The sequence below is a fragment of the Lactuca virosa genome, chromosome 2, assembly GCF_052849685.1.
Source record: "Lactuca virosa cultivar CGN04683 chromosome 2, Lactuca_virosa_CGN04683_v6, whole genome shotgun sequence".
In the NCBI taxonomy this organism is placed as follows: domain Eukaryota; kingdom Viridiplantae; phylum Streptophyta; class Magnoliopsida; order Asterales; family Asteraceae; genus Lactuca; species Lactuca virosa.
In genome coordinates, this window is record NC_136427.1 from 310,631,299 (window position 1) to 310,703,387 (window position 72,089).

A 72,089-nucleotide genomic window follows, 5' to 3' on the forward strand; every position below is an offset into this window, starting at 1 on the left:
TTTTAAATAACCACAAAACCATCATTCATTACAATTTGTTTTCAAAATAAGTTTCACATCAGAGTTTTCCCAGAAATCATAACACAAAACACGAGGAGGTGCACGATCAAGCCTTCGTTTTCCCGCGATCATCTGAGGTACGTGAAACATAATCAAAACTGCAATCCCAAAGCTTAGTGAGTCTTCCCCAAAATACCACCACAATACAAATCATAACTATCACACAACAACACGCATACAGAACCTTCAACATGTCTGGACCGCAACACCGGGCATTCAGCCTGTCTGGACCGTTCTCCAGGCCTTCGGCCTGACTGGTCCACCTTGCAGGCCTTCAATCTATCTGGGTCGCCCTGGGTCTGTTGGCCTTCAACACAAAGCAGGACCGCCTCAACTCAAGCACACACACATGTCGACATATACATAACTCATAAACATATAATCAATCCACAGACAAGCATAGATCATACAGATCAATATGCATAACATCATCCTATCTACCAGGATTCAGATCTAACAAATCACTACAGTACTTAATCATACGATAATCAGGATAACAACCCAAAGGGCCGACATTGGTACCTTCGACCCATATGTACAGTGAGGGGAAAATCACCTCTCAAGTAGTGCATAACTGATAAGGTTTGACTCCGAATACTACCTGTAGTAGAGATATGTGGTATGATAGTTAGCTTTATGCTAAGTGGTATGCTAGTGATTATGTATGTTATTGCATGGAAGACCCCGGGGGGAGCCCGTGGCAGTCGGATATAAGACCATGTGGGGGAGCCCGTGGCATTCCTAGGTGAAGACCATGTGGGGGAGCCCATGGCATGATGGTATAAGACCCCGGGGGGAGCCCAAAGCATCCTTATATGTTTATGTATGTGTTGGGTAGTATGATAGATACCTCTGTGATATATGATATGCTAGTTGATTATGTACGTTATTGTATGGAAGACCCCGGGGGGAGCCCATGGCAGTTGGATATAAGACCATGTGGGGGAGCCCATGGCATTCCTAGGTAAAGACCATGGGGGAGCCCATGACATGAAGGTATAAGACCATGGGGGGAGCCCACGGCATCCTTATATGTTGTATGCATGGCTTATGTGATATGTGTAGCTTTTATAGCTAATATGATATGTGTTATGTGGATTGTGTGTGGGGTATGCTCTGGGGGACTCACTAAGCATTAGCTTACAGTCTTTGGATTTGTTTCAGGTACTTCTGAGTCCAAGGGCAAGGGCAAGGCTTGATGGCGCGTCGTGCACTCTCTGGGGCATGTTATGGGACACTCTGATATTTTGAAATAAAATTGTAATTGATATGGGTTTTGAAAACAATTGTACTTGGATTTCGTGGTTGATGGAAATGTGTTTGGTTAAATAAAAATGAAAATTTTCTTTTGAAAAATGGGGTCGTTACAAGTTGGTATTAGAGCCTTGGTTTGAGGGATTCGGGCACACTCTCGCGTGCGTCTGAACTCAAACTAAGGAAATGGTAAAATTGTTTTCAAAAATAAAAGTTCAAAACTTTTAAAGAATGGAAAAGGATGAGAGTGCAAAGAGCGTGATCGGCCGAGCCAAGTAAGTAGTTCCCCAATATGATAGCCATGTATACTGATATTTGAGCTGCGATAATCGTATGGATCTTGCTATGTGTATGCTTTTAAAATTGTATACGGTTCGGAGCTTATAGCCTTAGAATGATTGATTTGGCCTTATTTCTTGTTCCTCGTTTGGTTGTGGTCCTAGGGTAGAATCTCTTATTCGAAAGTCTATTTGATCATATTCTGTGTATAATTTGCATGCATAAAGGCAACCTGTTATGATTGGTTTGATTGATATGGGTAGAGCAAATATTAGGACAGCCTAGGATTTAGGTTATGCGGTGGCTTATGGGATATGATTTATTTTGGGACGAATTGAAGTTATCAGGTAGAGCCTTGGGGAAAGGTACAGGTAGGTGTGGAAGGTAGTATTGGGACCGTACTACTGAAAGCATAAGACTTGTACCCGTACCAATGCTAGATCTGACAGCTCTAAGGAGGACCGGTGTGGAAGGATCCCATATATAGATGTCCTGATTATTATGGTTTATGACATTTCAGTTCAGCATGGTGGTGACACGATTTGGGACAGGGGGATCAGGATCAGGATCAAGATCTGGATCAGGATCGGGCAGCGGTGCAGAGCCCATTGATGAGAGGCTGCACGAGATCATTGCAGTCGAGGTGACGAAGGGCATCCTTGACGCTACCCCAATGATCTTTGGGACGGTCAAGGAGGGGATGATGGAGATGATGGAGGAGAGGCTCGGTTCATTCAGAGTCGAGATTGCTGCGGGCCAGGTCGGGGCCCGAACTCCCTCGTTTCGAGAGTTCAAGGTGTGTGGAGCGCCAGAGTTTTTCGGGGTTAGGGACCCCATCGTGAGCCGACACTGGGTGGCGGATATCGAGAACGCCCAACGCACGAGTTCTTGCCTGGAAGCGGCAAAGGTGGGTTTCGCTTCATGCATGTTGAGAGACAGAGCCCAAGACTGGTGGGGCGAGGTGACAAGTCAGGTGGGAGCAGTCGGCGTGGCTGAGATGACATGGGCCGAGTTTGTTCGGCGGTTTGATTTGGAGTTTGCACCAGCTATTGAGGTGCAACGGATGGTGAGGGAGTTCCAAGAGCTCCACCAGACCACCGAGACTGTGGCGAATATCACCGCCAAATTTCGGGAGCGAGCATTGTTGTTCCCACAGTATACTACCGATGAGGACATGCAGAGGACGAGATATCATTCCATGCTGAGGGATGATATCCGGGAGTTTGTGAGCTTTACAAGGTGCAAAACCCTAAATGAGATGGTAGAGAAGGCACGTGAGAGAGAGATGGAGTTGGACTTCCGCACCAAGCGGAAGCCGGAGCAGGCACGGTGGATCAGGCTAAAAAGCCTAAGACCTCAGACACTTCCAGCAGGGGCCAGCAGGGCCGGGGCCGGTGTGCCAGGTGCGGTAAATCGCACAGTGGGGCTTGTCGGACAGCAGGCTCAGAATGTTACACATGTGGCCAACAGGGCCACTTGAGCAAGGATTGCCCCAAGAAGGGCTTGATATGTTTCCACTGAAACCAGACTGGCCATTAAAAGGCCGATTGTCTGAGGTTGTAGGGAGGGGGAGGAGCAGTGGCGGCGCCCTCTCCCGCCACGAAGAGGATTACTGATGGCCGCCCTGCTAAGGCGGATGCTCCAGTGGTGAAGAGACGCGCATTTCAGCTGACTACCGAGGAGGCTCGGGCAACGCCAGACGTTGTGGCTGGTATGTTTTTATTCTTCTCTGCTCTATATTTATTTGTATTGCTTATGTATGCATTGTGCTCATGTATAGGGACCTTTTTGGTTAATGGTATGTCGGCTCATGTTTTGTTTGATTCGGGTGCTACCGATCGTTCGTGTCTCTTGCGCTTAGTAAGAAGTTTCGGGATACGCCGGGAACTTTGGATTCCCCGCTCGAGGTAGAGATTGCTGACGACCGCACTGTGAGTGTTGCGAGGGTGTATCAGGACTGTGTCCTGAATGTGCTGGGAGAGAGGTTTCGTGTTGATTTAGTCCCAATACCGTTGCGAGGGCCGAATGTGATTGTTGGGATGGATTGGTTAGGGGCCAATGGGGCCATGATCGATTGCGAGCGCCAGTTAGTGAGGGTTCGAACCCCAAGTGGGGGAGAACTGGTTATACATGGTGATAGGGCCTCGCAGGGGCCAACCCTTTGTTCGGCTGCGAGGGCAAGGAGATTTCTGCAACAGGGATGTACGGGATTTATGGCTTATATCTTGGATATGAGGGTTGAGACCACGACAGATGTGGGCAGTGTGCTGGTTGTACAGGAATTTCGGGATGTTTTTCCCGAAGAGTTACCAGGAGTGCCTCCAGAGAAGCAGGTGGAGTTTCGCATTGATTTGGTGCTAGGTGCGGTTGCGATAGAGAAGGCACCATATCGGCTAGCACCGCCCGAGATGTAGGAGCTATCTACGCAGCTTCAGGAGCTGCTAGACCGAGGGTTTATCCGTCCGAGCAGTTCCCCGTGAGGAGCTCCGATCCTGTTTGTGAAAAAGAAGGATGGATCATATAGGATGTGCATTGATTATCGAGAGCTGAACAAACTAACAGTGAAGAACCGTTACCCGTTACTGAGGATCAATGATTTGTTCGATCAGCTGCAGAGCGCGTCTTGGTTTTCCAAGATTGATCTTCGGTCAGGATACCATCAGATGAGGATTCGAGATGAGGACATACCGAAGACAGCTTTTAGGACTCGGTATGGGCATTATGAGTTTGTGGTGATTCCATTTGGGCTCACCAATGCCCCAGCAGCGTTCATGGACCTCATGAACAGGGTGTGTAGACCGATGCTGGATCGGTCGGTGATCGTTTTTATTGATGATATCCTGGTCTACTCTAAGACCAAGGAGCAACACGAGCAACATTTGAGGGAGGTATTGGAGACCCTGAGGGCGGAGAGGCTGTATGCCAAGTTCTCCAAGTGTGATTTTTGGCTGCGAGAGGTGCAGTTTTTGGGGCACATCATCAATCAGGAGGGTATTTCGGTTGATCCAGCTAAGGTTGAGGCAGTGATGCGGTGGGAAGTACCAAAGAATGCTTCTGAGATCCATAGCTTCTTGGGTCTAGCAGGCTATTATCGGAGATTCATCCAGGATTTCTCCAAGATTGCGGTGCCCTTGACCCGCTTGACCAAGAAGAATGTGACATTTCAATGGGGTGCGGATCAGTAGTTGGCTTTTGAGACCCTGAGACGGAGGTTATGCGAGGCTCCGATTCTAGTACTACCTGAGGGGTTAGATGATTTGGTGGTGTACTGTGACGCATCGATTTCGGGGTTAGGTGTGGTACGGATGCAGAGGGGGCATGTGATAACTTACGCCTCGAGGCAGTTAAAGCCTCACGAGGCGAATTACCCCACTCATGACCTGGAATTGGGGGCAGTGGTGTTTGCCCTTAAGATTTGGATACACTACTTGTATGGAGTGAGGTGCACCATCTATACTGATCACAAAAGTTTGAAGTATTTGATGGATCAGAAGAACCTCAACATGCGACAGAAGAGGTCGTTGGACGTGCTGAAGGACTATGATTGTAAGATACTATACCATCCTGGGAAGGCCAACATGGTGGCCGATGCTTTGAGCCGCAAGGCGGCAGGTTCCCCGATTGGTAACATTTGTTTGAGGATGACCGTGAGGGGGTGAAGAAGGAGAATTGGAAGATAGAGCGGATTAGGGGGCAGTATCATTTGTTTATTAAGGATAATCGTTGCCTTTTGACACAGTGTGGCCGGGTATGGGTACCGGTGACCGGAGGAGTGAGGCAGAAGATATTGGAGGAGGCGCACAAGTCCAAGTTCTCTATATATCCAGGGGCTACAAAAATGTATAAAGATTTGAGACTGAGTTACTGGTGGCCCTACATGAAGCGGGATATCGCCTAGTTTGTGGAGCGGTGCTTGACCTGCAGGAAGGTCAAGGCCGAGCATCAGCGACCACATGGCAAGGTTCAACCGCTACCCATTCCCATGTGGAAGTGGGAAAATATCATTATGGACTTCATTACGAAGCTACCGAGGACGGAAAGGGGTGTGGACGCCATATGGGTGATCGTAGACAGACTGACGAAGAGTACCCACTTTATTCCGATCTCGGAGTGTATACCGCTGAGAAGTTGGTGGATATTTATGTGCGAGAGGTGGTGGCTAGACACTGGGTGCCAGTGTCGGTAGTCTCGGACAGGGATGTTCGGTTTACATCTAGGTTCTGGAAGAAGTTCCACGAGGAACTGGGCACTCAGTTGCATTTCAGTACGGCGTACCACCCCCAGACAGATGGGCAAAGCGAGAGGACGATCCAGACACTGGAGGATATGATGCGAGCATGTGTGTTGGATTTTGGAGGGAGTTGGTATACATACCTTCCACTGGCAGAGTTTTCATACAATAACAGTTACCACGCCAGTATCGACCGACCTCCATTTGAGATTTTGTATGGTAGGAGATGTAGGACTCTGGTTTGATGGGGCGAGATTGGACACCGGGTCATGGGGAGCACTGAGGTAGTGCTCAAGACTACAGGGCTGATTCAGCAGGTACGTGACCGGCTGCGGGTCGCACATAGTCGTCAGAAAAGTTATGCTGACCGGCGGCGATCAGATCTTGAGTTCCAGGTGGGGGACTTTGTGATACTAAAGGTGTCGCCATGGAAGGGAGTCATCAGGTTTAGGAAGAGGGGCAAGCTAGGGCCCCGATATACTGGACCGTTCAGGATCACGACTCGGGTGGGCAAGGTGGCATATCGCCTTGGAGCTGCCGGATGAGCATAGCCAAATTCACAACACCTTCCATGTGTCACAACTTCGGAAGTGTGTCACGGACGAGGCCGCAGTCGTCTCTCTGGACGACATTCAGGTGGATGAGAGCATGAACTACATTGAGAGGCCGGTTGCGATTCTAGATAGGAAGACCAAGGTTCTCCGGAACAAGGAAGTAAAGCTGGTGAAGGTGCAATGGCAGCACCGAAGGGGGTCCGAATAGACATGGCAGCCGGAGGATGTGATGCGCGACCACTACCCGGACTTATTTGGGCCGGCAGACATCGAGGACGAAGTCTAGTTCAAGTGGGGGAGATTTGTAACATCCGTTCCAGGTATTAATTTAATTTTCTCAATGTAAGGGTTTTGGTGCTGGGACTCGACGAGTTGGGAGCTCTGACTCGTCGAGTAGAGGCTATTATATGGACGCGGGGGTTGGGTCCTACTCGACTAGTCGGAAGGGCGACTCGACGAGTAGGAGCTGTAGAGAGAAACCCTAATTTTTAGTTTTTGCACCCTATATAATTTCCCTAAGAACCTTGAGGCTGACCTTCCATCAGCCTCCAAACCCTAAGAACGACTGTGCTAAACCCTAACCCCCATTCTCTTTCATTTTGTGAGCTAGAGTGATTTGTGGAGCTTAAGAAGAAGGAGATAGTGAGAAGAAGGAGAAGATCCAGCAAACCAAGCCCTCACTCTTGAGCTTGACCATTTTGTGGACTGTTGTAAGTCTTCAAGACTCGATTTTTATCTTAGAATATGGCTAGATCTTGAGTTTACCCTTCATTTCCTATCATTCTTGTTGATTGCATGCATGGGGTTCATAAAGTTTGCAACTTTATGGATCTCCAGGGCAAAATAGTCCCAAGGTGGGCTAGATCTAGCTTTTGGTCAAGCAAGGATGCCATGCAAGGGTTTTTAGAGTATATTTCCCCTTTTTGGCCATTTTAACTTAAAGACATGCATTGGACATGTATGTCCATAAAGCCTCAATCTTTGGAACGTTTTGAGGACTAGAAACGCTTCTGGAAAGGAGGGATTCCATATCCCTAGAGTCTTGGACCACTTTGCAAAGCTTTTGAGCTTTCCAACCTTGGATAAGGACCTTGGAGCATTTGGAGTAGTTCTAGAAGGTAAAGTTGGAAACTTTATCCTTCTAGACACCTTAGGGTTTCAAATCTAAGCCCTGGAATCCTTGCATTCGATGGATTATCATAATAAGCAAACAGGGAGGGGGACTCGATGAGTTGCCCTGGCAACTCGACGAGTCGGATCGGGTTTCCCCGACTACTGGATATCAAGTGGACTCGCCGAGTTGATGAAACAACTCGGCGAGTTGGCTAGGGTTTGTCCAGGTTTTCTGGATTATATGGGAACTCGACGAGTTGCTGGATGCACTCGACGAGTTGAGGTCAACATGGACTGTTGACCTTGACTATTGACCTTAACTTTGACCAGGGTTGACCAAGGTTGACTTTGAGGGTAATTATGGAATTATGACAAGTTAATCACACAATGATTATAGGCGGTTGATTTGGGGCAACACGTGGGACATATCTGATTCTAGCTTGTCAGTTCAGCATTCGAGAGGTGAGTCTTCTCACCATACCAATGGGTCTACGACACCAAGGCCGGCCCATTTTATGATATGTGGTACACTAGGTGTAGTAGAGATATGTTGTATGATAGTTAGCTTTATGCTAAGTGGTATGCTAGTGATTATGTATGTTATTGTATGGAAGACCCCGGGGGGGAGCCCGTGGAAATCGGATATAAGACCATGTGGGGGAGCCCGTGGCATTCCTAGGTGAAGACCATGTGGGGGAGCCCATGGCATGATGGTATAAGACCCTGGGGGAGCCCACAGAATCCTTATATGTTTATGTATGTGTTGGGTAGTATGATAGATACCTTTGTGATATATGATATGCTAGTTGATTATGTATGTTATTGTATGGAAGACCCCCCGGGGGGGAGAGCCCGTGGCAGTTGGATATAAGACCATGTGGGGGAGCCCATGGCATTCCGAGGTAAAGACCAAGGGAGGAGCCAATGGCATGAAGGTATAAGACCCTGGGGGAGCCCACTACATCCTTATATGTTGTATGCATGGCTTATGTGATATGTGTAGCTTTTATAGCTAATATGATATGTGTTATATGGATTGTGTGTGGGGTATGCTCTGGGGGACTCACTAAGCATTAGCTTACAGTTTGTGGATTTGTTTTAGGTACTTCTGAGCCCAATGGAAAGGCAAGGCTTGATGGTGCGGCGTGCACTCTCTCAGGCATTTTATGGGACACTCTGATATTTTGAAATAAAATTGTAATTGATATGGATTTTGAAAACAATTGTACTTGGATTTCGTGGTTTATGGAAATGTGTTTTGGTTAAATAAAAATGAAAAATTTTCTTTTGAAAAATGGGGTCGTTACCTTTATGATGCATGGGACTCCCATGGCCATAAAGTTGGCACCTTTTGTTGGATTAATGTCTAAGTCCATAACTATAATTGGTAAGACTTGACCCGACCCGGCATGGTCCATTTGGGTTGCATGGCATCATGCATTTGGATAGACTATAATGAGAGAAATAACACTTAAGGTTGGTTAATATATTATAAGTTCTAATATATTAATAAGGTTATTTAATTAGTATTGATCAAGAATTAATTTGGAATTAATTAAGTGATCAAAAGGAGACTAATTAAATATATGGGTTGATTGTGTAAATCATTTATTCTTATATATGTGGGCTTGTGATCCAAGATTCCTTATGTTGGACTAAGTCCATGGGGTGACCCATGGATACTCCATGGAGGTTAAAATCCATGGAGCATAAGGAATGAGTAAAGTTATGAGTTACATGGTGTAACCCTAATAGCCACCATATAAAAGAATCCCATGGCTCAAGAAATCGTGCACTAATGTGTGTGTGTGAGGGCTAGACGATTTCAAGGAGTGTTCAAGTTTCTCTCAAGTTATTCCAAGTGTATTTGGTGTTGTGTGAACCATTTGAGGTGTCACACTTGGGGCACTAGGCACTCAAGCTTCATGAAGACATTCTACATCAAAGAGGTATGTATTCTATCTTGTTATATTTATTATTTTGTATGCTAGATTAGGATAATACCTTGGATGTTCATAATTGTATGTATAATAGAGAAAACATAGATCCAAGGTATTTAGGGTTGCATGCACACTTAGGAGTGTTAGAATGCTCATAACCCAACAGTGGTATCAAAGCCTAGACTTGTTTTCTTGTTATACTTGCAAAAGTAGCTGAAAAAATCGAGTTGGATGCATGTATTCGATTGTTTTGGCTGGAATTGGACTATGAACATTACCCTAAGATGTTTTTGGACTTATAAACTTGTTTTTGATGTGGTAATGTTCATGCTAATCCAATTTCTAAGATAATTGTCATAATTTCAAGATTTGTATTAGTTTGTATGTTCATGCTAATTTCTTGAAGATTGATGATTTGAATTATCTTGTTCTTATGAGGTTCTTAGATTAATAGAAAAGTTGTGTGAAATAGTTGTTTTCAATCCATTTTATTCTAAGAGTTGATTCCAAAGTGTGTTTTTGTAACTTGTCCTCAAGTTATATGAAAAGTCACATTTAAGAATCATAAAACTCATAAAAGTTGGCAAAGGTTACAAAATGAAGAGTCTAGTTCTAATTAAATGGTTTTATGACTCCATAACTTGTCCTCAAGTTATGAAGGTTCAAGAGTCTCTTCATTAAATTAAAAAAAAATGTAACCTTAATTAGTTCCATAAGTTACAATAAAAAAAGTTATTTTTTTTATTAATTAGTTTAAAGTAGTTTTTTTTTTAATTAAAACTACTTTAAACTCATAAGTTATGGAATTAATTAGTTTTGAATAGTTTCAAAACTTGCCCTCAAGTTTTGGAATTTGAAAAGTTTTCACTTATGAATACTTTAATTCCAAGTTAGCCCTTAGAATTTTAAAAGTTAAAATTCAACCCTTATACTTTATAATATTATAAGTTAATAATATTTATATATATGTATAAGAGTAAAGTCAGTCTTACCGTTAGTAGGCCTCATTCACGAAGCCGGTCTATAAGGGGGGTATAAGGTTACTGCCTATAAAATGGCAGTTTAATGGGTGTCCACTCTCACCCACCGCTTCCTTGACTGGTGGAGGGTCGTTAGCCGAACGGGTAGGACAAGGACTATAATTCTCCTTTCATTAAAAGTATTAATGATAAATACTAAGTAACTAAACTCTTATTAATACCCAATCTTAGTTACTTAGGAAAATGTGAATTTGGTGCTAACCCATGAAATTACACTTTGCACTTTGCTTAAGTCGTTAGTGGAGCGTGTGTGGTTAACCGGCACACTAACCTGGACTTAACAAGGTAGGCAAAGGGTAACTTAATATTTATCATAGTATCGGTGGAGCGTGTGTGGTTAACCGGCACACTGATATTAAGGGGTAAATATTAAGGGTACCAAGTATATTTGCATGGTTATTCACACCTTGTTTTGTGATCCTCGGCATCCCAGTCACAAAACCTGAAGGGCACACTCGAGATTGAAACATGCCTTTGAACAGTTCAATGAATCTCAAAGATCTAGGACTTTCAAATCCAATTAAAACCTAATAAATTATTTCGTTTTTCATGGTGGAAATTGGTGAATCGTCATTCACCTACCTTCAAATATTTTATAGCTTGGATTACGGCATCCCTCTTCTAAGTTATAAAATAGTTTGTTGGGTCCTAGCCTTAATATTTCATATTGGGTGTCATATTAAGGACTTTAAATCAACTATCTTGAATATCTCCCAAAAAGATGTCTGGTCTAGACATTTATGATCTTCCCAAATCTCTTGAAACAAGCTTTCCTAAATGAAGATGATGTCCCATGGATATCATACTTCTTTCACCTCCTCCAATTATTCTCCCTAACCCACAAGTTCTTAAAAAGTTTAAGGTCACTCAAGCCCTATTGGCAAGGCAAGGTCTAGGTGTGATCACATCTTGGAGATGTAGTCACATATTGACAAGCCGGGAGAGTTGGGTGTCAAAGTCTTGAGAAAGTTGGTGGCTCAACTACTTTCTAAGTCACATAGTGAGTTCTTTTTGGGAATCCTATGAAACAGACTAAGACAAGACCCTTAATGATCTTATCTATTTGCTAAGATCAACTTCCTAAAACGCTATGGACATTGACAATGATGACATTGTATATCCAGTAAAGCTTTCTCTTCCCAATGGAAAGGGATCGGCCATAGTCAACTCGGTTGACCCAATGGTAAAGAGAGAGGCGAAGTCTGAGATAGTCCCATTATCAAGGGTCCATAGGTAACTATTGCCAAAGGAAGGGGCATTGGTTACGAAGCTGCCAAATTTACCTAAGGATGTTAAAGTCAATAAGTTTGGCTCTACTTCAGGTAAAGTCCATTGTCTAACTCTATTAAGTACATGCTGATTCTGATCGCGAAGATGGATTTCAATCGCATGGTTCGGTGATCAGAATTTTAGGCTATTACTTAAGAGTTATGATATTTATATTGCTTAGGAATAGATAACAACAAGGTTTTCATATGGATTGTAAGGATAAGTTTTTCCGCAAAGTTTTAAAATAAAAGAAAAAGGTTTTGATTTTATTTATTTTAAGTATCCTTACAATGGCATTTGTGAAAAGTTGTTGCTTATAAGATTCCATTGATAGCAATATTGGAAAAATGGATTTGATTCTTTCGGTTGTGGTAGTGTCTAATATTACCAAATAAGGAAAGATTCTCATCACCCAAGGTTCAATTGGACTGAAACTTGGAATCATGCAAGTTGTATAGTATGATGAATGAGAACTTTCAGCTTGGAAAATTAAGACTAATTCCTTATGTGAATAAGGAAAGGACTAAGGGATCGAGTACACATTCTTGTGCACTGGTCAAGTCCACCACAAAAGATCAAGAAGACTATTCGTCATGATTTACTTAAGTTCAGTAAATATGATTATACTTATAAGTTTAAGTATAAGTCTGTAGCATTGGAGAAGTTTCAATGTGAGACAGAACGAATAAGAAGAATCAAAGTATGGCAGAAAGATAAAAGTTTCTCAAATCTGAAAAGATGGGAGAGTACTTTAGTATCATGTTTATGATCATCTTAATGATTAAGATACCATATCACAATTGGTCCTCTAAAGTCATCTTAGTGCATTCTTATGACTAAGAAGAGGAGTCATGAATTGTTGAAATGGTTAAATCAAAAAGATGAGTCATACTTCGTTCCAAAACAATTCTTAGAGTCATACTCCAAGATTGTAACTTGAGTGGCATATCTTAAAGAGGGTTTGTTAACACTAGTCAAATGTAAGAGTAAAAGGTTATCTACTCTTGTACATTTGAAATTGGTAAGTTGTGATGTTTTGGATAAAACAGAGACCAACTTAGGCCAATTGTGTAAAATGTTAGTCTTGATAAAGAATCCGCACTATCTCTTGAATATTTGACAAGGGAGTCTTATATGTCAAGAGGACAGTGGGAGTCTTAAAGCTCTTGAAAGTTTCAAGACTTATTCAAGAATAAAACCTAAAGTCCTTCACTAGCACACGACTTGAGGTTTATAACCTATCGTGTTGAAATTTTTGTGCCTATTCAAGTTGGCTTTGCATAGGAGTTCTGAGAGTTCTCAATTGGTTGCACAACTACTTGGAAGCAATGGCAGGCACCTGAGCTGCCAAATGGCAAGAATTTAAGATTGCACAAGTTTAATCAATATGAGTTTGGATTTGTCACTAACCTTGTCTTGTGATTATGGTTTTGACAAATTCACATGGATAAGAACACATACACTATTAAATCTAAGTGTCATAAGGTTTCTCTCCGATTCATGAAAATGATGGTGAGGAAACACTTTCACTAAGTAGATTTTAGCTAGATAGCAATTGTGATATTTGCATTCTCAAAGTCGTTAGTGGAGCGTGTGTGGTTTACCGGCACACTAACATGGACTTGTGAGAAGTGGCAAAGGTCTAAACAATTGAGACTATGATTACAGCATCCCTTTTCATAGTTCTAAAATTGTTTAGACACACATGTGAGCTATCTAAGAGAGGTGTATGATTTTGATAAAGTTTTATCAAAACTATCTAGTATCAGAAATCTGAACTTTGGTAAGAAAGTCAGTTGATTTCTGAGTACATGTCAAAGCTAGTGGGAGCATAAGTGTTATGCTAATAATCATCATGTTAGTGGGAGCATGATAATTATGACAAAGGTTGCAAGTTAGCACTGTTAATTATAGAAAACAAAAGTTTCAATTCGTGAGGTTGCAGGGGTTGAAAAAGTTGTTTTGCTATAATTAAGGGAGAGGAAATTATACTTCATTTCAATTCTAAAAGCTTAGATTGAGATTTTAATCGTATTTAATCAAGGATATATATATGAATTTCATGTTGGAATGACTCAACATAAGGAAATTCTATATATGGGTCCATTATTTGCGTTCTAAAATTCGATTATGATTACGGCATCCCTTTTCATAATCTGAATTTTGAGAACTTGGCAAATTGAAATGGAAATATTATAGCAAAAGACTGGTTTAGTCTTTATGTGAGACATCATGAATCGTGTCCCATATGCTTCGGATATAGGATCGATTACATGTGCTATATTCATCCTTTCTAAAATTTTCCAAATGCCTGGGGCATTATGAAGGGAAAAGGTCTAGAATTGGATATGACTAAAATGGTTAAGCAATTGTCGAGGACAATCTAAGGTTTACCAAAGATTGGTTGCTCAAGGACAGTTGAAAGTATAATGTTAATTCTGGAAGGACCATATTGACATAATCTGTAAGGAGGCAACTCTTGTTCAAAAGTGATAGTCAAAATGGAATATGGAAATGTTTCAAAGTTAGAAATTATTCAATCTGTGTAAGATTAGGAAACTTAATGAAAGAAGGATGTTTCCAAGGAGCTGATCTCCTTTGGAATGCTCTGTAATGATTGTTGTCAAGTCTTTCTGACTTTGTGCATAATCATTAAGAGGATCAATGCATATAAGTTTAGAATCTAACAGATTTCAGTAAATGGCATGAATTTGGAATTCTTGCATTTGCAGTAAGGATTTGGGACTGTGAAAAGAGGATCATTTGAGTGATGTTCAATTGATCTATTTTACAAATTAAAGATCATAGACAAACATAGTATGCATACTTGGTGTATGGCATGACTAGTGTTTAGAAAACATAGTGTACATGCTTGGAGCATGGGACAACTATTGTTTTAAATTCAAGTATAAAGTTAATAAAACCGAAACAATGAATAATGATTAATCAGTATGGTGATAAATAAAAGTGTTTATTTATATTCATAGGGTTTGATACCATATTTGATTCATTTATTCTTGTGTTTCACTTTGCATGTTTTGACTTCCAGAATAACTAAGTCGCTCTTCCTGAATGATTAAGTTATTCAAACCATCCACAGTCGGTCATATGTTGGAAGTAGATATGAATCAAGACTGTCATGGGATGGTTTGTAGAGGTCCAAGTTGGTGGACAAAGTGGTGCTACAACACTCATGAGTGCTCATAAGTTCTGAGTATTGGATTCAACCCGCGCTCGTTTGAATCACTTCATGGATTTTATCACGAGTGATCATGAGACGATAATATCTTATATTCTTCAAACCTAGAGATATGAGTTGTTACTATGAGTTGGTTATACATTGATTGCACGGAAACGCATTGGTAACTCGATGTTATAAAACGTGCCTTTGTGTATGATTCAACAAGTAGTAGAACAAGCCATATGAGTCGAAGTTTATCCATTCCTTTTACCTTCGGGATAAAAGTGATATCTGTGGGCCCCTCGATGATTTAAAGATGATACATGTGAGTGCTTGGCCAAGCCAGGACTGATTTGATTTGTTCAATCAGTCAGTCATCATGAATCGGAAATCGGGAAACAACAAATGGACAGAGAGAATGATTGATAATCCATGTCTCAGTCCATATGATATCTAGAATGGAGGAATATATGATCCCTTATCTAATGGACAAGTCATTGACAAAGGTCAGAGTTCATCGACAAGGTCAGAGTTCGACAGAAGCTTTTGAGAGCTACGATTGCTGATCGGTTCCTGAAGTCATACGCAATAATAGTTTTAGACTTATCCAAGTGGGAGACTGTTGGATTAATGTCTAAGTCCATAACTATAATTGGTAAGACTTGACCCGACCCGGCATGGTCCATTTGGGTTGCATGACATCATGCATTTGGATAGACTATAATGAGAGAAATAACACTTAAGGTTGGTTAATATATTATAAGTTCTAATATATTAATAAGGTTATTTAATTAGTATTGATCAAGAATTAATTTGGAATTAATTAAGTGATCAAAAGGAGACTAATTAAATATATGGGTTGATTGTGTAAATCATTCATTCTTATATATGTGGGCTTGTGATCCAAGATTCCTTATGTTGGACTAAGTCCATGGGGTGACCCATGGATACTCCATGGAGGTTAAAATCCATGGAGCATAAGGAATGGGTAAAGTTATGAGTTACATGGTGTAACCCTAATAACCACCATATAAAAGAATCTCATGGCTCAAGAAATCGTGCACTAATGTGTGTGTGTGAGGGCTAGACGATTTCAAGGAGTGTTCAAGTTTCTCTCAAGTTATTCCAAATGTATTTGGTGTTGTGTGAACCATTTGAGGTGTCACACTTGGGGCACTAGGCACTCAAGCTTCATGAAGACATTCTACATCAAAGAGGTATGTATTCTATCTTGTTATATTTATTATTTTGTATGCTAGATTAGGATAATACCTTGGATGTTCATAATTGTATGTATAATAGAGAAAACATAGATCCAAGGTATTTAGGGTTGCATGTACACTTAGGAGTGTTAGAATGCTCATAACCCAACACCTTTATGCCATGGAGTCCCTCAAAGACCATGGATCTGAAGTCTTAACCCCAAGCATGCTTGCATCCATGAATGGTTCCAAAAATGGTTCCTTAAATCCCTAAACTACTTCATGAAGGGATCTAGTAGATGAATGGACAAGGTATAGACTTTATACCTTAAATGAGTTGGAAATGGAGTTCTTCTTCTGGATCCAAAGCTCCTTCCTTCAACCAAGCACTTCTAGTTTTCCCTCCTTCAAGAAAACACCAAGAAATCACTTCCTTTTTCACTCACACACTCACAAAGCTCAAGATCACGAGTTAGGGTTTTCTGGACTATGGGAGGCGATGACGGAAGCCACAATGGGGTGTTAAGGACTTTAAATAAGGTGCAAACCCTGAAAATTAGGGTTTCACTCTGGCAGCCCTACTCGTCGAGTCGAGGCTCTCGAATCGTCGAGTAGACTTCAAGTCGTGCGCCCAAAAATCCCATTCCTACTCGACGAGTTTGGGGCCTCCAACTCGTCGAGTCCCTTGGAAAAATGAATTGTTCTTATTAAAATACATACCAGGAACCGGACGTTACACACTGCCCTTCAATCGTGAGACCATTTATCTTATTTGTTTTTTATTCCCATTGATTACCCCATGGAAAAATCTACCGTTCATTGCCTTCAATCTCCCGTTTAATTCTTGACTTTTGTTTCAAGTCTAGTCTTCTTAGAGAGTCAATTTCCATAACTTTCTTCTTCCACTCTTTTCTAAATTCTCTTTCTGGCGAAGACAAAGGGCGATGTCCGGCTTGTAATGTAAACTCATCAATTTTCACCACCAAATCAAATAGTTCTCGCCAACCTCTGATATCATTTTTTAAAGCTCGAATTTTTTTTGAGCAAATTTAAATCATCTATCTTGTTCTCGATCCCATTAACTCACGAGGATAAAACCACATCCAAGAGCCCATCTAATGATAACCAAGAGTTAAAAAAATTTAATGGTATCGGCCCATAATCGAAAGTATCACTAACCAAAACAATGGGACTATGATCTGAATCAGAAGAAATGTCACCACAATAGAAGCCCACCTAGCCAGAAACAAGCCATTTGCAAAAAACCAATCTATTTAACTAAGGATTCTCCCGTTGTCACTCATCCACGCAAATTTTCTACCCCCATAATAAATTCAAATAACTCATTGTCCCGAGTAAAAGATTTTAAAGTCATCCATACTCTTGTTACATGTCAACATCGAAAAACGACCATCCCTATAACGCACCTCGCTAAAACCCCCCATGAATATGCCATATACCATCCCGACTATTTTTAATATCTCTCAACATATTCCACAATATCAGCCAATCTCCCATGTCATTTGGAGCATAAACATCAACAAGATTAACTTTCTCCGGAATACCACACCAATTACCTGACACCATAATGAAAGAATTGTCTTTACCAACCTTAACCACACCAAAAGCAAAAGATTCTACAGGCAAAAAAGACCCTCCCAACCGCCCACAAGAATCAACAACTTCAAATATGAAATTAGAGTTATCCCAAAAATTACCAATATCCATTGAATATGTTTTCATTTGAATTTCTTGGTAGCTAATAAAGTTACATTGATGCAACTACTTCAGATCCCGGACCCATTCTTGTTTACACTCATCCCCGACACCTCTCAAGTTTAATGAAATACAATTCCTCGGGCTATTTTATCAACACCTTCACCTTCAATAACCTTTTTCAAAGCCTCTTCAATTCCTTTTTATTTGGAGCCCCATAAATGTCCGAACTTTTAAAGTTTTTAAATTTTTTTACCGAGGTAGAATTTATTGAAGATGATGGACTATCTCTTCTCCTGGATTTTCCACTTCTACTTACAGCTTGTGGATGAGAACCTCTTAATCTTCCTTTTTTTTGCACCGAGTCTCTTACACCACCTACAATTTTTGGAAATCATAAAAATAAAAAACATCAGAGCTATAATCCTAATTTACTCAATAAATTATGTGTATCTTGATCTCAAATTATTGTATCATAATTTTTTTTAAACGAATAATAATTCTAGAATTAAACTACAATAGGACTTGGACTCTCAACCCACTAAGGGATGGACACATTTCCAATTCCTTGATACCGTTAGGCCAAAGGCCATTTGGTTATTGCATCATAAATGTTATCATAGAATAACGGTTTCAAATAATTTATTGTGTATGTAAAAAAATGCATCCATACACAACAATTTATGTTTTATAGAATTATACAATACAACATTTTAAAACACAAATATTATGTATGAAAAAAAATTATTATATATAAATAAAAATAGTTCTAAATAAGACCATACATCGCGCGAAAAGATACCGCTCACACAACACAACCAAAGGATGGTATGATCAAATATTAATGATGCGAAGCTTGTCGGCCCATTACGCTGCACAATACACAATGACACGTCATGATTCATGTCTTCATTTTTGGGTCCATTATTTGTCCGTCTAATCTAACTAAACAAATACTTAATGCCCATAACTAGCCCATTTCACACGTCTCTTGCCTATTGGTTAGGAAAATGACACATTGGCCCTACTATATATTTCGACTTTGCCTTTTCGGTCATTAAAGTTTTTTTCGTGCCTTTTAAGGGAACAAAATTATTAGTGACTTGTTTTTTTAGACCCTCTACGTTTAGTAGCCAGTTTCATGTGTGTAGGTGGCTTTTTAGTTTATTAAAAAAATAAATTAAATCCACCTCACCTCTTCACACACACACACACACTCTCTCTCTCTCTCTAAATGCTTCATCTGTCTCGCAAACATTTTGCATCAACTGTGAGGCTTGCTTCACATCGCCACTTATGAACAATCATCGCCGCCTATTGTTGTTGGTGCTTACTGCGTTTCTAAACCCAACATGTTGACCACCAATCTTCTTATTCCTTTCATCTTCATCACCATTATAGACTAAAATCAGTTGTGTTCATAACAAGATTAAAACTCTGAAGAAAACTCTACAAATCAACCTAGTACTGTTCTTGATGAGGATCAGAGCTCAATGGCCTCACCATCAGTAAACAATTGCCCAATCATGAAAGTGATGGAGAGGGATGACAACGACCCAAACACTGTTAACCAGCAAAAGCACACCTCATTCATTAATCCCTATCTTCTTTAAATCCACACACATTTCACAGTTTCTGTTTGAGAACAAAGTTACATAGCCCAAAATTAGATACTGTATTCCTAATTTATTCTTTCCGGCCATGAATTTGTCTTAGAGGTGAAAAATATGTAAGCAAAAGTGATGGTCCACATTCTTCTACAAAGCTCAGAATCGTCTTTATTGCTTCTCCCTACATCGTCTCTCGATTCAGTAACATATGCGATATCAAAATTGTAATTGTGAATCGTGAATTGTAACTTACCTGGAATAAGAAGAAAGGAATTTGAAGACTTTGTTCGATTTCGTTATGAAGCTATTGTAATCCTCGTAGCATAAACCCTAGTTGAATCAACGAACAGTTTCTGTTTGAGAACAAGGTTACAAAGCCCGGATTTAATTTTCGTAATGAAGTTGTGTGAATCAACGAACAGTTGTGTTCACTCGATGATCTTAAAACATTTAGTTGTATGTATACAATACAGGACCGACATTCGATGAAAAAGATGCCGATTGAAGATGTTGGTCGATTCCCTCCTTAAGAACCCTAATTTTGTGTAATTAGACGACGGTGGATTCCTTTAGAGAGGAAGCATAAGCGACGGTGGATTCAATCAAAAGGGTTTTTATGTGTGTTTGTGTGTGAGAGATGCATACGAACCAAAAGTAAAAAAAGTCAATGTCTATGTGGCAAAAGGGTAACCGGGTTACCCCTTCATTTTGTCAAAAGTGACTAAATCGAACCGACAAAAAACAGTTTTGCACGAAAAAAAAAACTTTAGGGACTGAACGGGTAAAGTCAAAATACATAGTAGGGTCGTTGCGTCATTTTCGCTATTGGTTAATCTAGCTTTGGTTCTTGTTAAATCACATATTCGTTTTATTTAGAGTGCTCGGTATGGGCAACGCCCATTCCCGTTATGATGATGTGGACACCGTAAAACACCGGGAACACCACTCCCGACTCCCATTAAGGTATGGGCAACGCCCACTTCCTTCCTCTGTATTTCTTCTTTCTTGACCTCACAACGCAGTTGAAGGCTTGAAAGACCACTCCCAAAAAATGTGATGGAAAGAAGAAGAGAGAAGATGATGATGTGGCGTGAATATACACCCAACCGTCTTAATGATAAAAAAGGAAAATCTAGTTCGTTTATGTTAGTAGTAGATTAATACACGTGTTTGTATTTTACTCTTGTTTGTATGATTTATGTGTCCCATTATATAGCAGCCCAAATATAGTTAGCCTTAGTATTGCAGTCCTTATTTATATTGGTTTAATGAAAGAATTTCAAACAAGAATAAAATACAAACACACATATACCTCTATGACTAACACTTCATACAAAAAGACGTTTGGCATGAACATGGAGCCAACGTATCAGCACATGTTATCCATATAAAATTAATAATACATCATTTCTTTTTATGTTGTGGTCAGAAATTCTTTTAACAGCGATTGGAGTTGATACATACTTACAAACCGATGAAATTCAGATAAGACTTTGACGAAAGAGAACTCGGACCACCACACTTTTGTAAAACATTTTGATTTTGAGTATGTTTTTAACTTTTTATTATTTGTGCTATTATGAGTCTATGCCATAACGATCGACATTCACTTTCCCACTTGTACTCTTGGCTTCGGAATCGTGACTCATCTACTCAACTCGTTAAAAACTCAACCAAACTCCAATGTCTCGTCTCCACATACCAACTCTTCTATCCAAAACAGACAAATACATATCACATGGAAATGGAATCTGGTATGGTGGTTCTATATCCTTCTCCGGGGATAGGTCACCTTGTTTCCATGGTGGAGCTCGGAAAACTCATCCACACCCACCACCCTTCACTCTCTGTCGCCATCTTCATAACTCCGGCACCTTTTGAAACCGGCTCCACGGATAAATATATCAAAACCGTCTCCCTCACCAACCCTTCCATAACGTTCCACCAGCTCCCCACCGCCGATCTTCCACCGGACTTCTCTTCTGAATTCATAGACCTTGCTTTTGGGATCCCTGAGTTTAACAACCCAATCGTCCACGACACCCTCGTAACGTTATCGGAAAAGGCAACCATCAAAGCTGTGGTCCTTGATTTCTTTTCAAACGCAGCTTTTCAAATTTCCACAAGTCTCAAGATACCCACTTACTTTTTCTACACCAGCGGCGCTTCCGGCCTCTGTGCGTTCTTATATCTCGCCACCATCGATAAGACCACTTCCGACAGCTTTAAAGATGTAAACATTTTCTTTGATATTCCTGGTGTGCCTCCTGTCCATTCTTCCCATATGCCAATGGTTTGGTCTGATAGGGAAACCTACTCGTATAAAAAATTCATAGAGACTGCGAATAACATGGCAAAATCTTCCGGCATCATGGCAAACACCTTCGTGGGGTTAGAAGAAAGAGCCGTTGACGCGCTCCGGGAAGGTAAATGCGTCCCCAACGGTCCAACTCCGCCTATTTATTTCATCGGACCTTTGATCGCCGGTGGCAATCATGTGGATCCTAGCGAAAACGAGTGCTTAAAATGGTTGAACTCACAACCGAGTAAAAGTGTAGTGTTTTTATGCTTTGGGAGTCAGGGTGTGTTGAAGAAGGAGCAGTTGAAGGAAATAGCTATTGGTTTAGAGAAAAGTGAGCAAAGATTCTTGTGGGTGGTTCGAGATCCGCCACCCGATGACAAAACCGAGTCGAATTCTGGTGGTGGTAAAGTAGTCGGTCTGGATGCGATTCTTCCTGAAGGTTTTTTGGGCAGGATTGGGGATAAGGGACTGGTGGTGAAGAATTGGGCACCACAGCCAGAGATACTTAGTCATGAGTCGGTGGGTGGATTTGTGAGTCATTGTGGGTGGAACTCGGTGCTTGAAGCGGTGGTAGCTGGGGTGCCACTGGTGGCATGGCCATTGTATGCGGAACAGAAGATGAATCGAGTGTATTTGGTTGAAGAAATAAAGGTAGCATTGGCGGTGGATATGTCGTCGGATGATTTTGTGACGGCGGAGTCTCTAGAGAAGAGTGTGAGGGTGTTGATGCAGGGCGAGAAAGGGGCAGCGGTGAGAGAACGGATTTTAGAGATGAGAGAAAGGGCAAAGGCTGCGGTGGAGGACGGCGGCTCCTCCAAAGTTGAGTTCTCTAAACTAATCCGGTCGTGGACAGACCTGTAACTGTAACTGTAAAGTGTAATCAATGATGATTTGTGTGGGAGGCCAACTAATAAAGAATCACCGGAGATACGATGCCATTGGAAGTAGCTTTCAACTGGAAATAAAAGGAAGGCCACTGTACTTGACATTTTTAGTTTGATATGAATATTATTAATGATTGATTGTGATGGAACATTTAAAACTTAGAACGGTAAAAATAGATTTTGTTGGAAGTTGTTATGTATAGTTATGGTAACTCGATCATGATTTGATGCTTTTTAGGGAAATTTAGAGAATCGGTAGCTATTCTTTCCACAAATAGAATGAACACATAAAAGGCCCTAAGACTTGAGGGTATGGGTGCGGTTCCTAACGCGGGTGGTCATCTCAGAAGTGCAACACATCGTCCCCACCCTGTAGTTTCTACCGCAGTTGGACTAGGTGCGGTACTCCATAGTCTCTCTCTCTCTCTCTCTCTCTCTCTCTCCCCTTGACCGGCAAAGAACCACATTTTGTGTCGTTAAATTGACATGACACCCATGTGGCGTCTACATGGTAGAAATAGAAGTGTGGTTCTTATAGCACCACACCCTCCAGCCTAACATGCCCATGTTACTTTGGCCATGGTGAGTGGCTGTGGTTTGCAGGCTCAACTGTGACTAAGCGTCGGGCATGTGGCCTAAATCAATTTCACTAACTCTATGTGATAGTCTTTCTCTCCTCTATCTATTCTTTCTTTCTACCAAAGGACTTCGAGCCAAGCGGTACCGGGTGTTGCCCTCCCTCCTAGAGGTTGAAGGTTCAAGTCTTATTGGAGACATAGATGATATTAAGAGTAGTTTAGGAGTAGTGTAGATTTGCGGTTCTAAAAGAAAATCTATTTTTTCTTTCTCTCTATCTTTTTTTTACTCCAATTGTTATTGTTCTTTTTTTTTTTGGAAATTTCAATGTCTTTTTACCTATAAATAAAAACTTCAATATCTATATTTACCACACCTCAATACACTTCTTCGATCTATCTATAATTCTATTTTTATATTTCTAAAATTTAAACAATACTTCTTCTTCAAACAACTCAAACAACCAAAAAACACCCATAAGAAACACCCCAACCCATTCATTTGATCGACCAATATATTCGTCAATTGTTTACCACTATGACAGTATGCTACTATATTATCCACACCCAACAACTTCCACAACTACATCCACAACCACAACCACAATTCCAATACGAAACCAAATTTTATCCCTTCAGTTTTGTATCTCAAACTTAAGCCAAATTTTGTACCAAACTCAAGTCAAATCTGAAACCAAACTTGAATTCGTTTTGGAAACTCAACCCACCGAAGCACCAAAAAAAAAATGAATGCCACAACTGAACCATGAGAACCCGTAGAAGTGATGGCATTGGCATATACATGAGTAGATGTATCCAAGGATCCGAAAGTGCAAAGACAAAAAAAAATAACCGTTTTTTGAAGCGAGTTCTAAAACGGTTCCACAAAGAAATGAAGCTAGGATATTATCGTACAAAAAACCAAGTGTATTCCAAATTGACAAAGACAAACATGTAAGTCATGGTGTTTAATGATTTGTATAACAACATGCATCGTCAATGGCAAGGTAGAGAAAGTAATGATGCGATTTTTGAAAAAACGCTAAAAGTGTACCAAAAAGAAAACAAGAAAAATTTCAAATTTGTTGAATTTTAGAACTTTATGAAATGTAACAAAAAATGGAAAGCGACCAAAACATTGGACGAACATATCGATGGTGGTTCAAAACTCTAAAAAACATCCGAATTCAAGTACATTATATTGGATGCTCGTGTTGGAATCGACCTTAACAATACCTTCCCGACCAATAGGAAGGAACAAAGCGAAATGCAAAGACAAAAGACAAATCTGTATAACTTGAAAGTGATAGGGGACGAGGTGAAGGTCTAAATACAAGAATTGGCAAATTTTTACACGTTGCTTCCGAAAGAGAGTGAAGGAAAGAAGGAAATATTGACATGAGAATATTAATACAAGAGATAAGTCACTACACCCGGGATGAGCATGAATTGGCTTTGTTGATCAAACCCAACATTAGAAAAAAATATAACCTTTAGTTTTTTTTTCGTTTTTAAGCGCTTGTTGAGTGTTTTTTTTTAAGTTTCTAGATTTTTTTAAAAAAAAATTAAAATTTCATGTTACGTTTTTCTTAACATTATATTGTTATACAAATACTAATATATATATATATATATATATATATATATATATATATATATATATAAAGGTTCAAATGAGAACCAAAAAAGATTAAGAACCCCTAAGAACCACTTTTTTTTTACAAATTAAACTTAAAACTCATTATTATGTATCAGATGTCAAACACTCAAGTCTTCAAACTCTTTCAAACTCTCTCACCAAACTTGAAGAACACACCAACCTTACCACCACCTACCACCAACCACCACCGCTGTTGCCGCCTCCTACCACCGACCAACCACTTCCATCAGATCTGTATGCTCCAAACGATTCCAGATCTACATTTTCAATTTCAGATTCACGATTAACGCCACTAGAGCTATGATTTTCTGTTCCAGATCTACAAGTTCCGACAAGCAACGAAGATCCACCATTATCGTCAACGATCGTCACCGCTGTTATCGTCATCCTCTGATCTCCGGTGAAACACCATCAGATGTGCCTCCTCTTTCTCATCCTCTCTGATATTTGGTGATAAACTACTAGATCTGATGTGTTTCAGGTTACATCTCAAGTGAAACATTACCGTCTACGTCGCATCAGAGCTTACTCACACTAGATCTATCATCTATGTTTCCTCCACTACAAGATTAGAAGTTTTCTGGTCCAGATCTATGATTTTTGCCACCACAAATGTCTAGATCTGTGATTTTTGTCAACATCGATGTACAGGTCTACAAGCTCCGACGGGATCTGGTTTCGTTTTCTTCAAGTCTCAGATTTGGTGAAACACCGCCAACTTGTCTCCATCTTTTTCTCTCTGATCTCTGGTGAAACACCACCAGATCTACATCAGGTATGACAATTTTTGTGTTGATTATTTTTTCTTTTGTTAAACTGTGAATTTAATGTTTTAATCTATTTTTTATTGTTTACTTTTCTTAATATTAGTTTTAACTACTATTAAGTTTCGTTTTGTGACCAAATTGTTAAAGTGCTGGAGATTTGACCGTTTTTCAAGGATGTCACCATCAGCAGAGGCATACTTCGGCGCAAGCTTAGAGGAACGACGTTCATCATTCTCCTGTTTTTTATAAGCATTATGCTTAGTGAGAATTTGTCGGACCTCCTCAACTGGAAATCTCCAGTCCTTGGCCAATGTGTCTAGATTGACCGTGAGCTTCCTTTTCTTGCTTGGAGGAGTAGAGGAGCCTTCATTACTGTCTTGAACTCCCCCTGAGGAGGTGGTCTTACTTTTCCTTGTGATGTGCTAATCATCATCAGACTCAACATCACTATCAACACCTTGAGGAATCTCCCCCTCAGGATTAGCTTCTGGATAATTAGTGTTTAGAGGCACAACTCGTGACATTAAATCCATATCCAGAAAGCCTTCATCATCATCAGTATCAGTATTAGGCTCATCATCAACATCTTCAAAATTTTCAGCATGTACTACAATTGCTCTATCAGTCTCCCCCTTTTCGACATTATCAACATTTAGAGGAGACCCTGGAGGAGTCCTTGAAGGAGTGCTAAGAGGTGGAGAGGTAATTGGAGAAAGAGGATTTGAGGGAGGAGGTGGTTGAAATGGAGTTGGAGAATTGTCACTAGTATACAGAGGTGGTGGTGGTGATGGAGGTTGATCACCATGATGAGAGTTGGAGGGAGAATCATCATTATCTTCAGTGTCAACTACCATGGAGACGATGCAATTAATATCAGCCACATCAGTTTCAACCTTGCTTAGACGCTTCCCCATCGTGCATATTAAGGTTACCAACAGCGTAAGCTTGGATATCATGGTTGACTGTAAGTCAGAAGAGGTAGACTCCTCCTGAAAAATAGGAACAAATTGAAGGGGAGGAGACTGTGTAGAATTAGAACCATTAGTACCAGTATGAAGTGGAGAGAACCATGGAGGAATGGTACTAGTGAGAACGAGAATAGATGTAGCAGCGAGGCACGAGTTGCAGCGGAAGATATCATCGTATCATGATTTGCAACGACGTAAGGGATGGGTTAGGGAGGTATTCTGATAAAATGTTGTGATTCTATAGATCATTGACATAGTATTGGGAAATCTCATCCGCGTAAGGTTTTTTACGCTGAATCAATAACTTATTTTATTAGAAGAAAAGGCCAAGAATGGGTAGGTGCGTGTAATATACCCTGGAACAAGATATATTCATCGACACAAATTTTTAAGTCCTTATCAGCGTCTTTCATCATACGTTGAATCATAAAACTTTCAAGAAGAAAAATAGGGTGAGAAGGGGTTGATGCATGTGATAGACTACGATACATAGTATAACCATCAGCACAAATTTCGAACTTTTATCAGTGTACGGTATTATACAGTGAATCATCAAGATCTATTTTAGAAGAATTGGATAAACCCTTTGTCAATAAAGGACCTAAGAAGTATCTCTTACGCTGGTGATAATGCAACCAGGGTAAGCGACTGTGTAATGCTCGATGTTTCAGCAGAACATGAGACTTAATGCATACGGTAAGCATACTTCCAGGGACAAAGTCTGGATGTGAGAAAAATCATATGGTTAATACCCAAGCCTTATAATAATTTGTTTTTGATCAAGACTAGGAAATTTCACACAGAAAGATATGTCTGTGCATAAGCATCAAGGTGAGTGGGTGACTCAATGTCATCTCAGCAGCTGGTCTCGCTGATAAGACACTTAGACAGATTAGTCACATACAACTGCATGTTTCTAGGGATAGAGGTTTGTCAAAAGTTTCATACTTTCAATTCATTAAAACAAGAAATAAAAGAGATGATGTTGAAAACACAAAAAGTATATTGCAAACAAGAAAATGGAGTTCATGTCATTGAAAGCATGCAAAGTTCAACGATCAACTTACTAAGGGTCTTCTCATCCAATGCTTTAGTAAAGATATCGACTAATTGATTAGTGGTTGTAATGTAGAATAGTTCAACTTTTCCTTTCTGAATAATATTACAGATGAAGTGATAACAGATGTCGATGTTTTTGATCTTGGAATGTTGAACCGAATTCTGAATCATCAAAATAAAACTAGTATTTTCACAACAAATAGGAGTATTGGTGAATGAGAATCCATAATCTTGAAGTTGATTTTGAATCCAAAGAATCTGAGCGCAACACCTTCCAGCGGAACATATTCTGCTTCAGCGGTCGAGCAAGCAACTGACATCTACTTCTTGCTTGACCAACTCACAAGTCTATTTCCCAATAATTGAGCTCCTCCTGAAGTAATCTTTTGATCGATACCACATCCACCATGATCAGATTCAGTATAACCAACCAGCTTGAATTTTGAATCATGTGTATACCATAGCCTAAGATTTTGCATATGCTTCAGATAACGGAAGATTCTCTTAACAACATGGAGATGTGATTCTTTGGGAATGGCCCAATAGCAGGCACACAAAATGGTGGAAAACATAATATCCGGAAGATTGACAGTGAGATAGAGCAGAGAGCCTATCATTCTGCTATACATTGTTTCATTAACGTTAATGCCAGATAGATTAGCGGATACAGTCACAGATGGTGACATTGGGGTCTTTTCTGGTTTACTATCGGAGAAGCCAAACTTCTTTAGGAGGTCAGACATTTACTTGGCTTGACAAATAAAAATCCCATCGGTGAGTTGCTTAACCTGCAGCCTAAGAAAAATGTTAGTTCACCCATCATGCTCATTTCAAATTTCTTGGCCATAACTTCAGTGAATTCAATAATCAGTGTCTCATCAGTGGATCTAAAAATGATATCGTCCACATACACTTGAGGAAGAATAATATGAGACCCTGAATTCTTGATAAACATAGTGTTATCAATGGCTTCACGCTTGTATCATTTCTCTAGGAGATAGTTAGCCAGAGTGTCGTACCAAGTCCTGGGAGCTTATTTGAGGTTGTATATGCCTTTGTCCAGACGATACACATGATATGGATATTATTCACTTTCAAATCCTGTCAGTTGTTTTAGGAAAACTTCTTCTTAGAGATCCCCATGCAGAAAGGCGGTCTTGACATCCATTTGATAGACTTTAAAATTCATGAAGGATACATATGCAAGAAACAATCTTATTGTCTCAAGTCTTGCTATATGAGAAAATGTCTCATCATAGTCCAAGCCTTCCAATTGACAAAAACCTTGAGCAACTAGTATTGCCTTGTTTCTTGTGACCACTCTGTCTTCATCCATTTTGTTTCTGAACACCCAGCGGGTACCAATGACGGTTTTCCCCCGAAGACATGGAACCAGCATCTAAACATTGTGTTGTTCAAACTCATTTAACTCATCTTGCATTGATTTGATCCAATCAACATCTTTTAATGCTTCAACCACCTTTTTGGGTTCAATCATTGGCACGAAATTAACAAACATGCAGAAATTGTTGGTGGCTCTGCTACGAGTAAGAACCCATGAGTTAATGTTTCCTATAATCTGAGATTCAGAATGATCACAATGAAATATGTGATTTGCATAATTATTGTTAATTGGTTCATCATCAAAGAGAGGTTCTTCATGATTTGGAGATGTGCAGGGGTTTTGGATTTTCAGTATTATGAGGTTGGACTTCAAATCAACGTCAGTTGGGTCCTCAACATCATAGAAAAGATTGTGACCAGGGTCAATGTTCGGGACAATTGGCTCGGAAAGAGATTCGGATGGTCTGATAACAAGTTCATCAAGAATGTTTGCAGGATGTTCGAATCGATCTTGAATGAAAGAGTCTTCATCAAGTGTAACATGAATCGATTCCTCAACGACTTGTATTGAGAGATTAAAAATTTTGAAGGCTTTAGATTCACTTGAATATCCCAAAAAGAAACCTTTATCAGATTTTGCTTCAAATTTTTAGCGCTGATCCCTCTGATTCAAGATATTGCAGACACACCCAAAAACATGGAAGTAGGAGATATCAGGCTTTCTTCCTTTAAGCAGCTCATAAGCAGTCATCCCATGACACTTCATAATGATTGATCTGTTTTGAGTGCAACATGTTATATTAAAAGCTTCAGGTCAGAAGGATAGAGGGAGACCAGCATCTACAACCATAGTCGAACAATTTTTATAAGAGTCTGATTTCGTCTTTCAGCCACACCATTTTGTTGCGGTGTCCGGAAAACAATTTTTTTTTGAGAAATCCCTGTAGCATCACAAATTTCCTCTAAAGTGGAATTCCTGAACTCAATGCCATGATCACTTTGCAGTTTCCTAACTTTGCGGTCATACAAAACTCCACACTGCTTTATAAAGGAGATGATCTCTTCAGCGACATGATTTTTATTTTTCAGAAAAACAACCCATGTGAATCTCAAGTACTCGTCTACAATAACCAGTGTGAACTTCTTCTCAGGTATAGATTTTATAGTGACAGGACCAAACAAATCCATATTAAGAAGATCAAAGGGTTCATCGATAGAAGAACAAGACTTTGGTTTAAATGAAGATTTTGTCGGCTTCCCTTTTTCACACGTTGAACGTAACTTATCTTTTCAAACTTCATCTTAGGCATCCCTCTCACAAGATGATTTCCAGATATCTTGGAAATATTCTTGAAGTTAAGGTGAGAGGGTCTCTTGTGCCACAACCAATTCAGATGAGACTGTGAACGAGAGAAGAAGCAACGCCTAAGAGAATTATCAGCAGAAAACAAGTCCAGGACATAGATGTCATTTTTGCGACTTGCAGCGAGTACTGTGACATCCTTTTAACCAATCACTTGCCTTCCCTTTTGTTGAAATGAACTTCATAGCCAGCATCACAGAGTTGGCTGGATGAGATTGTATTGAAGAACTTTGACATAAGATACCTTTTTGAACTCGACTGATTGGCATTTGATTGTACCATAACCATTTGTGATTCCCTTGCTATTATCTTTATATGTATAATTGTGGGCCTATATTTCTTCACATAATCATCCAAGATAGACTTGAATCCAGTCATATGTTGCAAGCATCCACTTTCTAAGTATCGGATGTGCTCTTGACCTTGTAGTACTAAAGCACACATTAGCCCACACTGACCCATTTTTCAATGGGTCTCTTAGGAAGGAAAATGTTATAGCATTCATTAGGAAGACAATTTAGAGAATTTTCCTTTTTAATCCCTTTATCATTTCGAACTATAATGTTGTCAACGCTTTTTTTATTCTCCTCAAATGTGCATTCGTTGATCTTGTGTGAAGGGTCTCCACAACGACAACATATTCTGATTCTAGTATTTTCCCTTTTAAAACCTGAGTGTTGTTTTTTTTAATTTGTCTTCTATTGAGTGGAATCATGTTCATTTAATTTTAAAACACTTTCTTTTATCCTGGAACTAGATACACTACACTGTGAAGAAACACTGTCATTACACGCTGATGAATTGGAAGACTCATTAGTGTCAGAAGTTTCTGAAAGACGGTCAGTGCCAATGTCACTTACAGTGCATTCATGAAATTCACTAAGAATTTCATTCACTGAGTGAAACTCACCATTTGAAATGGTATATTTTAGCAAGATTTTGGTTGAGGGCAATACATATTCATGAGATGGAGGTTGCTGTGATGGATCAAGAGCAAACAAGTGAGATTTACATTCAGTATGTCTATTTGAGTCAGTGACACAATGTTTGTCAATTCAAATTTGATTTATAAAGGAGGTATTGGCAAATCTAGTTTTAAAGTCCTTTTCAAGATCACAAGTAGTGTCAAAATTTTGTTCAGATTCAATATGTTCGAGTATTTTTACAGCGTCATCAATATTGCCACCAAGAATTTTCTCACATTGATAAGGAATTGGAGCGTTTATTATTTTGTTTAACTTGAAATGTGAATGTGCCCAATTATGAACTATAAGTTGTAGCTTTTTGGAAAGTGCATCATATTTTTCCTTTTCATTGAAAAATAATTTATATCTTTATTCATCAGCGTGAGAGAATTTTTAGTGGCAATTAGTTTTTCTTTTAAGATCTTGATCTCATATTTTGAGAAAAACATTTTCAGAATTAGATTTTAAAAGATCAAGACACAAGTAATTTAACGTATCAACTTTTTCTTCAAAGGAGTTGTTAATAAACTTCTAAACCTGAAAGGAAGTGGAGTCCCAATCTTGTATCTTTGAATCCCTTGCAGCTTGAGAGAAATCAGCGTTGAAAGTGTTGGAGTTGCTATCAGATTCTTTAGTGTGGAAGTTATCAATGCAATCCATTAGACATTTTTCTTTCAGCCCTTCATCTTTAGATGACTTTTCTCCATAAGCCACTGTCAGATTTTTCATCATCTCTTGTACAGACTCGCAGTTTTGAACCAGACGATAAATGTGGTAAGGAAGAGAATTTCCATTGGCAGCCCTTGCTATCACATATAGACTAATGAGTCTTTTAACTTCTTCATCATATATTGCCTTTGGCTTTTGCTTCAATCCACCAACGGGAGCATTATTAACCATGGGTTGGTACATGGGAACATGTGGACCATGATCAACGATGTCAATCATGTAATAGTCCATAGTTTCAAGAAAAATCAAAGCTTTTGTTTTCCACATGGAAAAATTACTTTCATCGAAAAAATGGAATTTTGTTTGATACGGAGGATTTAGGATGGTATTGAGATGAAGAATACATGATATCCCGAGTGTATCAGAAAACCCGCTCTGATACCACTTGAAGGTTCGCTTGATCAGATACAAACAAGAAAGAACTAATAACAAAGTTATCACAACGATTTTTTCACTAAGAAATGATCCTCACAAAGAGAATCGGCCAAAAGCGGCGATAAGGTTGTAATTAGCACAACCTGAGTACACAAATATATAGTGACACTAGTAACAATCAATTCTGACATCTATGGTATTGATTCTAATCTAAGTAAAAAGATTGATCCTAATCACTGAGATTAAGGAACAGTTAATTGACAACTACTATTACTTTAATTACAAAATACAAAGTAAATACACTACTACTAGTGATCACACGCTGATGTTGGTGACGTACATAAGCTGACGCTGGCGCTAGAGCTGATGGTCAGTGTGTATTTGACTCATCAGATTCTAAGGTTCGACCTTACAAAGTCCAAATTCTATGAGCTTGTTGAAATTTGATTAATATTAACCCAAAATCTCTTAAAAATAACCAATGATTAAAGGGGTTACCCATATCCAATATATCTCGTATAGAAATTCAGAAAATATTAATATATAAAACTCCAATTCATACCATAAATCAAATATATCTCATGTAGAAATTCGGAATCGGAAAATATTAATATATAAAACTCTAATTGTAAACATTAACATTTGTCAAAATGTTAAACACCGTAGATAAGAGCACATCACGCTACAGTGCATTTACACTGCAGCCTGTAGACTTTGTTCCACTTTCTCCCGTACTCCCTGTTCCCCCACTCACGCTCTCTCTCTCTCTCTCTCTACAAAAATTCATCAGTTAGCTTGAAAGCGCCTTCTCCTGTACTCTCTCTTCCCCACCATCCCTTCAAAACTTCTCACACGCTTCGTGAAAAATCTATCGGTTCTCACTCGAAGAACATTGATCGTCACCTCCACCACCAACATTGACGCGGTGGGTCTGGCGGTTACAGGCATCGGGAGTCATTAGATCAAGCGGGTAACTAAGCCCAAGGTCTTCAAATGTTCGTGAACAGGAACAAAACCCGGCTAATGAGTAACGTCTCTCTCTCTCTCTCTCTCTCTCTCTCTCTCTCTCACTGACTGCTCTCTTAGGGTTTTGGGTAAAGAGATGAAATTTGGTTGTCATAGTCTTGATAAAAAGCTCGAATCTTATATTACATGATTGTTCTTTTGTTCTTTCAGATCCACGTACCTAACAAGGAACAAAACTCAATTTTCTTTTGTTCTTTGAGACCCACACATGTAAAAATCCCTTAATTTTTTTAAATCAATGTTAGAAGTGGGTTTGCTAATCTGTGTTGTTTTTCATTTTTGATTTTTGAGCTTGGATCTGGATGAAGATTAACAAGATCGGGAAAGAAGGGTTTTTCGATTTGGAGCAGGTAACAAGCAATTTCTTTTTCCAGATCTTTCAGTGAAATCTTGAAACGAAATCGTTTTCTGCATCCTCGATTTCGTCTCTTTTTTCATCATTGATTTTGGTTTTTGTTTAGGGATTTATAGCATATCTGGAAACCGTATTATTTCAGGTGAAAACATGTATATTTTAATGTAAACCATAACATGTTCAACTATATTTTCATAAGTGTTCAACCCTCCCTATACAATAGACGTAATGTGCTGCATAGTCCATTCATTGTTATATCTCTTGCTTGACATGCGACATGTGGATCTTTATGTTAGAACTTAGAACTCATTTACAGTGTACTCAAATTATATTAAGTCTAGAAACTCTGAGGGTTTGGATTCACTAAATACTAAATAGTACTCTTAATTTCAGAATAAAAGCTAGTAAGAAGATTGTGCAATTACATAACTCAGTTGTTCAAATTAATAACGACAAGATGATCCATTTAATGAAATTTACATGTTAAAGAATGTGTGTAGCTAATGGTGACTTCCAATTTGTGAGTAGAAGAAGCAGAAAAATGACTACCCAGGTTAGAAAACATACAACTTTTAAAGCATGAGGTACGATTGATCAAGGTTCTGACAAAAAAATTAATGTTTTAGGCCATAGTGGTTCGATCCTAACGAAATTGAAGGTGTATAGGAGCTAGAACAAGATCTGCTTCATTTGAACACCAAGTTTCAATCGTTTGCCATCTCCATCTCAAAAAAAAAAATCTCTTTTGATTTTGTTTCTATGATTTGATATAGGTTGCAGGTGGAGGGTCTTCTCTGGGATACCAGTTTGTTGACGTTAAGAACGGATATTATTGTAAAATATGATAAGCAGGTATTTATTTGCCATGGGTTTGTTTGGATTATATGTGTGGTCCAAAGAAAACTTAGCAGATTTCGAAATTAAGAATTGTAATATATGTTTGTTCCTAATTTCTCATAATGACAGTTACCATGCCTATAATTTCTTTGGTTTGATTTTATGTTTTTCTATCTGCAACAGAGACAAGGTTAGTTTCTTTTTTTTTCTTAATTTTCTATCTACATATTTTCAGGTTTCGTCCTGTTAGTAGACTATTGGTTGGATGTGAAGGCGGGCAAGGTTCAATTTCATGTTTTTTTCTTAGTTTTCAATTTATTATCTTTGGTATTATAGCGAATGAGTAGGGCCATAACCACATGGTTCTCATTTCCTAGATTATCAATCATATATTCATATCGGTCCCGATGTTCACCCCTATTTAGGAGAAGGATTATATTTTCTAAGAGAGTTTTGCATTGATAACTTATTGTGAAAGTTCGTTTGTTGATATTTTTATAAAGATACTCAAGCTTGATCAGTATGATAAGTGTGAATTACTTGGTCTTTTAGAAGTCCCCGTCTTTCCTAGCTGGAATAAATTGCATATCTTTTCAATTTTTCTGTTTTGTAAACAAGGCCTACACTGAGTATATCCTAATCTATACCCTTTTTGAATCAAGTATCTGCAAAACATACTTAAAAACCTCGTTCATACCATAAATCAAGTATCTGCAAAACATACTTAAAAAGTAAACAAACTTTTATATTCAATCAAAATAACAAGACATAAAAGAATAAGTATAAAACCAATTGTAAACCAATTATTGAATTGTATTTTTATATTCATAACATATATTCAAAAGTAATGGTGAATTGAAAAATTGACATGACTAATATTCAAAAATCTGACTAATATTCAAAAATCAAGCAAACTAATATCAATTCCAAATGAATTAAAGAATCGATAATAATAATGAACAAGTATTGGAGCAGTTAAGCAAATAACAACATAAAACAATTATCAAACCAATTATCACATCAATATCCCGAAAATTGGTATAAAAATAACGATAACTAAGAGGAAATAACCGCCGTTCCAAAAAAAAGAAAAAAAAAAAACTAAGAGGAAATAAGAAAATAAGGGTATAAATTTACCAATTAATTGAATAAAAAGCCCATATGTTTTTTTAATTACCTCTATTGAAGTTTTAAACCATGAGTGACGGGCGTAGATGAATATCAATGGCGATGGGGTTGTATATGTGGATGAGTACTTGAAGGTTTGTGCATGTTCTCTTTTATGGTTCTTCTCTTTTTCTTTTCACTGTTGCTAGGGTAATATGGTGGATGGTGGTCATTGTTGGTGTGTTAATAGACATGAGATATGGAGAGGGTGTTGTTGCGTAGATGATGATTTCAACTATGGTGATGAGTGGCCGACGATTTACATATGATGATGGTGATAACGGTCGATGGTGTAAGGTTAAGGAGATAAAGGACACGTGAATTTGAGGTTGCATATGAAGAAGATCAAGATCATTATTTTTATATAAATGATCCATGATTTAAGGAAGTTTTATAAATATAAATTTTTGGTTATTAAAATAATTGTAGATAAAATTCAGAAATTACCCCTATAGGTTGATTGGTCTAGAATTGGTCCCACATTCACACAATATTTAGAGTTTATATATGAACTTAACTCTCTCTCTCTCTCTCTCTATCTCTCTGTATATATATATATATATATATATATATATATATATATATATATATATATATATATATATATATATTGGTGGTTTTCAAGGCCAACAAATTTAATAACCATAAATCTTTTACATTAAAATAGTGTATAGTGGTAAAGGAATCGTATCCACGAAGATTGGTTCAATTTTATAACTCTATGAAAAATCTCTTTGTAATAGTACTTGTAAAATAACAATAAAAGTAAAAATGAGGGTTTTGATCTTTTGAAATACTTGAAATAAACTAGGATTAAACTAAGATTTAAATAGACAATTTCAACAAAAACAAGAGGTTGATGTAAAATCAATAATAGAAAGATGGTTGACTTTAGGTTTCCTCACTTTGACTTTTGATGAACATATCAATAAGAGTTTGATGTTACACGCGTAGAGGGCGCGTGTAACATTCTTTCTTTTCTCTCGAGTCCACAGAAGGTTCAAAAGAATTTTGGGTCGAACCACGCGGGCCGCACAATGGCCGCATGGAGGCCGCATCAACTGAAGCTCAAAAAAATACGAAGTGTTGAAACCAGCCACGCGGGCCGCATGGAACCCGCACGCTGGCCGCATGTGCTGAACAGGGCTGCAGGTAATTCTTCTACGCGGGCAAGGAATGCACCGCACATAAGCCGCACAGGACCTTACGCGGGCCGCCTGGAACCCGCACGCTGGCCGCTTGACTTCCTGCACTTCAAAATTTAAAATTTTCCAAAAACCTCATTTTTAGCCAAAATGATTCTCGTGAAGTCCCGGTTTGATAACACAACAAAAGTTTGGACCAAAGGTGAGAATGAAGCTTGAATTTTTTTTCTAAAAATGAACACTTTCAAAACAAAAAAAAACATTTTCAAAATCATTTTATTCGGTTTATAAAAGACGAAAGCACAATGCTTACCAAAAATGTCATTCTTTAACATCTTTGACGAGACTTCCTCCAATCTTTTCTTCAATATTTTGGGGTGTCCAAACGGACAATGCATTGGACAATTGCATCAAAACCTCCATAGAAAGGCTTCAACCGATGTCCATTAACCTTGAAAACTTGCCCAATGTCGACATTTTTTAGTTTCCACACCTCCATTGGGACTCTTTTCTTGTATTTGACTTTATTTTTCCAGGAGAACCATACCGGACTTAGATCTTTGATAATAGCAATCATCCACCCATATTCTTTCTTGTACTTGTTCAGTAAGGTGACCAACTCTTCCATCTTTGACATGGTAGTCGATTTGGTGACCGGTTGGGCGTCTTCCTTCTCGGGATATGTATCCTTTAAAGGGTACGATAGATTTATTGTTTCCGGCTCTTGTGGTTCGTCTACCACTGGAGTAAGTTTCTCAATGGTAGTGGGTGGCTCAAACTCTCTTTCGTTAACCCCCAACACGTCCTCTATAGTTTCATTGACATCTTTCTCAATTTGTTCTTCCTCCTTGACAGCCTCTTCCACTTCTACTCCTTCTTCCTCTTCTTCATATAACACTCTTGGGCCATCAAAACGTTTCTCATCTTTCAAAGGAATGGCACATGTTCTATGCCATGGGCTCTCTTCAGATGGTAGTTTGTCTTGAGCTTCCATTATACTTATTGTATGAGCAAGTTGTGTTATTTGTTGCTCTAAGCTTTTGAGGCTAGCTTGGGTTGTTTCCTGGAAAATTTGGGTAGATGTGACAATGCTTTTCACAATGTCCTCTAAGGACATGCTTGACATTTCATGTTGTTGAGGAGGTGGAGGATAAGGATGTTGGAAATGTGGACTTGGTTCGTATTGGTTATTTCCCCAAGCTTGGTGGTTGTCCCACCATTGATCATGTTGAGGTTGATTATAACTCCATTGGTTTGACCAGTAGTAGCTTCCCTTCTCTTGCACTTCTTCCCATTCTCCTTGTAAATATGGACACATATCGGAATGATGTCCATTTTGGGAACAAAAATCGCAAAGAAGAGGCATGGGCTGCACACTTTGGTCACTTTCAATCTTCATAACTAACTGAGCTAGCTCAGAAAGTTGGTCTTCAATGAAAGGAGTGTTCATTTCTGAACCATACTTTTTTTTTTAATTTCGCGGTTTTAAATTAGAGTACCTGCACAATGAGATCTAGGCATGGAGAAATAAACTGATTAAATATAAACCAATCCCCAACAACAGCGCAAAAATTTGGTGGTTGTCGAGGCCAACAAAATTAATAACCCTAAATCTTTTACACTAAGTGTATAGTGGTAAAGGGATCGTATCCACGGAGATTGGCTCAATTTTATAACTCTATGAAAAATCTCTTTGTAATAGTACTTGTAAAATAACAATAAAAGTAAAAATGGGGGTTTTGATCTTTTGAAATACTTGAAATAAACTAGGATTAAACTAAGATTTAAATAAACAATTTCAACAAAAACAAGAGTTTGATGTAAAATCAATAAGAGAAAGATGGTTGACTTTAGGTTTCCTCACTTTGACTTTTGATGAACATATCATTAGAATCCAATGGTTCAATACTTGTTTTAAATCCTTAATTTGGCTATAGTAATTCAAGAAGCTTGAGATTACCTAGACTTTTCTTAGTTTTTGAAATGGCTAGAGAAGCTCATAAAAATTTCCTTAGTCAAAGTCACAATTTCCATTAAGCATGTAATTAGTGAAAGTCAACTAGCATTAAGAACTAAAAAGCCACCAAATCCAAAAGGAGTCAAATGCTTTCACCACCATGTTGGAGGAAATGTTTTTATGATTGTGTGAAGCAAAACTAACACAAATATCATATGTTGCTTGCTAATTTGAGGATCTTTTACCTAATCAAGAAATTAGGCAACTAATCACCACAACCACATTTAAACTCATGAATAAAAACATATAAGTAGTGATAATATGTTAAAACACAAAACATTCCATAAAGATTCAAGAACAAGTTTATGGAATCTTCAACATTCAACAACTAGTCAAAAGATTTCACCAAAGTCAACCAAATTTGGTTTAGCCTAACATGGCAAAACACAATAAAACAAAGTTAGAAGAGATTGTACCAAACATTCAACAAGATTAAGAGCAAAAATGATGAAGTTCTTGAGGGTTCTTAGCCTTCTAAAAGCTCCAAAATCTCCAGAGAGTTGTTCAAATTTCGGATGTCCAAGATAATGCTAAAGTGGCACACCAACCTTCCCAATATAGAGCTTCAAGTGAAATTCCGAAATGCCCCAGCAAGAACCCACGCGGGCCGCGTAAGTGTGACGGGGTTTTTGGCCTTCTTCAAGTGTTGGGCCTCCACAGCTTAACCATTGGCCAGTATGAGCCCGATTAGTCTCTAGCCCATTTTTCTTTAAGTTCACTTCATTTTAAACCTAATTAGCCTTTTCTAAACGATCCATAGCTTCCGTAATCGCCCGATCATCAATTTTCGCACACTCGAAAATTCTCCCGCATCTCGAAAATTTAAAGTTTAATTCTTCCAAGCCTTCAAGTAATTGACAAGCCCACTCCATGCATCACCTCCATAGCCATCAAGTCCAAAATCATTGTCGTCCTCCAAGTCCAGTTGCTTCCCAAATATCCCGCACCGCTAGTCTCCTTAAAATCTGTAATTATGCTCACGAAACTAGAAAATACCCTAAAGTGGTCATAAAATAACAAAAGGAAAATATGCGTGGAAATTAACTAAAATGTGAATGAAATATGCTAAGATAGACTATAAAAAGAAGTAAATAAAATGAAACTATCATACACACACACACACACACACACATATATATATATATATATATATATATATATATATATATATATATATATATATATATATAGTACAACTGTTGAGAATTGAATAGGAGCAAGGGCCAGAGGCAGTTTATGGTGCAACAAACTTTAGGAAGCCTGGTGAGATGTTTTAGAATTCGGTTAAATTTGAAAGCTCGTCATTTAAATAAAAGAAATGCAGGAGAAGAAAGGCAAAATTGTCATTTCTCTCTCTCTCTCTCTTGATGGGTTTGAGCCATAAGAACTTTCCTATGTGCACATGCAAACCCTAATGCTTGGATCTAGGTTTCTCTATTGAACATGCAATTTATCCAAGTTTTGCAAACCCTAGATCTAGTGTATAGAATTCGAATTAGACATAAGAAAATCAGATCTAGATGATTACCTCTTTGTAGCTTGCTTGATTCTTCTTGTCTTGGAGCTTAGAGTCACAATTGTCACTCCTCTAATGGCTTACAAACACCAACTAGCAAGAGGATGATTTGGAGAGAGGAGAGAGGTATGAAATCGGCCCTAGGGTTCCAAGGAATCAAGTGTAGCCGATTTCCACAACCCAAGGGGTCTATTTATACTGTGAGCTTCTAGGGTTTCAGCCAAAACCCTAATGGACAACTTAATCACCAAGCAGCCCATGGAACCTTCTGGATTAAGGCCATGGACGAAAATATGATGGACTCCCATCATAATTTCGTTCACCCCTTGCTCCATTGGGTTCCCCAGCCCAATAACTCAATTATCCAATAATTGCAGTTCAGTCCCCTATATTCAATTAATCTCTTTTAGTCACCAAATTAATTCTTAATTAATCTATGACTAATATTAATTAAATAATATGATTATTCCTTTAATATATTATTCTCATAATATATTAATAAATCATAATATCTTCTCTCTCTTCAAATATCACCCTGTCAAGTTGCTATGGTGAAGGCAACCCAAAAGGACCATGCACACCCGGGTCAAGTACTTACCAAATATAGTTACGGGCTTAGACACTAATCCAACATCTCTCACACACACATACTCTCTCTCTCTCTCTCTCTCATAATAATGGGAAATGGTTTTGTTATTATTATGGTATAGGAGGCCAGAGTTATTCGTATATACTTCGGAGTCGATTTTGTTTTGTGGTGGTTGATATATTTGGCATCCTTTTTTGTAATGTTGCTTACCATTTTCAAATTGGGTTAGAAAATGGAATCACATGGTTTTCTTTTTTATGTTTTACATCATTTTTGCATTGGAAATCAAGCTCTACCATTTCCATTTTTTTTAGTTGATAAGATCCACTTATTGTTTTTGTTCATGATTTTTTTTATAATATCAACAGTGTTATTGCTTCATGGTTATTTGTGTTTTTACAGAAAAATAAGTGTTGAAATAATCGGACCATCTCAACAACTTCATCAGCCTAATTGATAGTGGTACAATATACTCTACAAGATCAGAACAACAACATAATAAGGATCCCAACTATTCCAGACTCTGCAAGGTTGCTGGCAAAATATCCTGATGCTTTTAGTAAAAGCTCTCTGATATTTTCATATTTATACATATGTGTATTCATTATTTCAATCTAATTTAGCTTTATGTTGGTTGAATACAAAGATACTTGGTAGTTATTATATATAAATCTTATTTTATAGCCAACGAAGGACATTCTCAAGAAAAATGACTACAATGGGACAAAGTTGGGAACTTGGAGGTTGGAGCATGCATTCAAGGAGAAAGAAGAGAAGAAAACGAGCCAAACGATTATCCCATGTCGTGGTCCCTTATATGCTACGACGTAGACATGTGTCCAGTCTAGATGATTCTCAGGATCTACATGGAAAACTTGGCGCATACGGATCATAAGTGATTTCCATGACGTGGCAGTCATATGGCCACGATGTGGAGACCAATTTTAGGCAAGTATAAATTATGACTTTTAGGTCAAATTTCGGGGATCTTTTAAGAAGAGTTGCGATTAAAAGGCGACAATAACCCTTCTAAGAACCCTTGGAAGGTAGAATTCGAATGGAGAACAAGTTTTAGAGCGATTTAAGGGAAGAATCACCATTAATCATTCGGTTTGCCTAGATTAAATCATGTTTAAACTAGTTTGTTATTTGATTATGTGTTCATTTTCTGTAATCATGGGATAATAACCCTTTACTTTCGTTTACTTTAGATGACCTCCTGACATTATGAATTGATTTCATATTTGATGGATCTATGAAGTTGGTTTTTACTTTAAATAGTTTGATAAATCTTAACCTAGCATGTTAAAGTTTTTATGTTCATTTTCTTGCCTCAAGCTTTGTGTAGTTAAACTGCAGTTGATTGCATGAACTTGTTTTCCCTAGTTGTTTGTGATCATTAAATTGCTAGAGCTAGAGGTTGATCATACCATAGTGTAGGGGCTAAGTTAGTCGCTTGACTATGTTAAAGGACATTATTTGATCATAATATGTGATTGATTACTTGACTTGATCATAGAAAAGTAGTTCCTAGATCTTATCATTCAGAGTCCAAATTATTCTTAACATTAATTTAATGTTCTTAACTTGCATGATCATTGAGGTTAGGTTCATGTAATTGATTCATGCTAGTTAGTATGATCATGATGACTAGTAACTTTTCATTTGGTAAATAACGGAATTAATCCATTATCTTGAAATCAACCATATGAAAAAGGAGGGATCCGAAGCTAAACGGAAGTATCCTTTAACTCTTGATCAAATCTCGTTTTCTAAGTTGTTTGCTTTAGTTTGAAGTATTTTTAGTATATTGTTTAGTTAAGTTTTTATGAACTTGCAAACTCAGATAAAAACCCAACTTTAAGTTTGTTTCTTTAGTTTAATTATTACCACTATTTTCTAAATTAGAATTTCGTTCCATGTGTTCGAATCTTACTTACTATACTTGACCATCCATTCAATTGCCAACACTCACAAACCACTCAAACTTTCACCCTCTCTTATCGGTACAATTCTACCGAGTTGTCGAGCCGAGCTCGGCATGCCGAATACTCGACCCGGTGTTCGCCGAGGTTACCAAGTGGGTTGCCGAGCCTACTCCCACCAGCCTTAAAGTCAATTGTCGAATTACATTTTGGAAAATAAAAGTGGTTTTGTTTTGTTTTTTTATATATCGCTATCAGCACCATCTTATTTTTACAACACACCTTCTATTTCTTTGCCACACACATGAAATTGTTTTCCATATCATACATATTTTTTTTTATTGTAGTTAAACAATTTAATTTAAATAAAAACTAAATCTTTTATTAATGTGATAAGAAAAAATATAACAAGAAATAAAAAACTTAAAAATATAAAATAAAATAACTTAAAACATGTTACATGAGTCTTCATCCGAAAATTCATCTTCCAAGTTACCTATTGGTTCCATGTTAACATAAATGTATTCAACTCCGAAAATAAGTTTTACCAATTGGTTGTGAAGATTATAGTGCGTTTCACTATTATGTATCTCTACTCTTCTTGACATATATTGTTCGTCACCAACCTCCGTTGGTTGTGTCGCTGAAACACTTTCGTTTTCGTCATACTCACATATCAATCTTCCTTATTATTTTATAATCATAATATATAATATGATACATACATACATTACATCTTCAATTTTTTCACCTCAAAAAATGTGTCGGATGTTTCGATATTTCTCAATGTTTCTCAAGGCATCTAAAGGCTCATTTCATATCATTCATATCTCTTTCTCAAGCTCTATTTTTTTTTCGTATCATTTGAACATGTCAATGATTTAACAAATACAACATATTTAGGATAGATCTCATCAATTAGTTAATACCCTTACTTTTATGACATTCCATACACTTAAAAGGATAAATCAGATGTAGTTTCGTCGACCTGTTAAGAACATTGATGTTATTAAGCAAACCGGAAGAACCAAATAAAGCATGACAAATCCATTGATCCTGTGAGGCCATTGCTTAAATTATGACTATTTTGTGTCCATGATCATACTGTATGTATTGACCACTGTATGAGGGTAGGCAATTTATCCATGTATAATGACGGCAATCCGAGCTTCCTAGCATTCCAGCAAGCCATGTACGTTTTCATGATGATGAGACAATTTTCGGATGTCATTTTAAGAAGGCTTACGTAAATATCATGGACCGAAAATATCAAAATAAACAGATTTTTCTATGTGGTCCGTGCAAACATCCTAAAATTCGCATCCAATGCATCAAGTGGGATGTCGTATGCTAATTTGACAAATTGTGGTTGTGTATTTTTTAGTGGACTATAGTTCATTTGAACGTTATTAGAATGATCGACATTCTCTCGTAAAATAGTACCCTTACAAAATCACATGCTCGTCAACATAGTTATGCATGAGACGCTAATGGACAACTTCACATTCTATTTGTTATTTTGTGTGTGTGTGTATATATATATATATATATATATATATATATATATATATATATATATATATATATATCCGTTTTCTTCGATACAAACATTCGGCTTTCTCATTACTAAATATATTAAACGTTATCTTTAATACTTTAGCCCGTATGATTAAAGATATTGGGACATTAAAGTTAAAATAAAGTTAGTCAATATATCCTGGATTTTAAAAATCAAAAGACAAGGATGTTTTTTAAATGATATGAACAGGGGCAGTACTTGCTAGGTGCCTAATGTGGCACCGGCTACACCTAACTTTCATGTACGTAATGGAAAAATTTTGGATTTTTTAAAATTTTTATATGTTGTGCCACTGTAACGTCCCAAAACTCAAAACCAAAATTTTTTGTTTTTATATTAAGTAACCATCAACCAAACATGTTTGACAAAACCATTAAGTATTCAGAAAACATCCCAAAATTACATCATAGTCAAATAAGCGGAAAATCATGATGCGTGCAATGTGTTCATCCCGAGTCCTTCCCTGTCGAATCAGAACTACCTGAAACATAATCTGAAAAACCGTAAGCACAAAGCATAGTGAGTTCCCCAAAATATCGCATACCATACATATATGTAAGCTCAAGGCTGTACTGGGTCTATTTCACCCCGGTTCTATGTCACCCTCGAGTCCATTTCAACTTATATGTCAGCCCAAGGCTGTACCGGGTATATTTGACCCCCGGGTCTATTTCACCCACGAGTCTATTTCAACTCATATGTCAGCACAAGGCTATACCAGATCTATTTCACCCCACATACATATAGCAAATAGGAACATAGGCATACAACACATACATCAAGAGTCACAAAGACTACAAGCACAAACAATCCCTAGTGTCCTACAATATAGTGAGCAAACTCACCTCAGTCTGCTGTTGGTCAACTAGATGCTCGAGCTGCTGAACCAGAGAATCCCCGCACTAACCAATCAAATAAAGCCCCAATTAATAAATGGTTCATAATCCATAATCGGGACGTAAATCAACTAATCCTGACCCCCAGGGTAAAAGACAACTTTACCCTTCCTTCAGTTGGCCCAAAAGCCGAGGCCCAAACTCAATGGCACAAAAGCCCAAATAATGGCCCAATTCCTGAAGGACACTCAAAGCCCAAAAATCCCAAAAGGCCCAAGCCCTAACAGTGGCCCATAATCAGAAAGACTTATGGCCCAACAAGGGCCCAAAACCCTGAAGTCCAAAGGCGGCCCAACATCAACGCCCATGATCAGGTCGCGAACGCTAAGCGTTCCCCTAGTATGCCCGGCGTACTAGGTCACTATAAAGAGTCGAGAATCCAGACGCGTACGCGCAGCATACACATTTGTACGCCCCTTCATCCACTCCATCCATTAAGTCCTTATTACTTAAGACCAAATGTCCAAATTTCAGAACCAAGCCTTGGGGAACGTCTTAATCCATAAAGTCCTACTTGATCAAGGCTCCTTCTCCAAGTTGCTTCTTCTTCAAGGATCACCAAACACCCACTTAAACACACACAAAGGGGTCAAATCTCTCTAGATGAGCTAGGGTTTCGAAATGGGACTCAAAAGGGCAATTGAGGTTGGGAAATAAGAGAACCTTGGGACTTAAGGTTGCTTAAATAGGGTCCAAACCCTAAAATTAGGGTTTGTCCACTGATTACGTACGCCCAACATACAACAGGTACGCCCAACGTACGCACACTCCTCCCAAAAATTAAAATAATGCCCCTAAAGACAAAAATTGCAAAATAATTACACACCAAGGGACCAAAATGAAAAATACCTTGAATCGGGTTTTAAAATTCTCCCCCACTTGAATTATACTTTGTCCTCGAAGTCCTCCGTTGCAAATAACTCTGGATATTGCTCCCTCATCTGTAACATCCGGAATTTCGGGTATGATAGTTCGTGTTTCAATTTTGAAGATTTAGGAGGGGCTCGACGAGTCGAAGGTCTGACTCGCCGAGTCACGTCGAGTGATCACGTGGATTTAATGAGCGGACTCGACGAGTCCAAGGATGGACTCGCCGAGTAGGTACTGGGCAGAGAAAACCCTAAGTTCCAGGGTTGGAGCCTATTTAAAGGAACTTATGACCTTGGATGCGCCTCATATCTCCTGTGAGAAACCCTAAATCGCCATTGGAGCCATGGGAGAGTTCTTATGATGAAATCAAGTATTTTGGTGGGTTTTATGGAAGGAAAAGAGCATGATTCAAGCAAGGAACGAGATGGGGGCTGGGGATCTAGCATTTCTTCACATGGGACTGTTGTAGGAGGTATAATCTTGCATCCTTTTCATCTATTTTTGGTTAGACCTCATGATCTTGGGAGTTTTAGGGTTTAACTCCCCTTCTTTTGTGCTTATGAGCTAAGTGAGACATGATCTGAGGTGGGAAACCTCAGATCTGAACCTTGTGAGGTCCTTGGAGACTAGGTGCCTCAGCTTTAGTGGTCCAAATGAGGGTTGATGAGCAAAAACCTTCATGAAGAGCGTGTATTGGCGTTTTGAAGCAATAGCATCATGTATGAACGTAAAGATCGAAGCTTTAAGTAATTATTAAGCCTTGGGATGATAGATCTATAGTTTAGAGTGATAGATCTGGTTGAAATCGTCTGAATGAGTATAAGTCGGGATAGACTCGCTGAGTCAATGAGCCGACTCGACGAGTCGGTTAGGGTTTCCTGACCAGACTGAGTCGCGAACTAACTCAGTGAGTCGTGTGGTCGACTCGACGAGTTACGCTGGATCTTCGTGAGATTTCGGAGAAAGCGAGTGGACTCGACGAGTCACAAGGGTGCACTCGCCGAGTTGGGTCGAATCTGGACTGTAGACTCGAGTTTGACTTCTGTTGACTTTGGAGTTTTGGTCAACATAAGTGATAGAGACCTTGGAGGGGTAAAATGGTCTTTTACCCACTTCAAAGAGCTAGAAAGAGAAGGAATCGCCTCCAGTTATCTGAGTTGTGAAAAGAGTATTAATTAGAGATATTCATCCTTGTGTTAGGAGGAGGCTAATTCGAGATCCGAGTGCGAGGTTATTTGTTCACCTGCTAGCCGATGTGAGTCTTCTCACTATACTTTACCTTGAGTGGTAGTTATGAGTGACCGGGAGGTCTTATGTGCTTACATTGAGTACTGTGTTATTATGCCTTATGTTTTATGCTGTGCATTATTTCTTTGTGATTTATGCGATGCGGAGTGTTACAGACTGGACCGAAGGGTCCGACGATTTATGAGGCCGGAAGGCTCAACCAGACCGGACTGGAGGGTCCAACGAGTTAGACCGGACCGGAGGGTCCAACGAGCTATGACCGGACCAGAGGGTCCAACGAGCTATGGGACTGGAAGGTCCCACTGAGACACATTGACCGGAAGGTCTCGCAGAGTTTCAGCCTCGAGTGGCTAGTTTGTGTGCGTGGTATTTTGGGGAACTCACTAAGCTTTGTGCTTACCGTGTTATGTGTTATGTGTTTTAGTTGTTCTCAGGATCGCGGGACGGCACCGGCTTGATTGTACACACCAGAGAAAGAGTTATGTATTGAGGATCCTGGATTATTAAAGGAGTTGTGTTTTGTAATTTGAATAAACGAGATTTCTATACAATATATTATGAAAAGTATGCGATTTTAAAATGAAAAAAATTTGTTTGAAAAATTACGGTGTTACAAGTTGGTATCAGAGCCTTGGTTTGAGGGATTCGGATGCACCTTCGGGTAGATCTGAACTCAAACTGAGGATTTGAGAAAAATTTTCAAGGAAATGATTTTTCAAGGAAATGATTTTTCTAAAACGAGCAAGGGGATCTGCTGGGTTCTCATCCGATGATACCCTCTTTGCCACGAGGATTCCTTCTTCTATTCGATGTCTGATGAAGTGATATTTTCTGTCAATGTGTCTGGATCTCACATGATCTCTTGGTTCCTTGGCTAAGGCAACCACACTATTGCTGTCACAAAAAATCTCCATTGGCTCCTTTATAGCTGGTACAACTCCAAGGTCTCCGATGAAGTTCTTTAGCCAAATAGCCTCCTTTGCTGCCTCCCTTTCTGCTATATACTCTGATTCACAAGTGGAATCAGCCACTGTCTCCTGCTTGAAACTTTTCCAAGTAATTGCCCCTCCGTTTAGAGTAAAGACCCAGCCCGACTGAGAGCGGAAATTATCCCTGTCAGTCTGAAAGCTAGCATCACTGTACCCTACAACTCTCAAGTCCTCACTGCCACCGAGGGTAAGGACCCAGTTCTTAGTCCTCCGTAGGTACTTGAGGATATTCTTTACTGCAGTCCAGTGTGCCTTGCCAGGGTTCCCCTGATACCTGCTAACCATGCTCAAAGCAAAGGCTACATCAGGTCGAGTACACGTCATAGCATACATGATCGATCCTATAGCTGAAGCATAAGGTATTCGACTCATTTCTGCTATCTCAGCCTCAGTACTAGGGTTTTGTGTCTTACTCAATCTGGCGTTACTCTGGATGGGTAACTCTCCTTTCTTGGAGTTATGCATGTTGAACCTTTTCAACACTTTGTCCACATAGGTGCTTTGACTAAGTCCAATTAGTCTTTTACTCCTGTTTCTAAAAATCCTTATCCCTAGGATATAGGCAGCTTCTCCAAGGTCCTTCATAGCGAAACACTTCCCAAGCCAGGACTTTACTTCCTGCAGGGTTGGGATGTCATTTCCTATGAGTAGTATGTCATCCACATACAGTACCAAAAAGCTGACTATACTCCCACTAGCCTTGATATAGACACAAGATTCATCTTCACTCCTTGAAAAGCCAAATTCTTTGACTTTCTCATCAAAGCAAAGATTCCATCTGCGAGGTGCCTGTTTTAATCCATAAATGGATTTCTCGAGCTTACACACTCTACTAGGGTACTCTGTACTGACAAAACCCTCTGGCTGAACCATGTAAACATCTTCAGCCAACTTTCCATTAAGGAAAGCGGTTTTGACATCCATTTGCCATATTTCATAATCATGAAATGCAGCAATGGCTAACAGAACCCTAATAGACTTAATCTTGGCCACTGGTGAAAAGGTTCATCATAATCAACTCCCGGAGTTTGAGAATAACCCTTTGCAACCAGTCATGCCTTATAAGTGTGTACATTACCATCCACGTCGGTCTTCTTCTTGAAGATCCATTTGCACCCAACTATCTTACGATCAGGTACATTGTCAACCAAGTTCCAAACTTGATTGTCATACATGGACTGTATCTTGCTATCCATAGCCTCTTTCCATTTAGCAGCCTCAGGGCCTGCCATGGCTTCCGTGTAGCTGTTAGGCTCATCCAGATTTACCAGTGTGTTATCACTGATAAGTGTCTCACCTTCTGCAGTAATATGAAAATCATAATAATGCTCAGGTGCATTCCTAACTCTGGTGGAACGCCTCAGAGGTATAGATTCTTCAGTCGGCTCAACAGGAGTTTCCTCCTCAGGTTGAGGGCTAGGGTTTGAGGTTCCTTCACCACTTGACTCTTGAATTTCCTCAAGGTCAATTTGCCTCCCACTGTCTCCTTGGCTCATGAATTCTCTCTCTCTCTCTCGAAAGAATCCTCTTCTTGCTACAAAGACCACATTATCACTGGGTCTATAGAAGATGTAACCAAAGGATTTCTGTGGGTAGCCGATGAAAATACACCTTTCGGTTCGGGGTTCGAGCTTATCGTGAGTCTCGCGTCTCACGAAAGCCTCGCAACCCCAAATCTTGATGTGGTCTAGATTGGGAACTTTTCCAGTCCACAACTCGTGAGGTGTTTTGGCAACCTTCTTTGTAGGGACTAGATTAAGGATATGGGCGGCAGTCTCTAAGGCATACCCCCAAAATGAGATTGGTAGCGAAGCTCGACTCATCATGGAACGAACCATGTCCAACAAGGTCCGATTGCGCCTCTCAGCTACACCATTCAACTGTGGTGTCCTAGGAGGTGTCAATTGTGAGACAATCCCACATTCCTTAAGATAGTCAAGGAACTCAGTACTAAGATACTCACCACCACGATCGGATCGAAGCATCTTAATGTTCCTGCCCAACTGATTCTCCACTTCTTGCTTAAACTCTTTGAATTTCTCAAAGGTTTCTGACTTATGCTTGATTAGGTAGACATATCCATATCTACTAAAATCATTAGTAAAAGTCACATAGAACCGATTAGCATCTCTTGTGGCGGTTCTGAAGGGTCCACACACATCCGTGTGTATGAGGTCCAACAAACCTTCACCCCTAGCACAAGTGCCAGTAAAAGGTGACTTTGTCATTTTACCAAGCAAACAAGATTCACAACTATCATCTGACTTTAGGTCAAATGACTCCAAGACTCCATCCTTTTGGAGTTGGCCTATGCGTTTCTTGCTTACATGTCCAAGATGACAATGCCATAAGGATGCTTTATCTAAGCTAGTGGAAGAGTTAATACACAATACATTATTTCCTAGATTATCTACAACAGATACAGTTTCATACATGCCATCACAAGGTAATGCTTTAAAATAAAGAACATTATTAAAGAAAGCATCAATACTACCATTATTATTATCAAAATAAAAGGTAAAACCTTGTTTATACAATGCATGAAAGGAAATAACATTTATTGCCATTTCTGGCGAATAATAACATTTATTCAAATCTAATGTAAAGGCACTATTTAGCACTAAGGAATAAACTCCTATCTTGGTGACAGGTGAAGCTTTCCTGTTTCCCATGATCAAGTTTATCTTTCCCTGCTCCACATTCTCACTTCTTTTTAGTCCCTGCAAATCACAACATATGTGAATACCACAACCTGTATCAAGGACCCAAGACTTAGAATGAGGTGAGTTATTAGACAATATAGTGTATATACCTGCATGGTTGGGTTTTACTTTCCCATCCTTCAAATCTTGCTGGTACTTTGGGCAGTTTCGCTTCCAGTGCGACTTTTCATGGCAATAGAAGCATTCAGCCTCATTAGGGTTAGCAGAAGGAGTGACAAAACCTTTCTTGGTTTTGCTTGAAGAGGAGCCTTCAAGGGTCTTACCCTTGGTACCCTTAGAAGGGTTCTTTCTCTTCTTCCCTTTGCCATGCCCGATTGCCAAGACATTGGCCGCAGTTGGAGTAGGAGTAGGAGTAGGAGTAGTAACAACCGACTTACCCTTTAGACCACTTTCGGCGGTCTTCAAGAGTCCTTGAAGTTTGCTGAGGGTGACTTCTTCCTTGTTAATGTGATATGTCATGCGGAATTGATCATAACACGATGGCAAGGAGTGCAAAATGATGTCTATTGCTAACTCCTCAGGGAAGTTCACATTCAGCTTCAGTAAACGGTCCACATACCTTTGCATTTTCTGCATGTGGCCCGTGATGGGTTCACCATCCTTCATTCGGGTTGTTATCATGGAGGAGATTATTTCATATCGCTCTTGACGAGCACTTTGATGGTAGCGGTCCATCAAGTCCTGGTGCATCTCAAAAGGATAATAGTCCTCATAGGACTTTTGGAGCTCGGCTGTCATGGTGGCCATCATGATGCATGCCACTTTTGTAGCATCTCTTTCATGTACCTCATATTCAGCAAGCTCTTCAGGAGTAGCAGTTGGCTCGGGTACCTTCAGCTCCTTGTCGAGAACATATCCTTTGTTCTCATACCGAGTGACCATCCTGATGTTTCTGATCCAATCTGTAAAGTTGGACCCATCAAAGATGACTCTCCCACAAAGATTCATGAGAGAGAAGGAGCTAGTAGGGTTTGAGCCAGAAGCATTGTTATTGGAAGACATCTGAAAAGAAGAGGGAATAGATTAGATTAGATATAGAGATAGTCCTTAACAAAACACCCAAATGTAATATTAAGGCTAGGACCCAACACAATATTTTATAACTTAGAAGAGGGATGCCGTAATCTAAGCTATAAGATATTTGAAGGTAGGTGAATGACGATTCACCAATTTCCACCATGAAAAACAAAATATTTAATTAGGTTTTAATTGGTTTAGAAACTCCTAGATTCTTTGAGATTCATTGAACTTTCTTCAATGGCATGTTTCAATCTCGAGTGTGCCCTTCAAGTTTTGTGACTGGGATGCCGAGGATCACAAAACAAGGTGTGAAGTAACCATGCAAATTACTTGGTACCCTTAATGTATTACCCCTCAATCGATGTGCCGGTTAACCACACACGCTCCACTAACGACTTAAACAAAGTGTAAAGTGTAATTTCATGGATTAGCACCTTATTCACATTTTCCTAAAATAACTAAGATTGGGAATTCAATAAAGTTTAGTTACTTTAGTATTATCATTATACTTTTAATGAGAATTTATAAGTCCTTGTCCTACCCGTTCGGCTAACGACCCTCCACCGATCAAGGAAGCGGTGGGTGAGAGTGGACACCCATTAAGTTGCCATTTTATAGGCAACAACCTTATACCCCCTTATAGACCGGCTTCGTGAATGAGGCGTACTAGCGGTAAGACGACTTGATCTTATACATATATAAATATTATTAAACTTATAATATTATAAAGTATAAGGGTTGAATTTTAACTTTTAAAATTCTAGGGGTTGGAACTAAAGTTTTTAATTTGACTTTACATGTTCCAAAACTTGAGGGCAAGTTTTGTAAACTTTCAAAACTTTTCATTTCTCATAACTTATGAGTTAATGGTTATTAAAAATGAAGACTCTTCATTTTTTGTAACCTATGTGTTCTTTTAATGGTTATTTATAAATGTGACTTTTGGTTATCCATAACTTAAGAACTAGTTATGGACTCCATTAAAACACATAAATATCAAGAATTAATCTAATCAATTATTAGCACATAATTTCTATGATCTTCTAAACTCATATGTTTATGAATGTTCATATCAAAAATTTCAAGAATCGTAAGTACATATACAAAACTTGAAATTTTGATACGAGCTTTTGAACAAAACTTCGATTTTCAAGTTTTTTTTTTTTTTTTTTTTTTTTTTTTTTGCATCAAGTATCAAATAAACAAACCTGGCTCTGATACCACTGATGGGTTTTGAGCATTCTAACACTCCTATGGTGTACATGCAACCCTAGAAACCTTGGATCTATGTTTGACTAAGATACATGCAAATAATTATTTTCCCAAGGTTCTTATCCTAACTAGCATGACATGAGGTACTTGAATCAAATAAAACTAGTAGAATTACTTACCTTGTAGTACTAGTTGATTGCTTGGAGTTTGAGAGCCTAGCACCAATAATGTGGATGCCTCAAATGGAAGTCACAAATCACCACAAACTTGGAAACTTGAGAGAATAGTCACAAACTTCTTGAAATCGGCCCTCTTAGTTTACACACATCAACTAGTGTTATTTCAAGAACCAAAGCCTCCTTTATATAGTGTGGTGGATTAGGGTTACATCCATGTAAACCCTAATACCCATGTCTTTTCATTTCCATGAGATCCATGGGTTAAAGCTCCATGGAGTATCCATGGACTTTCCATGCAAGCCTACCCCATTCCAAATAAGCATTAGCCCACACTATATAAATACAAGAGCCCATATTTAATTAGTCATACTTTTGATCTCTAAATTAATTCTAAATTAATTATAGATCAATACTAATTAAATAATATGATTTTATATTAATATATTAGGACTTATAATATATTAATAAATCATAACTTATACTATTCTCAAACGATTATCCATAAATTGTTCGGGTGAAGTGCAACCCAAATGGACCATGCCGGGTCGGGTCAAGTACATACCAAATATAGTTATGGACTTAGACACTATATCCAACAGTCTCCCACTTGGATAAGTCTAATAACTATAGTTGCAAGTATGACTTCAGGAACCGATCAGCAATCGTAGCTCTTTAAACTCTGTTGAACTATGAAGCGCCATTATAGATAAGTGATCATATAATCCTCTGTTCTAGATATCAGCCGGACAAATACATGGAACATGGTCTTGCTTATTGTCCAGCATTTGTTTCCCGATTTCCGATTTGTTTGACATAGAACATAACTGAACACATCAATTTAGTTCTGACCGGGCCCGGTACATAGGTCAAAACAAAATCATCGAGGGGCCCAGATATCGCTTCTAATTCTAGAAGGAACAGATAAACTTCGACTCATATGTTTGCTCTACTACTTGTTGAATTACACACAAAAGCACGGTTTATAACATCGAGTTACCAATGCGCTTTCGTGCAATCAATGCATAACCAAATCATAGGCAACAAATCATATCTCTAGGTTTGAAGACTTATATGATATTACCGTCTCACGATCACTCGAGATAAATTCCATGAAGTGATACAAGTGAGCGTGGGTTGAATCCAATACTCAGAACTTATGAGCACTCATGAGTGCTGTAGCCCCGCTTTGTCTAACATCTTAGACCTCTACAAGCCAACCCATGACAGTCTTGATTCATATTTACTTCCAACATATGACCGACTGTGGAGAGTTGGAATAATATGATATAAACCATAACATAATTATTCTGGAAGTCAAAACATGCAAAAAGAAATAATAGTAAACGATTGACAAGAGATAGCAACACTTTACTCATAAATAACAGCTTTTATTTATCATCAAATGTCAATTACATTTTACAAATTTCAAGATTATCTAACTACTAAAACTAATATCATCCTTCAGCCCTATGCTCCGAGCATGCTGGAGATGCTTAGCCCGAGTCAGTCCCTTCGTGAGGGGATCTGCTGGGTTCTCATCCGATGATACCCTCTTTGCCACGAGGATTCCTTCTTCTATTCGATGTCTGATGAAGTGATATTTTCTGTCAATGTGTCTGGATCTCACATGATCTCTTGGTTCCTTGGCTAAGGCAACCACACTATTGCTGTCACAGAAAATCTCCATTGGCTCCTTTATAGCTGGTACAACTCCAAGGTCTCCGATGAAGTTCTTTAGCCAAATAGCCTCCTTTGCTGCCTCCCTTTCTGCTAGATACTCTGATTCACAAGTGGAATCAACCACTGTCTCCTGCTTGAAACTTTTCCAAGTAATTGCCCCTCCGTTTAGAGTAAAGACCCAGCCCGACTGAGAGCGGAAATTATCCCTGTCAGTCTGAAAGCTAGCATCACTGTATCCTACAACCCTCAAGTCCTCACTGCCACCGAGGGTAAGGACCCAGTCCTTAGTCCTCCGTAGGTACTTGAGGATATTCTTTACTGCAGTCCAGTGTGCCTTGCCAGGGTTCCCCTAATACCTGCTAACCATGCTCAAAGCAAAGGCTACATCAGGTCGAGTACACGTCATAGCATACATGATCGATCCTACAGCTGAAGCATAAGGTATTCGACTCATTTCTGCTATCTCAGCCTCAATACTAGGGCTTTGTGTCTTACTCAATCTGGCGTTACTCTGGATGGGTAACTCTCCTTTCTTGGAGTTATGCATGTTGAACCTTTTCAACACTTTGTCCACATAGGCGCTTTGACTAAGTCCAATTAGTCTTTTACTCCTGTTTCTCAAAATCCTTATCCCTAGGATTGTTGGGTTTTGAGCATTCCAACACTTCCTAAGTGTACATGCAACCCTATTAAACCTTGGATCTATGTTTGTCTAAGATACATGCAAAATATTATTTTCCAAGGTTTATAACCTATCTAGCATGGCATGGGGTACTTTTAACCATAAAAGAACTAGATGAATTACATACCTTTTGTTGATTGTTGATTCCTTGGAGTTTGAGAGCCAAGCACCAATAATGTGAATGCCTCAAATGGAAATCACAAATCACCACAAACTTGGAAAATGTATGAGAGAGTATACTAACTCTTGATTTTGGCCACCACACTTACACACACACTTAGGGTGTTATTTCATGCAACATGAGCTTGTTTATATAGTGTGCATGGTTAGGGTGAAACCCTAATAACCCATGTCTTTTCCTCTTCCAAGGATCCATGGGTTAAAAGCTCCATGGATCATCCATGGACTTCCATATAAGCTTAGCCCATTAACAAATGAGCATTAGCCCACACCATATAAATACAATAGCCCATGATTTAATTAGTCTTCTTTTTAATCACTAAATCAATTCATAATTAATTCAAGATTAAAACTAATTAAATAACATGACTTTATATTAATATATTATAACTTATAATATATTAATAAATCGTAAGTATACAATTCTCATAAAATTATCCATAAACAGTTTGGGTGAAGTGCAACCCAAATGGACCATGCCGGGTCGGGTCAAGTATATACCAAATAAGTTATGGACTTAGACACCTTATCCAACAGTCTCCCACTTGGATAAGTCTAATAACTGTATTTGCGTATGTTACTTCAGGAACCAACCAGCAATCGTAGCTCTCGAAAACTCTGTTGAACTATGAAGCGCCATTTTAGATAAGTGATCATATAATCCTCTATTCTCATGATATCAGCCGGACAAATACATGGAACAACGTCGTACTTATTGTCCAGCAGTTTGTTTCCCGATTTCCGATTTGTTTGACAAAGAACTAAATTGAACACATCAATTAGGTTCTGACCGGGCCCGGTACATAGGTCAAAACAAAATCATCGAGGGGCCCATATATCGCTTCTAATCCTCCAAGGACTAGAAGGAACAGATAAACTTCGACTCATATACTTGTTTCTACTACTTGTTGAATTATACACAAAGGCACGTTTTATAACATCAAGTTACTGATGCGTTTACGTGCAATCAATGCACAACCAACTCATAGGTAACAACTCATATCTCTAGGTTTGAAGACTTATATGATATTACCGTCTCACGATCACTCGAGATAAATTCCATGAAGTGATACAAGTGAGCGTGGGTTGAATCCAATACTCATAACTTATGAGCACTCATGAGTGTTGTAGCCATGTCCAACATCTTAGACCTCTACAACCAACTCATGACAGTCTTGATTCATATCTACTTCCAACATATGACCGACTGTGGATGGTTTGAATAACTTAATCATTCGGAAAGAATAACCTAGTTATTATGGAAGTCAAAACATGCAAAGTGAAACACAATAATAATCGAATCCAATATGGTCTCAGAACCCTTTTGAATATAAATAAAACCACCTTTTATTTATCACCATATTGATTACACATTATTCATTGTATAATGTTTCAAATAATCAACTTAATACTTGAACAAAAACAACAGTCGTCCCATGCTCCTAGCACGTACACTTTGTTTTTCTAAACAATAGTTATGCCATACTCCAAGTATGCACACTATGTTTGTCTATGATCTTTACTTTGTGAAATAGATCAATTGAACATGATTCCAATGATGCTCATTTTACAATCCCAAATCCTTATTGTAAATGTAAGAATTCCTAATTCCTACCATTTACCAAAAAAACTGTTAGATTTTAAACTTATATGCACTGATCCTCTCGTAATGATTATGCACAAGGTCACCAAAACCTTGTCATCAGTCATTACAGAGGATTCCAAAGGAGATCAACTCTATGGAAACGAACTCTCATATTCAAAGTACATTTCTTTGAACATCCTTCTTGCATAAAAGTTTCTAACTTTCTCATAGATTCTTAATATCCAACTCCCAATATGGAAAATTTCCATATTCCTATTTTGATTATCATATCTGAACAAGAGCTACCTCTTTTCAGAATATATCCATATGGTCCTTCCAAAATTTAACACTATACTTCCAACTGTCCCTGAGCAACCAATCTTTGGTGAGCCTTAGATAGTCCTCGACAATTGCTTAATCATTTTAGTCTTATCAAATTCTAGACTTTTCCCTTCTTAATGCTCTGAGCATTTGGAAAATTTAGAAATGATGAATATTATAGCACATGTGACCGATCCTATACCCGAAGCATATGGGACACGATTCACGATGTCTCACATAAAGACCTGATACTGGATCAGTCTTTTGCTACAATTTTTTTTTATTTTCCATGTTTTCAAAAATCGACTATGAAGAGGGATGCTGTAATCATAATCAAATTTGAGAACGCAATATATATAGAATTTCCTTATGTTGAACCATTCCAACATAAAATTCATATATATATATATATATATATATATATATATATATATATATATATATATATATCCTTGACTAAAGATGATTAAAACTCAATCTAAGCTTTTTGAAATGAAGTATAATTTCCTCTCCCTTAATTATAGCAAAACAACTTTTTCAACCCCTACAACTTTACGAATTGAAACTTTTGTTTTTCTATAATTAACATTGCTAACTTGCAACACTAAACATAATAATCATGCTCCCACTAACATGATGATTATCAGCATAACACTTATGCTCCCACTAGCTCTGACATATTTCCAGAAATCAGCTGGACTTCTGAAATTTAGATTCGTACACCCTTTCTTAGATAGCTCACATGTGTGTCTAAATAATTTCCAGAACTATGAAAAGGGATGCCGTAATCATAGTCTTAATTGTTTAGACCTTTGCCATTTCTCACAAGTCCATGTTAGTGTGCCGGTTAACCACACACGCTCCACTAACGAATTTGAGAATGCAAACATCACAATTGCTATCTACTTAAAATCTTCTTAGTGAAAGCATTTCCTCACCATCGTTTTCATGAATCGGAGAGAAACCTTATGACACTTAGATTTTATGGTGTATGAGTTCCTATCCATGTGAATTTGTCAAAACCATAATCACAAGACAAGGTTAGTAACAAATTCAGCCTTACATGGATTGAACTTGTTCAATCTTAATTTCTTGTCATCTGGTAGCGCAAGGCCCACCAATGCTTCCAAGCTGTTATGCACACAGTTTAGAACTAACAGAACTCATATGCATAGTCAACTTAATAGGAACAGGCACAGAAACAAGAATTATGTCAACTTAATAGGTTTCAAACCTTAAGTCGTGTGCTAGTGATAAAACTCAGGTTTTACTCTTGATTAAATCTTGAAATCCTTTCAGGATCTTTAAGACTCCCACTGTCCTCTTGACATATAAGTTTCCCTAGTCAAGAACCATTCCTTGACAAAACAAATATTCAAGGGATAGTGCAGATTCTTATTAAGATAAACACTTCACACAATTGGTCTTAGTTGGTCTTTGTCTTATCCAAGACATCACAACTTACCAATTTCAAATGTACAGGAGTAGAAAACATTTTACACTACATTTGATAAGTGTTTTAAACCTTACTTTATGTCACTCAATGTTACAATCTTGGAGTATGACTCTAAGAGTTGTTTTGGAACGAAGTATGATCCATCTTCTTGATTTTAACCATTCCAACAATTCATGACCCCTCATCTTAGTCATAACAATGCACTAAGATGTCCTTAGAGTATGAATTTGTGATATGGTTTCATAATCATTAAGATGATCATAAAAACATGTATGATCCATCTTTTTGATTTTAAGCATTCCAACAATTCATGACCCCTCATCTTAGTCATAAAAATGCACTAAGATGTCCTTAGAGTATGAATTTGTGATATGGTTTCATAATCATTAAGATGATCATAAAAACATGATACTAAAGTACTCTCCCATCTTTTCAGATTTGAGAAACTTTTATCTTTCTGCCAAATTTGATTCATCTCATCCGTTCTGCCATACATTGAAACTTTTCCAATGTTACAGAATTATACTTAACCTTATAAGTATAACCATATTTACTAATCTCTAGTAAATCATGACGAATTGATCTTTGTGGTGGACCTTGACCAGCACACACCCAGTGTACCTAATTCCTTAGTCCTTCAATTGACTCACATATGCATCTGATCAATGAATTAGTCTTAATTTTTACAAAGATGAAAATTCTCATCCATCATACAATACAACTTGTATGATTCCAAGTTTCTGTCTAACTGAAGCTTGGGTGATGAGAACCTTTCCTCATTTGGTAAATTCAGACACTACCACATATGAGAGAATCAAACTCATATTTCCAATATTTCTAGAAACATACAAACATCAATTTCCATAAATGCCATTGTAAGGGGATATAATATAAAATAAACTAAACAAAACTTTTATTTCTTTATTAAAATGCGGAAAAATATTCCTTACAATGCATCTTCAAATGAAAACTATGATATTACATATTTCCTAGCAATCTATCATAACTTTTAAGTAGTAGCTCAAAAATCCGATCCTCGAACCATGCGATAGAAATCCATCTTCGTGATCAGATTCAGCACACTCTTATTTTAACTTTCCTTTTGCTCGATCCTGCTAAACATCAAGATGCAACCTAGTCACATCACGTAATAAGAATCAACAATTAGGAACTTTAACAAAGTTAGATAGTGGACTTACCTGAAGCCGAGTCAAACATTTTGTCTCTACTTGCTTTCAAATATTTCAGGTATTCAGGGCAGCTTCGCTTCCAATGTCCCTTCTCATGACAATAAAAACATATAGACTCTTTGGGAATGGTACACGAGACAATCACAGACTTAGCCTTTCCCTTTACCTTTTGGTTAACCGGGTTGACCAAGGCCGATCCCTTTCCATTGGGACGAGAAAGCTTTTCTGGACTTCCAATGTTACCATTGTCCATGTCCATGGAAGTTTGAGAATTATACCCTCCATCAATATTTGCTTGACCATTGCGCCAAATCATTGCTGATTCAGCAGCAACAAGCAAATAAGAAAGATCTATTAGGGTTATGTCAGGATCTGTCATATGGTAGTATTTGATAAACTCACCATACGACTCAGGAAGTGACTGAAGAACCCAGTCAACAGCGAACTTCCTTGAAATAACAGCACCCAACATTCTCAACCTGTCTATGTGTGACTTCATTCCTAAGACATGAGTGCACACAGGTCTTCCATCTTTATGTTTCATTTCTAGTAGAGCTTGAGTGACCTTGAACCTTTCAAGTCTTCGGGCTTGTGGGTCAGGGAGAATAAATGGAAGAGGTGGGGGGAGTGAAGCATGATGTTGAGGGACATCATCTTCAGGAGGAAAGCTTGTTTCAAGCGATTTGGGAAGATCATAGTTGTCTGAACCAGACATCTACAATGGGAGAAAATCAAGTCAGTTGATTCAAGTCCTTAATATAACACCCAATATGAAATATTAAGGCTAGGACCCAACACAATATTTTATAACTTGGAAGAGGGATGCCGTAATCCAAGCTATAAAATATTTGAAGGTAGGTGAATGACGATTCACCAATTTCCACCATGAAAAACGAAATAATTTATTAGGTTTTAATTGGATTTGAAACTCCTAGATCTTTAGAGATTCATTGAACTTTTCAATGGCATGTTTCAATCTCGATTGTGCCCTTCAGGTTTTGTGACTGGGATGCCGAGGATCACAAAACTAGGTGTGAATAACCATGCAAACTCACTTGGTACCCTTAATATTATCACCTAATCGATGTGTCGGTTAACCACACACGCTACACCGATCTATGATAAACATTAAGTCACCCTTCGTGATCCTTACTAGTCCAAGTTAGTGTGCCGGTTAACCACACACGCTCCACCAACGACTTGGTAAGGTACAAAGTGTGAATTTCATGGGTTAGCACCATATTCACATTTTCCTAAAGTAACTAAGATTGGGAATTTATAAAAGGTTTAGTTACTTTATAATATTCATTATACTTTTAATGAGAATTTAAAGTCATTGTCCTACCCGTTCGGCTAACGACCCTCCACCGATCAAGGAAGCGGTGGGTGAGAATGGACACCCATTAAGTTGCCATTTTATAGGCAACAACCTTATACCCCCCTTATAGACCGGCTTCGTGAATGAGGCCTACTAACGGTAAAACGACTTGATCTTATACATATATATAATAATTAACCATTAATGTTATAAATAGTATAAGGGTTGAATTTTAACTTTTAAAACTCTAAGGGTTTGGAATTAAAGTTTATTAAAGTGTGTGAAACTTTACAAATTCCAAAACTTGAGGGCAAGTTTTGTAACTATCCAAAACTTTTCATTTCATAACTTATGAATTAAAGGTTCATAAAAATGAAGACTCTTCATTTTATGTAACTTATGTGTTTTAAGTGTGTGTTTAAAAGAAGTGACCTTTGGATATCCATAACTTGAGGACAAATTATGGACTCCATTAAAACACATAAATGATCAAGAATTAATCCTAAACAATTCAGCAAATAATTCCTATCATCTTCTAAATTCATAAGAATATGAACATGATCATCAAAGTTTCAAGAATTATATGAACACATACAAAGCATGAAATTTTGACATAAGCTATTGTAAATGGATTAGAACTACCATTACACCAACTAAAACAAGTTTTAAAACACCAAAACAGTTTAGGGTAATGTTTCTAGTCCATTTCCAGCAGCAAAAGTCGAAAATCTGCATTCTGAGGCTCCTACTCGCCGAGTGCACGAACCTACTCGGCGAGTAAGATGAGTTTACACATGAACTCGGCGAGTCCCCCTATGGACTCGGCGAGTTCATCAGTCAGACAGCAAAAAATCGACTTTTTATCACTATTTTGCATCAAGTATCAAACAAACAAGCCTAGGCTCTGATACCACTGTTGGGTTTTGAGCATTCCAACACTTCCTAAGTGTACATGCAACCCTATTAAACCTTGGATCTATGTTTGTCTAAGATACATGCAAAATATTATTTTCCAAGGTTTATAACCTATCTAGCATGGCATGGGGTACTTTTAACCATAAAAGAACTAGATGAATTACATACCTTTTGTTGATTGTTGATTCCTTGGAGTTTGAGAGCCAAGCACCAATAATGTGAATGCCTCAAATGGAAATCACAAATCACCACAAACTTGGAAAATGTATGAGAGAGTATACTAACTCTTGATTTTGGCCACCACACCTACACATACACTTAGGGTGTTATTTCATGCAACATGAGCTTGTTTATATAGTGTGCATGGTTAGGGTGAAACCCTAATAACCCATGTCTTTTCCTCTTCCAAGGATCCATGGGTTAAAAGCTCCATGGATCATCCATGGACTTCCATATAAGCTTAGCCCATTAACAAATGAGCATTAGCCCACACCATATAAATACAATAGCCCATGATTTAATTAGTCTTCTTTTTAATCACTAAATCAATTCATAATTAATTCAAGATTAAAACTAATTAAATAACATGACTTTATATTAATATATTATAACTTATAATATATTAATAAATCGTAAGTATACAATTCTCATAAAATTATCCATAAACAGTTTGGGTGAAGTGCAACCCAAATGGACCATGCCGGGTCGGGTCAAGTATATACCAAATAAGTTATGGACTTAGACACCTTATCCAACAAGGATATAGGCAGCTTCTCCAAGGTCCTTCATGCGAAACACTTCCCAAGCCAGGACTTTACTTCCTGCAGGGTTGGGATGTCATTTCCTATGAGTAGTATGTCATCCACATACAGTACCAAAAAGCTGACTATACTCCCACTAGCCTTGATATAGACACAAGATTCATCTTCACTCCTTGAAAAGCCAAATTCTTTGACTTTCTCATCAAAGCAAAGATTCCATCTGCGAGGTGCCTGTTTTAATCCATAAATGGATTTCTCGAGCTTACACACTCTACTGGGGTACTCTGTACTGACAAAACCCTCTGGCTGAACCATGTAAACATCTTCAGCCAACTTTCCATTAAGGAAAGCGGTTTTGACATCCATTTGCCATATTTCATAATCATGAAATGCAACAATGGCTAACAGAACCCTAATAGACTTAATCTTGGCCACTGGTGAAAAGGTCTCATCATAATCAACTCCCGGAGTTTGAGAATAACCCTTTGCAACCAGTCATGCCTTATAAGTGTGTACATTACCATCCACGTCGGTCTTCTTCTTGAAGATCCATTTGCACCCAACTATCTTACGATCAGGTACATTGTCAACCAAGTTCCAAACTTGATTGTCATACATGGACTGTATCTCGCTATCCATAGCCCCTTTCCATTTAGCAGCCTCAGGGCCTGCCATGGCTTCCGTGTAGCTATTAGGCTCATCCAGATTTACCAGTGTGTTATCACTGATAAGTGTCTCACCTTCTGCAGTAATATAAAAACCATAATAATGCTCAGGTGCATTCCTAACTCTGGTGGAACGCCTCAGAGGTATAGATTCTTCAGTCGGCTCAACAGGAGTTTCCTCCTCAGGTTGAGGGCTAGGGTTTGAGGTTCCTTCACCACTTGACTCTTGAATTTCCTCAAGGTCAATTTGCCTCCCACTGTCTCCTTGGCTCATGAATTCTCTCTCTCTCGAAAGAATCCTCTTCTTGCTACAAAGACCACATTATCACTGGGTCTGTAGAAGATGTAACCAAAGGATTTCTGTGGGTAGCCGATGAAAATACACCTTTCGCTTCGGGGTTCGAGCTTATCGTGAGTCTCGCGTCTCACGAAAGCCTCGCAACCCCAAATCTTGATGTGGTCTAGATTGGGAACTTTTCCAGTCCACAACTCGTGAGGTGTTTTGGCAACCTTCTTTGTAGGGACTAGATTAAGGATATGGGCGGCAGTCTCTAAGGCATACCCCTAAAATGAGATTGGTAGCGAAGCTCGACTCATCATGGAACGAACCATGTCCAACAAGGTCCGATTGCGCCTCTCAGCTACACCATTCAACTGTGGTGTCCTAGGAGGTGTCAATTGTGAGACAATCCCACATTCCTTAAGATAGTCAAGCAACTCAGTACTAAGATACTCACCACCACGATCGGATCGAAGCATCTTAATGTTCCTGCCCAACTGATTCTCCACTTCTTGCTTAAACTCTTTGAATTTCTCAAAGGTTTCTGACTTATGCTTGATTAGGTAGACATATCCATATCTACTAAAATCATCAGTAAAAGTCACATAGAACCGATTAGCATCTCTTGTGGCGGTTCTGAAGGGTCCACACACATCCGTGTGTATGAGTTCCAACAAACCTTCACCCCTAGCACAAGTGCCAGTAAAAGGTGACTTTGTCATTTTACCAAGCAAACAAGATTCACAACTATCATATGACTTTAGGTCAAATGACTCCAAGACTCCATCCCTTTGGAGTTGGCCTATGCGTTTCTTGCTTACATGTCCAAGACGACAATGCCATAAGGATGCTTTATCTAAGCTAGTGGAAGAGTTAATACACAATACATTATTTCCTAGATTATCTACAACAGATACAGTTTCATACACGCCATCACAAGGTAATGCTTTAAAATAAAGAACATTATTAAAGAAAGCATCAATACTACCATTATTATTATCAAAATAAAAGGTAAAACCTTGTTTATACAATGCATGAAAGGAAATAACATTTATTGCCATTTCTGGCGAATAATAACATTTATTCAAATCTAATGTAAACCCACTATTTAGCACTAAGGAATAAACTCCTATCTTGGTGACAGGTGAAGCTTTCCTGTTTCCCATGATCAAGTTTATCTTTCCCTGCTCCACATTCTCACTTCTTTTTAGTCCCTGCAAATCACATCATATGTGAATACCACAACCTATATCAAGGACCCAAGACATAGAATGAGGTGAGTTATTAGACAATATAGTGTATATACCTGCATGGTTGGGTTTTACTTTCCCATCCTTCAAATCTTGCTGGTACTTTGGGCAGTTTCGCTTCCAGTGCGACTTTTCATGGCAATAGAAGCATTCAGCCTCATTAGGGTTAACAGAAGGAGTGACAAAACCTTTCTTGGTTTTGCTTGAAGAGGAGCCTTCAAGGGTCTTACCCTTGGTACCCTTAGAAGGGTTCTTTCTCTTCTTCCCTTTGCCATGCCCGATTGCCAAGACATTGGCCGCAGTTGGAGTAGGAGTAGGAGTAGGAGTAGTAACAACCGACTTACCCTTTAGACCACTTTCGGCGGTCTTCAAGAGTCCTTGAAGTTTGCTGAGGGTGACTTCTTCCATGTTCATGTGATACGTCATGCGGAATTGATCATAACACGATGGCAAGGAGTGCAAAATGATGTCTATTGCTAACTCCTCAGGGAAGTTCACATTTAGCTTCAGTAAACGGTCCACATACCTTTGCATTTTCTGCATGTGGCCCGTGATGGGTTCACCATCCTTCATTCGGGTTGTTATCATGGAGGAGATTATTTCATGTCGCTCTTGACGAGCACTTTGATGGTAGCGGTCCATCAAGTCCTGGTGCATCTCAAAAGGATAATAGTCCTCATAGGACTTTTGGAGCTCGGCTGTCATGGTGGCCATCATGATGCATGCCACTTTTGTAGCATCTCTTTCATGTACCTCATATTCAGCAAGCTCTTCAGGAGTAGCAGTTGGCTCGGGTACCTTCAGCTCCTTGTCGAGAACATATCCTTTGTTCTCATACCGAGTGACCATCCTGATGTTTCTGATCCAATCTGTAAAGTTGGACCCATCAAAGATGACTCTCCCACAAAGATTCATGAGAGAGAAGGAGCTAGTAGGGTTTGAGCCAGAAGCATTGTTATTGGAAGACATCTGAAAAGAAGAGGGAATAGATTAGATTAGATATAGAGATAGTCCTTAACAAAACACCCAAATGTAATATTAAGGCTAGGACCCAACACAATATTTTATAACTTAGAAGAGGGATGCCGTAATCTAAGCTATAAGATATTTGAAGGTAGGTGAATGACGATTCACCAATTTCCACCATGAAAAACAAAATATTTAATTAGGTTTTAATTGGTTTAGAAACTCCTAGATTCTTTGAGATTCATTGAACTTTCTTCAATGGCATGTTTCAATCTCGAGTGTGCCCTTCAAGTTTTGTGATTGGGATGCCGAGGATCACAAAACAAGGTGTGAAGTAACCATGCAAATTACTTGGTACCCTTAATTTATTACCCCTCAATCGATGTGCCGGTTAACCACACACGCTCCACTAACGACTTAAACAAAGTGTAAAGTGTAATTTCATGGATTAGCACCTTATTCACATTTTCCTAAAATAACTAAGATTGGGAATTCAATAAAGTTTAGTTACTTTAGTATTATCATTATACTTTTAATGAGAATTTATAAGTCCTTGTCCTACCCGTTCGGCTAACGACCCTCCACCGATCAAGGAAGCGGTGGGTGAGAGTGGACACCCATTAAGTTGCCATTTTATAGGCAACAACCTTATACCCCCTTATAGACCGGTTTCGTGAATGAGGCATACTAGCGGTAAGACGACTTGATCTTATACATATATAAATATTATTAAACTTATAATATTATAAAGTATAAGGGTTGAATTTTAACTTTTAAAATTCTAGGGGTTTGAACTAAAGTTTTTAATTTGACTTTACATGTTCCAAAACTTGAGGGCAAGTTTTGTAAACTTTCAAAACTTTTCATTTCTCATAACTTATGAGTTAATGGTTATTAAAAATGAAGACTCTTCATTTTTTGTAACCTATGTGTTCTTTTAATGGTTATTTATAAATGTGACTTTTGGTTATCCATAACTTAAGAACTAGTTATGGACTCCATTAAAACACATAAAGATCAAGAATTAATCTAATCAATTACTAGCACATAATTTCTATGATCTTCTAAACTCATATGTTTATGAATGTTCATATCAAAAATTTCAAGAATCGTAAGTACATATACAAAACTTGAAATTTTGATACGAGCTTTTGAACAAAACTTCGATTTTCAAGTTTTTTTTTTTTTTTTTTTTTTTTTTTTTTTTTTTTTTGCATCAAGTATCAAATAAACAAACCTGTCTCTGATACCACTGATGGATTTTGAGCATTCTAACACTCCTATGGTGTACATGCAACCCTAGAAACCTTGGATCTATGTTTGACTAAGATACATGCAAATAATTAATTTTCCAAGGTTCTTATCCTAACTAGCATGGCATGGGGTACTTGAATCAAATAAAACTAGTAGAATTACTTACCTTGTAGTAGTAGTTGATTGCTTGGAGTTTGAGAGTCTAGCACCAATAATGTGGATGCCTCAAATGGAAGTCACAAATCACCACAAACTTGGAAATTTGAGAGAATGGTCACAAACTTCTTGAAATCGGCCCTCTTAGTTTACACACATCAACTAGTGTTATTTCAAGAACCAAAGCCTCCTTTATATAGTGTGGTGGATTAGGGTTACATCCATGTAAACCCTAATACCCATGTCTTTTCATTTCCATGAGATCCATGGGTTAAAGCTCCATGGAGTATCCATGGACTTTCCATGCAAGCCTAGCCCATTCCAAATAAGCATTAGCCCACACTATATAAATACAAGAGCCCATATTTAATTAGTCATACTTTTGATCTCTAAATTAATTCTAAATTAATTATAGATCAACACTAATTAAATAATATGATTTTATATTAATATATTAGAACTTATAATATATTAATAAATCATAACTTATACTATTCTCAAAAGATTATCCGTAAATTGTTCGGGTGAAGTGCAACCCAAATGGACCATGCCAGGTCGGGTCAAGTACATACCAAATATAGTTATGGACTTAGACACTATCTCCAACAGTCTCCCACTTGGATAAGTCTAATAGCTATAGTTGCAGTTATGACTTCAGGAACCGATCAACAATCGTAGCTCTTAAAACTCTGTTGAACTATGAAGCCCCATTTTAGATAAGTGAGCATATAATCCTCTGTTCTAGATATCAGCCGGACAAATACATGGACCATGGTCTTGCTTATTGTCCAACATTTGTTTCCCGATTTCCGATTTGTTTGACATAGAACTTAACTGAACACATCAATTTAGTTCTGACCGGGCCCGGTACATAGGTCAAAACAAAATCATCGAGGGGCCCAGATATCGCTTCTAATTCTAGAAGGAATTGATAAACTTCGACTCATATGTTTGCTCTACTACTTGTTGAATTACACACAAAAGCACGCTTTATAACATCGAGTTACCAATGCGCTTTCGTGCAATCAATGCATAACCAAATCATAGGCAAAAAATCATATCTCTAGGTTTGAAGACTTATATGATATTACCGTCTCACGATCACTCGAGATAAATTCCATGAAGTGATACAAGTGAGCGTGGGTTGAATCCAATACTCAGAACTTATGAGCACTCATGAGTGCTGTAGCCCCGCTTTGTCTAACATCTTAGACCTCTACAAGCCAACCCATGACAGTCTTGATTCATATCTACTTCCAACATATGACCGACTGTGGAGAGTTTGAATAATATGATATAAACCATAACATAATTATTCTGGAAGTCAAAACATGCAAAAAGAAATAATAGTAAACGATTGACAAGAGATAGCAACACTTTACTCATAAATAACAACTTTTATTTATCATCAAATGTCAATTACATTTTACAAATTTCAAGATTATCTAACTACTAAAACTAATATCATCCTTCAGCCCTATGCTCCGAGCATGCTGGAGATGCTTAGCCCGAGTCAGTCCCTTCGTGAGGGGATCTGCTGGGTTCTCATCCGATGATACCCTCTTTGCCACGAGGATTCCTTCTTCTATTCGATGTCTGATGAAGTGATATTTTCTGTCAATGTGTCTGAATCTCCCATGATCTCTTGGTTCCTTGGCTAAGGCAACCGCACTATTGCTGTCACAGAAAATCTCCATTGGCTCCTTTATAGCTGGTACAACTCCAAGGTCTCCGATGAAGTTCTTTAGCCATATAGCCTCCTTTGCTGCCTCGCTTGCTGCTATATACTCTGATTCACAAGTAGAATCAGCCAATGTCTCCTGCTTGGAACTTTTCTAAGTAATTGCCCTTCCGTTTAGAGTAAAGACCCAGCCCGACTGAGAGCGGAAATTATCCCTGTCAGTCTGAAAGCTAGCATCACTGTACCCTACAACTCTCAAGTCCTCACTGCCACCGAGGGTAAGGACCCAGTCCTTAGTCCTCCGTAGGTACTTGAGGATATTCTTTACTGCAGTCCAGTGTGCCTTGCCAGGGTTCCCCTGATACCTGCTAACCATGCTCAAAGCAAAGGCTACATCAGGTCGAGTACACGTCATAGCATACATGATCGATCCTACAGCTGAAACATAAGGTATTCGACTCATTTCTACTATCTCAGCCTCAGTACTAGGGCTTTGTGTCTTACTCAATCTGGCGTTACTCTGGATGGGTAACTCTCCTTTCTTGGAGTTATGCATGTTGAACCTTTTCAACACTTTGTCCACATAGGTGCTTTGACTAAGTCCAATTAGTCTTTTACTCCTGTTTCTCAAAATCCTTATCCCTAGGATATAGGCAGCTTCTCCAAGGTCCTTCATAGCGAAACACTTCCCAAGCCAGGACTTTACTTCCTACAGGGATGGGATGTCATTTCCTATGAGTAGTATGTCATCCACATACAGTACCAAAAAGCTGACTATACTCCCACTAGCCTTGATATAGACACAAGATTCATCTTCACTCCTTGAAAAGCCAAATTCTTTGACTTTCTCATCAAAGCAAAGATTCCATCTGCGAGGTGCCTGTTTTAATCCATAAATGGATTTCTCGAGCTTACACACTCTACTGGGGTACTCTGTACTGACAAAACCCTCTGGCTGAACCATGTAAACATCTTCAGCCAACTTTCCATTAAGGAAAGCGGTTTTGACATCCATTTGCCATATTTCATAATCATGAAATGCAGCAATGGCTAACAGAACCCTAATAGACTTAATCTTGGCCACTGATGAAAAGGTCTCATCATAATCAACTCCCGGAGTTTGAGAATAACCCTTTGCAACCAGTCATGCCTTATAAGTGTGTACATTACCATCCACGTCGGTCTTCTTCTTGAAGATCCATTTGCACCCAACTATCTTACGATCAGGTACATTGTCAACCAAGTTCCAAACTTGATTGTCATACATGGACTGTATCTCGCTATCCATAGCCTCTTTCCATTTAGCAGCCTCAGGGCCTGCCATGGCTTCCGTGTAGCTGTTAGGCTCATCCAGATTTACCAGTGTGTTATCACTGATAAGTGTCTCACCTTCTGCAGTAATATGAAAACCATAATAATGCTCAGGTGCATTCCTAACTCTGGTGGAACGCCTCAGAGGTATAGATTCTTCAGTCGGCTCAACAGGAGTTTCCTCCTCAGGTTGAGGGCTAGGGTTTGAGGTTCCTTCACCACTTGACTCTTGAATTTCCTCAAGGTCAATTTGCCTCCCACTGTCTCATTGGCTCATGAATTATCTCTCTCTCGAAAGTATCCTCTTCTTGCTACAAAGACCACATTATCACTGGGTCTGTAGAAGATGTAACCAAAGGATTTCTGTGGGTAGCCGATGAAAATACACCTTTCGCTTCGGGGTTCGAGCTTATCGTGAGTCTTGCGTCTCACGAAAGCCTCGCAACCCCAAATCTTGATGTGGTCTAGATTGGGAACTTTTCCAATCCACAACTCGTGAGGTGTTTTGGCAACCTTCTTTGTAGGGACTAGATTAAGGATATGAGCGGCAGTCTCTAAGGCATACCCCCAAAATGAGATTGGTAGCGAAGCTCGACTCATCATGGAACGAACCATGTCCAACAAGGTCCGATTGCGCCTCTCAGCTACACCATTCAACTGTGGTGTCCTAGGAGGTGTCAATTGTGAGACAATCCCACATTCCTT

General features: G+C 38.6%; 1 long non-coding RNA gene and 1 pseudogene across 2 annotated transcripts; both read left to right on the top strand.

Moving 5' to 3' along the window:
- Positions 1-21,024: 21,024 nt before the first annotated feature.
- LOC145161667 (UDP-glycosyltransferase 88B1 pseudogene) lies at positions 21,025-22,779 on the top strand (annotated as a pseudogene).
- A 10,336-nt stretch (positions 22,780-33,115) lies between these two features.
- LOC145161668 (uncharacterized) lies at positions 33,116-35,181 on the top strand. 2 transcript variants are annotated; one of them, XR_013738598.1, is made up of 4 exons: positions 33,116-33,467; positions 33,617-33,816; positions 34,595-34,673; positions 34,894-35,181. It is a non-coding gene; the product is annotated as an uncharacterized LOC145161668 (long non-coding RNA). The 2 variants fall into 2 exon arrangements; XR_013738597.1 differs by having other exon boundaries at positions 33,121-33,816.
- The last annotated feature ends 36,908 nt before the right edge of the window (positions 35,182-72,089 follow it).